The sequence below is a fragment of the Anoplolepis gracilipes genome, unplaced genomic scaffold, assembly GCF_047496725.1.
Source record: "Anoplolepis gracilipes unplaced genomic scaffold, ASM4749672v1 Contig19, whole genome shotgun sequence".
Taxonomy (NCBI): domain Eukaryota; kingdom Metazoa; phylum Arthropoda; class Insecta; order Hymenoptera; family Formicidae; genus Anoplolepis; species Anoplolepis gracilipes.
Window position 1 is genome coordinate 1,680,868 of NW_027328667.1, and position 61,326 is coordinate 1,742,193.

A 61,326-nucleotide genomic window follows, 5' to 3' on the forward strand; every position below is an offset into this window, starting at 1 on the left:
ATTTAGTAATTATTATTAACTAATTTGGTCATATAATTAATACAATAGAACTTTCTATTTACTTCAAAATTCAATAACCTATACTAATGTAGGGTTAATTGTTACCATTTTGAGGGGGTAAGTTGTTACACTGTAACAATTTACCCTATTAGGAAAACGCTGACAAAGTTGTAATGCTATAATTAGATAAATAAACAATAATTAGATAAATTTAAAATAAACTATAGGGTAAAACTAAGCTATCTGAGAGTCATATATCCATTTATGAGTTATCGGTTTGTGATTTACGACAATGGACATATTATGAGATAAATTTAAAAATAATAATTATTAATATATACATAAGAAAAGCTGATAAATTTAAAATATATAAAGCTGGCAAGCTCGGCCGTAACGTTAAAAATGTAATAAGTAACTTAAAATTCTTCACTATTTTAAGAAAAATAAAATCAATCGCATTTACTTTTACATAAAATTTCTGAAATTTTGATTTGTATTCTTAAAGTTAAAGACAAATTATGGTCAAATGTTTCTCTTTCAAATTATTAAATTATATATTTTTATATTATAAATAATAAATATTTATATTATATAATTTATAAATTATATTAATATATATAATTTATATATATGTATATATATATATAATTTTATATATAATATATATTATATATATATAATTTATATATATATATATAAATTAATATAAGTTATAAATTTATATTAATAATAATTTATAAATATTTATAAATTATATATATTTTTTAAATTATTAAATCTACTTCCGCTAAATCTATACACCAATCTAGAAAACGTAAAAAATCTGTGGTCAGCTCAAGCGATGAAGAAGATGAAAACTGTGTCTGCTTAAAATGTTTAAAGCCATGGTCACAGTCAAAGTATGGACAAGAATGGGTGCAGTGCACCCATTATAAGAAATGGGCACATGCACAATGTGCAAACAACGAAGTGTTTTATATTTGCGACAACTGCAACTCTGATTTTGATTAAAACGCAATTATTTAGTAAAAGCCCAGTAAACACAAAGTAACAATAATATAACTGTTTAGTTATAATTTCCCACTCAATAATATAACTGTTATATAAAAGGCATGTTATATTGTAGTTATATTATTGAGTGGAAAATTATAACTAAACAATTATATTACTGTTACTTTGTATTTACTGGGAGCGTGTTAAAATTCTGATTATATTTTCCTGCTTAAATAATTATATCACTGAAGTATCAGGCAATATTTTTTTGTGTTATAATACTACTAATACATTAGATTTCCGTTTCCGGTAGGATAGGTGAATGAGGTGTTGTAGTGTAAAGAGAGAATTATTGTTAGGAAAAGGAGTGTGTGAGGAAAGAGGTGCGAAAAGGAGTGAGAGGGAGCGATAGAGGGAGAGGTGATAAGTGAGTGGTGAAGGCGTGAAGAGCAGAGAAAGGAGGAAAAAGGATAAAAAAGAGGTTAAAAGTGTGGATGACAGGCGATTTTGACAGGTGAGAATTTCGGGCATAGAGTAGAATATTGGGTATAGAAAGGAGAGAGTAAGGAGGCGCCACCTAGAAGAAACTAGAAGAAAGTAAAGGAACAGTAGGAAATTGCGGATGGGGACAAGATATTGGCGGGCGCGCAAGTAGGTCTGGAACTAGACATGGGATTAGGGGAAGAAAAGAAGAGGAGGGAAAAGGAACAAGATCAAAGGGCAAAAGTGAAAAAGGAAAGGGCAGGAAGCGTGGGAATAATAGAAAAATGGTTTAAGAAGAGAGATGAATCAGATGGAGAGGAGGACGGGGAGGAAGAGGAAAGGGAAGGGTTAAAAGCCTTTCAAAGGAGCAAAAAAGTGCAGACATTGCCGGTGAAAGCAAAAAAAAGGAGGGGAATGTAAGGTTAATATTGCAGGAAATTAGGACCTTGAGGTTAGAAGGGAGGAAAGATAGAGAGGAGTTAAAGGGAGGAATAGAGAAAATGAGAAGGGAGATGGGGGGATTAAAAGAGGAGATGAGAGCAAAAGAAATGGAATGGAGAAAGGAGAAAGAAGAGCTAATAGGGAGGATAGAAATTTTAGAGAAGAAGTGGAGGGAAAGGAAGGAAGGAAAGGAAGGGGATTGGAGGGAGGTGGTAGAGAAAGGAATGAAGAAGTTAGAGGACAAGGGAGAGGAGGGAGGGGGAGGAGTAAAGGAGGAAGGGTGGTTGAGAGAAAGGGTGAGAGAGCTAGAGAGGGACAGGAAGAGAAGGCAAAAGGAAAGAAGGAGGAGGAGGAACATTATTATAAAGGGAATAAAGGGAGAGGGGGGTGTGAAAGAGAAGTTGAATAAGTTGGGAGGTGATTTAGGGGGGGGACGTAGAAATTGAGGGGATGAGGAGGATAAATACGAAAAGGGAGGATAAAGGTGAGATGATGGTGGTAATTTTGAAGACAGAGGAAATGAAAAGGAGAATTATGAAGAATAAAAGTAGATTACGAGGGACGGAGGTATGGATAGATGATGATCTTGACGTTTAGAGAAAGAAAGATGAAATGGAAGTTAAGACAGATCGCGATGAAGGAGGAAAAGGAAGGAAAAATAGTTAGAATAAGATTTGATAAAATTTGGATTGATAAGGCTTGGTGATAAAGGGAAAGAAAAGTTGAGAGAGTGCAGCGGGAGATTTTGGGAGGGAGAGAAGGAGGAAGAAAGGAAAGGGCAGTAGATGGTGAAAAAGGAGGAAAGGAGAAGGGTAGAAAGGAGGAAGTAGGGGAAGAAGTGAGAGGGGATGAAGTGGATTGGAATGGTGGAGGGAGAGGAGAAGGGGGAGGAAAGGGAGGAGGTGAAAAAGAAGGGAAAGGAGGTGTATAAGTTAGCATTTTGGAATGTGGCAGGTTTGATGAATAAGGATGATGATTTTTAGTGAGGATTAAGTGGATGGGATATAATGGTGTTATATGAAACGTGGATGGATAAAAAAGGATGGGAGAGAATAAAGGGCAGGATGCCAAAGGATTACGTGTGGGAGATACAAGAGGCAATTAGAGAGCATAAAAAGGGAAGAGCGAAAGGGGGAATGATAGTGGGGGTGAGAAGAGGAATCAAAAGAGAGGAAAGGAGGGAGGGAGAAAGAAAGGAGGGGCTAATGATGGTAAAGGTTTGGTTGAGAGGGATGTGGTGGAGAGTGATAGGGGTACATGTTAATAAGGACTTAGAGAGGAAAATGGAGTATTTAAGAGAATGGATGGAAGAGGGAGGGGAAGAGATAAGGGTGTTGATAGGGGGAGACTTTATGCAAGGATGGACAGGGAGGGAGGAAGGGTAAAGGAGGAGAATGAGGGGGATAGGAGAAGATCCAAAGATAAAACAATAGATAGAAACGGAAAAATTTTGTGTAGGTTTCTCGAAAAGCAGGGGTGGGGGATATTTAATGGAGTTGTGAGAGGGTATGAGGAAGGGGAGTTAACATATACGGGGGGGAGAGGTGAATCGGTTATTGACTATGTGATAGGTGATGAGAGGACAAGGGAGGAAGTGAGAAGGTTGGTAGTGGAAGAAAAAGTAGATTCTGATCATCAGCCAGTAGTAGTGGTGTGGATAGGGAAAAGAAAGAAGATCCAGGAAAGGAGAAAAGAGGAAGGGGGAAGAAGAGGAAGAAGAGGAGAAAGGGGAGTTTGGACAGAAGAGGGGACGAAGGAGTTTAGGAGAATGTGGATATGGGGGAGAAAGGTGGACAGGGAAAAGGAGTCGAGGGAAATTGGGAGGAATTGAGAGAAAAAGTAAAAGAGACACTGGAAAAAATGGGAAAGGAGAATGATAAAAGAGGTTGGTGGGATGAGGAATGTAGGGAGGGAAAGAGGAGGGTATGGAAGGAACTTAGGAGATGGAGGAAAAGGAGGGGGGATGGGGATAGTTATAGAGAGGAAGAGGAGGTATGCAATATTATGTGAAGAGAAGAAAAGGTGGGAGAGGGAAAGGTGGATGAAGAAGATAGAAAGGGTGAGATCGGAAGGGCAGGTGTGGAAAATATTGAATAGAGAAAGAAAGAGAAGAATGAGGGTGAATGACAGCATAGAGATAGGAGAATGGGATAGGTACTTCAGAGAATTACTGGGAGGAGTAGAATGGAGGGTAATGAGAGGGTTGGGGGAAAGGGATGAGGAGGGGATGGAGGAGGAAATAAATAGGGAGGAGGTAAGGAGGGTAGTTAAAAAATTGAAGGACAGGAAAGCGACAGGGGGTTGATGGGATTCTAAATGAGGTATGGAGATATGGAGGGAAGGAAGTAGAAGAGTGGATATTTGAGATATGTAGGAAAGTATGGAGGGGAGAGGGATGGCCGGGGGATTGGAGGGAAGGGGTAGTAGTTCCTATTGTAAAAAAGGGAGAGGGTAAAAGGGTGAAAGAGTATAGAGGAATTACGTTAACGCAGACGGCGTACAAAATATACAGGGTGGACCATTTTAATCCATCCAGTCGAATATCTCGAAAACCAAGCCCGGGAGAGAAAAATGTTTCAGACAAAAGTTGTATGGTTTCGAGGAGGCCATAAGATGGTACCATTGGTTTGACCTTGAAAAGTCACTCGAAGGTCACGTGAAGGTCACTTCAAGTTTTTTAAGCGGAACACCCTATATATTTTTACATATTCTTGTAGCTCATCTCGAGAGCTTTCCAAAACACTTATGACAAAGTATTTTCAATTAAGTATTTTTTGAGTTATAAGGCTTCAAAATTGCAGTATTTTGACATAAAATACAAGATATCTCGTAAAATATTCATTTTTTGATTATCTTACTCTAATACTTTTATGCACAGAATAACGAGACAAATCAATTGGCGTAATTAAAACACATAATTATGTTAAAGTAAAAATGTGTAACTGCTAGTTGCAAATTCAGATTTTTTCTTAAAGATAACTATGTGTATTTTCTTTACACCAATTAATTCGTCTCATTATTCTGTGCATAAAAGTATTAGGGTAAGATAATCGAGAAATGAATATTTTACGAGATATCTTGTATTTTATGTCAAAATACTGCAACTTTGAAGCCTTATAACTCAAAAAATACTTAATAAAAAATACTTTGTCATAAGTGTTTTGGAAAGCTCTCGAGATGAGCTACAAGAATATGTAAAAATATATAGGGTGTTTCATTTAAAAAACTTGAAGTGACCTTCACGTGACCTTCAAATGACTTTTCATGGTCAAACCAATGGTACCATCTTATGGTCCCCTCGAAACTATACAACTTTTATTTGAAACATTTTTCTCTCCCGGACTTGGTTTTCGAGATATTCGATGGATGGATTAAAATGGTCCACCCTGTATATATATATATATAATTATGTATATATACATATAATTATATATATAAATAATTATATATATATATATAAATATATAAATATATATATATAAATAATTATATATATATATATATATATATCTATATATAAATAATATAAATATATATAATCAAGTAAAACAGCTTTCTATAAATAATAAAATTAAATAGTGTCATAAGGCTTAAAGAGCTAAACAATTTAATATAATATAAGTAGTTATTTAATCGTCGAAAAAACACATTAAGAATGTAAAGATTGGCAAAGTATAGCGATATATAACAAATTTAAATAGTGAATGGATGATGACGGACGTTTCGATCCTTCTTTGGGTCGTCTTCAGCGCTCATATAGTAATAAATCATAATTAAAAAAACCGGAAAAAGAATTAAACATATTAGCAAAGGTTGACTAAAAGCTTAACAAATACATAGTATCGCAATCGGAAAGTTACACCGTACTAACGTAGTCGAGTCGATATGTGTAACGGACTCACGGTGTGAAACCAAATTAATGATATATTAATGAAATATCTGTTAGTCAATAAGTTGTGGATAGAAGGAATGCACAAGTCAAAGGCACGCATGGTAAACCGTTCTGTAAAATGTACAAAAATTATGCAAGGTCAAAACGCAGGATTCGCAATGATAATTAAAGAACTATGATGTCTCAAATTTAACAAATTATATCAATCAGTGACATTGGAATAACTTATTTAAAAAAAACGGTCATGTAACATAACAAAATTTAGAAAATTAAGAAAACAAACAAAGTTAAGAAACAAAGTAAAAATTAATTCAACTTAAAACAAAATTAAAATTGCGTAGTGACGACACAAAAAAAACTTTGAGCAAGACAAAAATTATGGTAACTCACGAGGCGGTAAGAATGTCCAGGACAATTGTTACATAACATATATATAAATAATTAATATATATGTTATGTGAAAATAAATATATAATTTGCATAAAAAAAATAATGTTTTTATACATTAAAAATAGAACTAGTCGAACAAGGAAAATCTTTGACGGGATGCGGAGGTTAATAGATTAAATAATTCAGTTCTATGAATAAACAGATGCGTTTACGCAACTGCGAGATAAGTTGGTGCAATATAGTTTTATTTACAACCGCGTGCAGCAAAACATGTATGCATTATTGTGTCGAAAATGTAAATAGCAAGATAACATTCTTGTTCATATACATTACATACATGAAAAAGAAATAGAATATTTTACTAATCAGATATTCTGTTTTATAATATTTAATTTCTTAAAGTATAAAGAAAAATGTAATACGCATTGTCTTAATAAATCATATGGAAATATTACATAAGTATACATAAAATAGCGTACATAATTTTTGCATACAAGAATAACAAATATTCATGGTTCATATCTGTTACAAAGATGATGATCGTGAAAGAAATGATTTATACAAAGGGACTTTTTACACCATGCGCAGGCAATTACAGGAACTTCACCGCAAATATCGCATGTTGGTTTTAAATTATTTTTGAAACAAAAATCTACTAGTGTATCAAATTCTTCTGGTCTCTTTTCTAAATAACCACTTTTATACCATGCATATTTGAATAAATTTTTAAACCTCGGTGATGAAAATTGATGATGAGTTAATAATTGTAATTTTAAAATATTGTTTTTTGAATGAAGTTTGACCTCAAGATCTAAAAGCATGACGGTATCCGAAAAATGTTTAACAAAATTTTTCCATAAACAAAAACCGAATACATCTAAAGGTTGTATTTTTCCTGTTGTTCCAGTTGATATAGTTAACAAATTGAAATTTTCTATAAAATCTGGTTTGTTTCTTTGAATTATATCAGGACAATGACCAGTCCAAGAATCTAATAATAAAGCTGATTTTGGTCCAACATTTGGAAAAAACATTTCTTTTATCTAGATCTCAAAATGATGCGATGTTAATTTTCCAGATTTTGATGCCATGACAAAGATATTATCTTCTTTAAACATTGTTTCTTTTACCGTTGGACCAAATGTTCTAGTAGGTTCTTTTAAAACAATAAAAAGAGGCGATAATAATTTACCATTAGCTGAAACAATAGGTTGTATAGTATAACTATGTGTAGTTGCTGATGTCGATTGTACTATGCGTTCTATTTTTTTAGTGCCAATAGGTGACAGTAAACGACCGGAATAAAATTCTAATTGAAATCCACTTTGGTCCGAATTATATACATTTTCAATTCCATATTGTATAATAAAATATTTCACATTTTCGGTAAATGACTTGCTTTGTGCTTCTAAATTTTTATTTGACGTTAAATGTTTTCTTGTTATAAATTTTGTAATTTTTCTAGATACGATATTATGTGCGAGCTTAAAATATTTTACCCATGATAATGATGCTGTAAACCCAGGTACATTTACTTCCTTCTGCGCTCGAAGAGCCCATCGAGCGATATCAATGTCATGAATAATTATTCAACAGCTTCATTGAATTTATTTAACGTTATGTTGAAATTTCTTTCAGTTTATCAAATCTGCTGCCACCTTGATTTACCTGTTCTTCCCATTTTCTTAATTGACGAAGTGACATGACTTTCCGAAATCTATGTTTTACAGTTTCAAAATTTCTTGACTTTGTTGTCCCACTTCTCCAAAATTCTACAGCATTTTTTTTATATTGTATTAGTATACAATCCGTAACACATGTAATGTCCTTTACAATATACATCTTCTCTTTCTTCATCAACTACTCGTTCTACTTCGGGTATATCAAATGCGTTTTCAAAATCTAATGATACTTTTTCATCAATTTCATACGCTTCTTCATGCATTAATTTAAGCATATTTTGAATCTTGTTTTTTGTTTCTATTTCTTCTCCAGTAACAGGACTTTGGAAATCCATAGTAATAAAAACTGCGTACAGCAGCATTATTACGTTTCTTGGATTAAACATTATTCTCTAAAAAAATTAAAATTATATATATTTATTTTATAAATATTAGCATCAAAAATATTTATTAGCAGCAAGAATATTTTATTATTTAATGCGTATTAACACTTTGTTATAAGTGTTTTCCGAGTTTCATGAAAAATAGCACACTGTTTTATCACATAATTTATAATAATTTAAATAATTTAATAAAATATTAATTATAACTTAAATAAAACAAAACAGATAAACTTAAACTTTGAATAAAGTTTAAATATGTAAGAGCAAAAAACAATAAAAATTTTATCATTGCCGATATCACTCTCCAAGACGTACAATTAGAGAGCAGGGCTGTCGCAGATTTTCCAGTTGCCCTCCCATTTTATATAAGATATGTAGACGATATTGCGTTGGCAGCCCCTTCCTCTTTTTTTAGCATTATTATGAATACATTCAATTCCTTTCATCCTAGACTGCAATTTACCATGGAGGAGGGGAAAGACAAACAATTAAATTTTCTTGACGTTACGATCATTGCAAACGACGGTTTTTTCCAATTCAACTGGTTCCATAAACTGACGTTTTTGGGAAGGTACCTGCACTTTGAGTCGCGGTACTCTTTGAGCCATAAAAAAGTCATTATTATCAGCTTAACAAATAAGGTTCTCCGACTATCACATCCGAGATTTCATCAAGAAAATTTCGAATTGATCATTAGAACCCTCATAGAGAATGAGTATCCTCTTTCGGTCATTTTTAGTACCATAAATGATCGCTTGAAAAAGAATTTCAATATTACGACAACCAACAGAATTGGAGGGTATGATGTGTCGAGAAAGAAAATTTCATATTTTAACATCTCGTATATAAAAGATATCTCGGAACGTTTCAGCGGGTGTGTCCGCGAGTTAGATGTGCGGGATGTCCTACACGGGAATGAACAATTTACGCAATTTCATATTAGTCAGACAAATTACAAAAGAGTGCCAAAAACAACATGGTATATAAGATCAATTGCAACAATTGTGATACTTCCTATGTGGGACAGACGGGCCGTTTACTGAACACGAGAATAAAAGAACACAAAAAGAATCACAAATCGGTAGTCGCACAACATAAATTGTTGGATCATGATTTTAATTGGAGTAATGTTGAAATCTTGGACAAAGAACCATTCTTGGGGAAAAGATTGATGTCGGAAATGATTTTGTTACGTCCGGTAGACTTCACGATTCTTTCTTTTCGAGAGGAATGTATAAACAATCAGAGATAATGATTCTAAGAACTCTCTACAGGAAATATCAAACCGTGAGAGCTGTCACTTTAGTCGCACTCCACGAATATTACGTTACGTGGATAATAAAAATTTTAACAAACCTCCGTAAGGCGAGACAACTATAAATAAGACAACCCAAGAAGTCTTAGAAATCAAATAAAGAATAAACATTCGAACGGCTCTCTAAATTTCAAAAGAATTTTAAATAAAACAGAGTCGCCGTAACTCGAGGCAGTTGTTTAGAACTGCAATCATAAATTTGAAACGGCGACGAAAACTTAAGAAGCATTTAATAAGAGAGCTCGCCTGACGGACCACCTAAAGTGACAGCTGTTTATTATAAATTTCTAAATAGCGATAAGCGACTCTGACGGTACCAAACACCTCATTGGCCAAATGGAAAAATCTCTTGAACCAATAGAGAAGAAATTTTTGAGACTCGAAGTCGAAGGAAACACCCCCTAAGCATAAGGGGGCGTTAATTAAAATTCTAATTCGTCCAATTGTCCAATGGAGAGGAGGTACGAATCCTAGTATATAATGCGGAAGCAATGCGCCGCGACATCAGTTTTTCAGTTCTTTTCGGTATTAGAATCAGTATATTCATCATCATCTCCATCACTATTACTCGTACGGTACAAACTATTTTCTTCTACCTCGGCTTCAAGACGCGGAATCGATCCTCGATCTCAACGTTTAACCCTTCAGGTGTTAACAAGTTCGAATATTAATACTTCCGATTTCGCGACGAGTGGTTTGCCTAATATTTAACACAGACTCTCTGTGTAGTGCGAATTAAAAATTTAAACAATAAAAGACGTCAAACATTGTAAGTGGTTGCGTGCGAATTAAAAGTTTAAAACAATAAAGAGTGTTGAACATTGTAAGTGATTGTGCCATTCAACACGAAAAATTCTATCGCTAACCAGGGGCACCTGTGAAATTCAACCCGACGCCGCTAAATCCACTGCCGAGGTCCTTTTAAAACCAACAGCGTACGCAATAAGTAGTGAGTACCGACCAAATAACCTATTCTATTGATTTCACCTCCCCCATTTAAAATTCAGTTATAGTAATTATAGTGAGACAGTTCTTTATTTTTATTGTTCTTCATTTCATTATTACTGTTTGACCAGATACTTCTCATTTTACCTTTTTCATTATAATTAAATCCCCTTTTCGTTGTTTATGTTTATTTCTTATCCTCTTCATTTTCACGTAGCCTTTCAAATTTTCTCTGCAAGTACCTGTGTATTTTGCGGAACCGGTATCTCGTGTACTGGTACAGAATATAATTAGGTCGAACTTGCAAATTCTTTCTATTTTCTCTGCAAGTACCTGTGTATTTTGCGGAACCGGTATCTCGTGTACTGGTACAAAATATAACTAGGTCGAACTTGCAAATTCTTTTTATTTTCTCTGCAAGTACCTGTGTATTTCGCGGAACCGGTATCTCGAGTACTGGTACGAAATATAATTAGGTCGAACTTGCAAACTCTTTCTATTTTCTCTGCGAGTTCCTGTGTATTTTGCGGAACCGGTATCTCGTGTACTGGTACAAAATATCATTAGGCTGAACCTGCAAATTCCTTCAATTTTCTCTACGAAAGCAAATTTCTCCTGAATTCCATTTTTCTTCTGGCCCTTTAATTATTTATTACAATTTATTCATTACCTCTTTCCTTTTGTGCTACTCCTTTTTTTTTATTTTATTTATTTCCTTTCTTTCCTTCTTTTCTCTCCACTTCTTTCTCCTTCTCCCTCCTCTCTCCTCTCTATATTATGCATTTTAAATAATATAATTTCCTGACTTAAATTATATTAAGAACATTATAAATTGTACTAATTAGAACTGTCTCGCCGAAAATAAACGATAAGTTTTCTGAAACATTTGCGTGGGTTCATAGTGGAGCCCGTTCATCCGAAACGCCTAAAGGCTAAAGCGAAACGTCTTCGCAACCGTAAGAACCGACGTGCTTGAAGAGTTTTGGTTCAGGCGACAACAAATTATAATTTTAAGAACAATATTTCTAATCTTAAGATAGAATTAAAGGATCAAATTTTCCGCGAACAGTCATCACACACACACGCAGAGTCCCACCCCCCCCTTCCTCATTCAAGAGAGCTGAAACCACCCCTCTTACTTGACCCTTCTCCTCGCACCCCCATCTTCCCCCCGCAATTCACTTGATTCTCAAGAGGAATTGGATGAAATTTGGGAGACCCTTCGTGACATTGCCGAGGTCGTCGTAGACCTCGAGAAAGAAAACGCGAGTCACGCTGAAAATTCTAAACACCAACAACCTCCTCGTTTTCCGCCTCAAGATCCTATCCAATATTTAATAAATAATCTCCCAAGGATCCGACATCCCCTCCCAAAAGGCTCGTATACAATCGGGCCTGGTCCTGTTGATTTGACAACATTGCACTCCATCCTTGCAACCAACCCGTCGGGATCCGTTATCCCATGGTTCCTCCCCGGTCTTAGATATCCCCTCGCTGTTTCGATAGAGGCTCTCTGGAAGAAATTCCCTCCTTCCACGATTACCTTCGAGGAAGCATAATTCTTTTCCTGCCCCTTCCCTTAGAATTTAAATACTATTGTATAAATACCAGTCAAGTAACAAGTCCTTTTATTTTTCCATTTCCAATTTACCTGACTGACGTCCCTCCGAACTAATGTAACACCCGCGAACACACACGCACACACGCACACACGCACTTAAGTAATTAATAAGATTAATTAATTTAATTAAAATGCTAATTTTTTGAATCTTATACATATATATATATTTGATTTTTACTTAATAAATGACTAAAAATTTAAAATATTAAAAATTCTAATCAAATTTATTAATCCTTTCTAATACATTCCCTGACTCCCAGATTGCACAAGGTCCCGTCCCGCATAACAGGGATTAACTTCCTTTACCAAAAAGGGACCACCGAACGAACGGCCTACTGACCTAGTAAAAGAGACCCTCGAGGTCTTTGACCAGGTCCGGCCTTGTACAGTTCGTTCGAGTCGAGAGCGTTAAGGTTTTACGCGTTTCGACAAGGGTAAGTTCTGTCCTTTCATTATCTCTTTCTTTTCTTTTTTTTTTTTCGAGTCTGGACGTAACAATTTATATCAAACGCCAGAATAATGCTTTGAATCTACGTAGTGACACAATCAAATTAAATGAGGCATGTCTATCAATAATTAACGATCTCCCAAAAATATGATAATGTTTGTATGCCTGGTTGCTGCGTTTTGAGTCGGTGACATTGGTTATTTTTAATCATTCGTCAATGGTCTTGTGAGCTGTACGGATGTTCGCGCGCGTCCTTGCTGTTCTCCCCGGTGTGAGTGAGTTGTCGCAATCAGATTAAGTTCGATCTAACAATTTGAGCGCAAGAACTATTCTCTTTTGATAGAATGCTGTGCCTTGCGTTTTGTACCGTATAGGAACCCATGCATATCGGATGGGTGATGGCGATAGATGTGTGGATATTTGACCGTTTGTGTATGTATATCAATTAGACAATCTAGTTAAATTGGTAATTGTATTTATCTTAAGTTTATATAATTTGTAGTGTAATCTCACTGAAGATGGCTCGAAAGGAGTCTGAAACGTTTGAGTCAATAAACCATGGACCACATTTGGTGTTTGAAATTATAAACCTCACGCCTCACATCTGCGTCGGCTCTATATTGCCTTTTACTTTTATTTATATTGTTTAAGATTCAGAGCCTTGAACTTATTTATTCTTAATAAAAATTTAAAAAAAATCAAAAAAATACATAATGTGCATACACGCAAGACAGAACTGCTGCTGAATTCAACTAAACTGCTGCTTGATTCGATGGATGCTTTTGTAGTAATACGTGTTGTGCTACACGCGGTTGTAAATAAAACTATATTGCACCAACTTATCTCGCAGTTGCGTAAACGCATCTGTTTATTCATAGAACTGAATCATTTAATCTATTAACCTCCGCATCCCGTCAAAGATTTTCCTTGTTCGACTAGTTCTATTTCTAATGCATAAGATACTATTTTTTCCATACAAATTATATATTTATTGTTACATAACATTTACATATATTAATTATATATATTATATAATTATAAATTGTATAAATATAATTGCTATAATTTATAAATGTATATTCTCATAAATTATTTATTGATAATTTATGGTTGCCTCTGTGAGTTTACGAAGAAAAAAACGTCGCTGTGAATAGCGAGTGTCATGAAGCGGATAAAGCGCGCGTATAGTGATATATAAAGATATTTTTAACTTATTTCTGAAAAATGCGACTTCGGAATACAACTTTATCATATATGGTTGGATTTGTCTTTAAATGAGCTATAAGTTTTGCTATAAGACAAATTTTAAAATTTTCAAAAATTGAAAGGGAAGGGGAGGGATTTCGAAAAATATAACATTTTTGAAAAATCTGATTGCACAGTTTTAAAGTACATGAAAAACCATAAAACTTTTATTTAAAACTTTAATTAAAATCTTATTTTAATTAAACTTTATTTAAAATTTTTTTTATATCTTATTGTTTCGACGGTATTCGCTCAGAAATGTAAAAATCGATTTTTCTCAAGAGGGTGTTTCACCTCCTTAACGGGCATATGGGCACTCATAAAAAAACACATGTCTCCTATTTTGACCTAGACTACAATATATTTAAAGCTCATTAAAATCGGAGGGAGACACTTCCAACCTTTTCCTTGTTAGATTTGTCTTTTTCCTCTCAATGTTATTGTTTAACATATGTATAATCAAACCATTTATATTGGCATGGTTTAACATAGAAAAAACACGGTGAGAGACCAACGTTTAGAATTACGCGAAACATCGTAGCTTCTTGTAAGTTTATCTGCAACATCAACCTCGCTTTTAGTTGTAAAAGATTATAATTATTTCCTGTGATCTCGGTTTTGTGGATCTATTTTCTTATCATAATGTAGGGTTAACATCATATGTACTCATTTGCGTGGCTTAGGAACATACAATACAAGGATTATGTCTTTTTGAAAGCCAAAAATAAAAGATTTTTCTTCACGTCTGATCTTGCATTGAAGAGGAATGCATGTCTTGTTTGCTCGTAATGTACCAACAACAGTTAATTTGTAATTTTTGAGCAAATTGTGCTGTTTCATAGTTCATAAAAAAGTTATCTATAGTGACGTTCTTGCAAATCCAGACACACATCTTACCAACCGGTCCACAACATCAAACGGTTGTTCTCACTGCGTAAGAACGGTTTTCTGATTGTTTACCACAGTAAATTTCTAAATTTAATGTATAAAAAGTCTTGGCATCTACTAAGACATATATCTTTATTCCGTATTGGTCAGCTTCAACGATAAGTATTGACGAAAACTGCATCTTCCTCTAAATGCGACTAATTCTTCATCTAGTCAAATATGATCAAATATTCGAACGATGTTTATAAAACTTCACCTCGAGTTTACATAATTCTACAGCGGTTAAATTTTCCGAAAGAAACGCTCCTGTTGTGAAAATTTGGTTTTGCGATCATTGCTTCTATATAAGGTTGCAAGGAGCTTTTTTTCACACTTGCCGGGCGACTTGTTATGTGTCGAGCAAAACGGCAAGTCAGTGTGTACGTCGTGAAGATGTTGCGGATACTCGAGGTCAACTTCAAGGATATAGCTTATAGACGAATCGATGATAGATCAAAATTGGATATGTTGTCCACTTATCGAAAACATAGTATAAGGCAAAGGTTGACACATTTTGCCCATCCGTATAAATTATTTATATCCAAATACATTAGATACGATGATGATTTCGACGAGTCGTATGACTGTATGTACTTGTTATTAGCACGCGCGTATCTGTTGGAACATTGACTTAAACCACCGCGTATACCTCGTTCTATAAACATTACCATGTCGATGTCAGTGAGCAATTCAAACTTAATGTTTGTATGCTTCAATATGACATCCCAGCAGTGTTGTTCTCAGAGCCGCTTTTTCTCGCGCATGCGCGGCGCAATATATAGATATTTAATAATGTATATGTTACAGTTACGAATGGGCGCAAAAGCTTTGGCGGAATCCGGAGTGATTAAGCTAGGTCGATGATGCCAGAAATAAGACGCGGACACGTAAAGTGAAAATGAAGTTAATGTGTTAAGTGTTAATGTATTAAGTGAAAGCTTTTCAAAAAGAAGCGTGAAATTTATATATGAATCTTTAATTAAATGATCTAAAAGCTACCTTTTTTCGTAAGTTATATACATTACTGAAGCCATTCAATGCGTATGCGCGAGAAAAAGCGGCCCCAAGAACAACACTGCATCCCATGTGTATCCGGGAAAAGTATAGTAATGCACGGGGTCGAGCCCGTAACTCTTAATACAACTATAGCGAAAATTTGCAAAAATATATTTTCAAAATATCGGTAGACTTGATACTTGGTGATAATCACGGCAATCAATTAATTTTGTCTATCATAACGTGATATTTATTGATGTATAAATGTGCCAACGTTAAACGACTTGTGCAATCGGCTGTTACACCAGTTGAAGAATTGAAAATAAAAAACGGACAATCTTTGATACATGCGGAGATGGAACGGCAATCATTTGTTGCACCGATATGGATTCAAGATTTGTGGATTGGCGTAGTTAAAATATCTGATTTTAAAGTCGTTAGATTTGCAACTAGTGACAGTGATTCTATATACATGAAACCGTCGATTGTAATATATTTATTCGATTTTGAAGATTGCATTGACCATGCATTTAAAGTTGTGTCAAAATACATATCTCGTTAACGAAAAATTTAAACAATTTGTAAGCGTATTGCAGCGCAATGACATTACTAATGTGAATGATGCCGTGAAAACGATACACGAGAGTGATAGGTTTGATAGCGGATCATTCATAGATTGTGAATTGCTGACATATGCTATAAATGATGTACGATACTTGTAAAAAATAAAAAATTATTATTAACATTAATATTTCTTTCATTTCTACGACTGTTCCTCCTCACACTATTTTATTCTCTATATGTTTAGTAAACAAAAATTGTATACCTCGCACTCTCATAAGATGAGATGCGATACTCTATTTAGAAAGAGTTGAGAAATGTGATCTTGTGCTATATATTTGAGATAGATGTGCGCGGCGTTATAGATTTTTTTCCACGCTCTTTGACGACTGTATTATGGATGAATTTTATCACATGCTGGTGTTTTGAGTAAGTCTGTGCATTATGTGATATTTATCAAATATGGCTGAAAATGATAACAATATTGCGATTGAGGATGACGGTTTTGGTGTAACGGAAGTCATTATCGGAGATAATAATGATAATTTAATGGACATTTCTGACGAAAAAGAATCGGACATTAAAACACTACCCTTAGAAGACAGCGATTACAACAGTGATGACAGTGATTTTACGGAAAGAATCGAACGTAATCTAGACTTAGCCGAAATTAATACTTTTAATGAAATGAAATGAATGTGTAGTATATATTTTTATTATACGACTGCAGGTAGTGCTAGATTTTGCACATAGTGTTTCCTGAGAGTGTCGGACCTATTTGTAGATATTCGTGTTGTACGGGAACATGAAATTAATGTTTATGGACTAATTCTTGGATTATTTTGCAGCGAGTGCCATATTCCTTTTATATTATCCTGCAATCTGTGCCCGATTTGCACTAATTTGAACTAAATTTTTGGTGCATTAATTTTTTCCACGAAACTGATTGGTCCCGATTCAGCGACTTTGTCTCAATATTTTTCTTCAGCCTTACTCGCTCCGAATTTTGGCTGGACATTGTCAGCGGCACACGGTCAGTGCGCGAGGTGGTGCCTTTTTCACGTGATCGGTGGTAACGGTTGCGCGAGATCATTAAAGCCCGGCGAGACGACGACAAGGAGCTGCTGCTGGCCCTTCGCGGGGAGGATGCTTTTGTCGATCCTAGCGAGATCGCGTACGGTTTCCCTTCATCCCAGTCCGTTTGATCGGCGTTAATATAATGTCTTAGATAGTCCGCTAACGTTCGATGCGATCTTTCCAGTCAGAAACGATTGCCTTGCTGTATTTGCGTTGAGAGCTTCTGAAGGTCTCCCAATGTGTTGTTGCGTCAGTTTTCCTGGCTTTATTAAAAGATTTTCTTACCTCTGACCTGAGTTTAGAGAGCTCTTTGTTCCACAATGGGACCTTGGTCGAGAGTCGTTTCCTTTTCATTGGGCAGTTGAACTCATAGGCGTCTACGATGGTGTCGCTAATGAACCGTGCCACCATTTTCAAGTCGTCTTTGTTATGGAATTTGTTTGGGGCTTTTCCAAGCCTTACCTTAAGATCCATCCTGTAGCCCTCCCAATTGGTTTTTCTTGGATTGCGAGACCAAACTATGTCCGGGTTGTGGCGTAGGGAAAGGTGTATAGATCTATGATCCGATCCTGAAGGTTTATTGGAGACCCTCCAGTCTGAGATCAAGCCCGCCACCTTGTCCGTACAAATTGTGATGTCAATGACCTCCTGTCTTCTTGAGTCTATGAAGGTTGGTTCAATTCCTCTGTTGAAGATGATTAGACCAGAGCCCATGATGAACTCGTGGAGACTCTCCTCCCTTGGATTGACGCCCGATCTCCCCCACTCTGTATGGTGGGAGTTAGGATCGCATCCCAAAAGGAGTTCAAGCCCCTTGCTCTCAGCATGAGTTACCAGGTCTTTAACAATTTGTTGTGGTGGGAAGTCCGTGGAGTCATAAGGCATATATACTGACCCTATCAATATTTCCACTCCCCTCCTCCCTGTCGTGGATTAAGTTCCAGTTGGATGACCGTTAGTTCCCCTCTTTGTCGACCGCACCCAATGACAACCCTGAGCGAGTATACCTAGGTGCGGTGTTAAGCCCCTCCACCACGTCAAGGTGAAAACCCATTCGGGAGGTTAGCTTGAGTAATTTACACGTGTTTTTAAATATTTCGTTTAAGAAATTTGTGCCTTGGTCGATTAATACTGCATTCCGTGTTCGAGTATAATTTTTGTTACGAATTCTTTGCTCACGGTATTTGCATGTTGGTTCGGTATTGGTACCGCCTTACTGAATTTTGTTAAACTGTCTTGAAAGGTCAATAAGTATTTGTTTCCAGTGTTAGTTACCGTCAACCGCCTACGATATCTAGTGCGCATTTTTCGAACGACTTAAGGTCGATTTAGACTATACGACACGGATCGACACGGTATCGGTAACGATACGTACCGACATCGGCACGACAAATTATTGCATTTGTTCAGACTGCTTCGACAACTGTCCGTCAATTGACATTTAGCAGTTACAAATTATAAAATGGATGAATCATTTAATGACGATGAATTGGCTCTTATAGCTTTACTTTTAGACGAAGACGAAGCTGAAGTCAAAAAAATAAAGAAAAGAAGTCGAAAATGGGTACATCCAGTATTAAAAAAGAGAAAACTTGAAGGAGAGCATTGGACATTATTCAAAGATTTACTTAAATATGACGACAAATTTTACCAATATTTTAAAATGCCGCAATGTAAATTCTATGAGTTATTAAAATTGATCGAACCTATGTTACAAAAACAAAATACGTCATTTCGTGAGGCAATTTCACCGACAGAAAGACTTGCACTTTTTTTTGTTTAAGGTAAAACATTTTTATTGAAATTACAATTTTTCTGTATAAGCTGTATTCTCATTATACGCTGTTTCTGCGCTAAAATGTGACATTGTAAATGAAGATGATGGTAAAGAACGTGATACATTATGCGGCTCAGTGTCATATTGCATTTGTGCAGAATGTTGATGTTGTATGTGTGTGAGTATATTAGGTCCAAAAAATGGTTGTTCTTGTGTAATTTGCTTCATTTCAAGGTCAGTGATAATGGAGAATATTTGCGACTTAGCTATATTTTGATAAAAAGGAGAAAAATTCTTTACTGTTGTTGCAACACTTGAAAAAAATGTGTATATTGCACTAGGTTGAGTCAATGGAGTTATTTGCGATTTAGTTTCTTTATCAAGTATATATTTCATCATTATTGCTGATGCCGGTTGTATTTGGCACTTATTTCCTTTTGTCTTTGTTTTGTTAGTAAGAGATTTTCTATAATTTTCTTTTTGTTTCTTCTTTTTTTCATCTTCGGCATGTAATTCCTCATCAATATCGTCATCTTTGCCATCATCCTTATCATCATTTTCATTATCTTCTCCATCATCGTTTCCATCATCTCTTCTGTCATCGTTCCGATTACCTCTTCTGTCATTTCGAACATCTTCTCTATCATTGTTTGTATCATTATATACGTTTTCATTCGGTTCATCCTCATTATCATCATTACTAACATCTTTCAAATTAGTGCATGTTTCCCTTTCTTGCATGAATGGTAATAGAAATGACATTTCGTCTTCAAATTTTCAAAGCTCTTCTAAATGATTCGTCCATGTTTTTTTGCAAACAGTAGTTAGAAAAAGACAAACAATATGTATAAAAATTGACAAAAAATATATATATATATATATATATACATATAATCAACTATATAAAAATAAAATATTCTAAAAAAATACTCTATAAAAATAAAATATTTTAAATTGAATATTTTAATTTATGTTTCGTAGGTTCTTAGCTACTGGTGATTCATTTAAAACAATAGCTATCAGTTATCGACTCGGACATTCAACAGTGCAATCAATTGTTATTCAAGTATGCGAAGCAATAATAGAGAATTTGATGTCATTAACAATGCCAAAACCTACAGAAGATCATTGGAAAAAAATTGCCGAAGAATTTTGGAATATTTGGAATTTTCCAAACTGTATAGGCGCTCTCGATGGGAAACATGTAGTGATTCAAGCTCTTTCAAATAGTGGATCTCAATTTTTAATTATAAGAAAACATTTTCAATCGTCCTTTTAGCATTAGTGGATGCACATTACAAATTTATTGCGGTAGACATAGGCGGATATGGTAAGAATAGCGATGGAGGTCTATTCACTAATTCGAAATTGGGCAAAGCGCTTGAAAAAAATTAATTAAATGTCCCGAAAGATAATGCGCTTCCTAATACGCAGAACATTATGCCATATGTCATAGTTGGCGATGAGGCATTTCCATTAAAAAAAATATCTTTTGAGACCATATCCTGGTTCGTAAATTCAGGAGGATAGATCGAAAAGAATTTTTAACTACCGTCTCTCACGCGCACGAAGAGTTTCCGAAAATGGGTTTAGAATACTGAGTCAAAAATTTCAAATTTACAATCGAAGGCTAAAATTAAAACCAGAAAATGCAGACAAAATCATTATGACTACGTGCATTTTGCACAATTATCTCAGAGATTTTAGTATTGATGTACAAGGTTATACATATAATTATAACACTGGCAATGCAAAATTTATTACGCCAAGGGGGAAGTGCAATAAACACTGCATTTACTGTTCGAGACACATTCAAAGAATTTTTTATGACGGAATATGGTCGTGTTGAATGGCAAGACACAATAAATTAAAAATTATAAATATAAATAACCATAAATATATATATGAAATAAATTATTTATCTTATCTGGCTGGTTCATATCCTTTGCAATTCTTCTCCAAACATTTTCTTTATACACGGGATCACTATATTTCGCATGATTCATTACATATAAAGGTTCATGGAACTTAACAATTTCTATTAATTTTTCTTGATTTATCTTTTGCTGTGTCCGTTCTTGTGCGTTTTCTCCGTTTTTAATTCACACTGACAGACGAGCATCGGAACGTCATCGACACGTACCATCAAAACATTCTTTACGAGAATGTCGGCCGACGTCGGAACGTTCCGTTGACGAAACGTAAATGTTCGTACTGGATAATGTGAACAGTTACATAAAAATTGCATTGTACAATGTTTTGTCGTGCCAATGCCGGTACGTATCGTTACCGATACGTGTCGATCCGTGTCGTATAGTCTGAATGGACCTTTACTCGGCGTATCGATGATAACGAGAGGTGCTTTAACTCGACGCGATAATTTATTCTTTTGACATATCGCGCATTTTTTAATGTATTTTTCGACGTCTTTTGTTAGGCCGGTCCAATTGTGTTTCAGACATATTCTCTTTATCGTTCTCTCTATCCCTTGGTATCCACCCTTGGGAGCATCGTGATATTCATATAATATCTGTCGTTTTTCCTCTTTGGTGTATGTTTTCTCTTTTGTGCCAATGCTTTCTTTCTCTTGCTCGATGTCTTCCTCCCTGCTGATATCGCCTATTTCTTCATCTTCGACGGTGAGAATCTTTTCTCTCTCTTGCTCGTCGGCGTCTCGTGTTACGTTGCGACTTAGCGCGTCGGCGTTCACGTTCGCACGTCCGGCCTTGTGTATGATCTTATACTCGTATTCTTCTAATTTTAACTTCCATCGAATTAATCAGGATCCGGGATCGTTTACATTAAATAACCAGATTAGTGGTTTATGATCCGTAATAATTTTAAATTTCGTGCCGTACATATATGGTCGGAAATGTTTCACGGCTCATACTATCGCTAACAACTCTTTCTCTGTGGTGTTATAATTTTGTTTGGCGCGGTTTAACACTCGACTCGCGTAGGCGACGGAGCGGTTTCTGCATACCGGTCTCTGCGAAGGAGCTGTGATAGCACAGCTCCTTCTTCTTCTTCTTCTTCTTGATTTAATGACACCGGTTCGAGCCGAACCACGCTGCCAGAGAGCATCCAATTTTTCAGGTGGTCGGCCAATCAGTGGGCAAGGCAATATAAGCTTACAAGAGCCAATCGATAACTATATTTTCAAATCACATGATTTAAGGAAGGACAGAATTGGATTCAGGACCTTTACAGATGGGTTTTTTAAAATGGAAGAAACGCTAGGAGGGGGAGACAACCACGCAGGGAGGAGATTAAAGGAATACGTCGAGTCCGGTACGTCGGGCAGTGCCAAAAACGTGATCAATATTAAGGTCAGGGTGTCCACAATTAAATGACAGAGGCGGGACGATCCTACAGCGATGGAGACTGGAGTTCAAGTTGTAGTTTCCAGAACGCACCCGGCAGACGAGAATCACCACCGATCTCCTGAAACCCCCACCCAGGAACCAGGGTTTGAGAGGAGAAAACGTATATTCCTGGAAATAACCGGATCCCATTGAACAAGACCGCTCGATTAGAAAATTTTGAGTGAGAACAATTAGATTTTCACGTAGAAACGAATATAAGTCAGAGTGGGGCGGGGGGCAAATAATCGAGTAAGAGGTCTTCACCTATTACTCTCTTGGCTAATCTGTCAGCCGTCTTGTTCCCCGGGATCCCAATGTGAGCAGGAATCCAGATGAGGTCAACAACGATGCCCTGTAAAAAGGCGGATCTCAATTTATTTTTTAAAGTTAGAATGAGAATTTATGTCATGGTAGATTTTCCTGGAAGAAATCTTGTTAATAACACTTAGTGGGTCCGTGAAAATTACTGCATTTTTAATGTTATTTTGGAGGATATGGTCCATAGTCATAATTATAGCCAAGCACTCGGTAGAAAAAATAGAGACGCTACTACTGGCTCTACAGTCCGCTGACCTCCAAAGAGAGGGAGTAAAAAGACAATCCGACAAAACGAGAACCCTCCCTTTTAGATGCGTCTGTGAAAAACAGATTATATGAGTTAAAACGGGAATATATTAAGCAGAATTCGGAGGAGGGCGAAGAGGAATTGGCCATTCTGTCAACCTCCCAAGGGGAGGGTAACCTGGGTATCTGGAAAAAGAAATAGAATGTTGTAAGAAAACAAAAATATAGTGATATTAGTGAACAAAGCGACGGTGCCCCTGAGATGCGCGACAGAGGTAAAGGCTCTGTAAAGGAGGAACCTTTCGGAGAGACAAAACGGTTGTTGTTCATTAATATGACAGATTGCAAGTCCCGCAGCCCATCCACCAATGGGTTGGAAGCGAGAGCCAAGGACTTAAGGACGAACTTGGATGTCAGATAAGTTAGTCGAAATTTTGAGGAACAAATGACAGTCTAAGTGTATAGTATGTTGATAGGAGTGGTACGTCTCACACCTATACAACAACGTAGAGACCTACGTTGAGCCACTTCGAGGCTTTCCATCAATTTCTTATTATGGAAAGGAAGAAAGAAGCACCCGTATTCGATAGAACCTCGTACGAGAGATTTGTAAATCATAAGAAGAGACTCAGGATCCACTCCCCACCGAACACCACAAAGAGATTTAAGTAGATTAGTTAATTTATTGCATTTGCGTGTGAGAAAGGCCACATGAGAGTGGCCATTCAATTTGCGATCAAGATGGATACCTAAAAATTTGTGGGAATCGACCGGTTTAAGGGCGGCTCCTTCTAGAGTGAGAGTAAGAGAGGCGAAATCGAGTCTCCTTTGAGTGAATATCACAAAGGCCGATTTAGCAGGAGAGACCAACCTCTGAATAAGAGGAATCGTGAGAGTCTATCGGCTGATCTCTTGAGGAATCGAATAGAACGCCGAAGTTTGGGGGTGCGGGCATAGAGAACTATGTCATCAGCAAACTGCAGGATTTGACAGGGTTTCGCCATATTGCGACCACATCCCAAGACATAGATGTTGAATAAAAGAGGGCTAAGTATAGACCCCTGGGGGACGCCCTTGAGTGAAATATGGCTGAGAAAGGCAGCCGTTGACCACGAACTGTAATACTCTACGACCAGTCAGGTAATACGCGAACCAGCAGACTTCCGCTGGAAGGCCGAGGTGCACAAGATCTGAGATCAGGACACTAGGGACGACGTTGTCGAATGCTTCCTGTATGTCGAGGAAGAGACAAGGCGTGTCTTGAGCCGAAACGAATCCGGCATAAATTTCTGTAGTAAAAATTCCCAGGCTGTCCTGACAAGACCTCCTCTTTCTGAAGCCAAACTGAGAAGGTGGAAGAAGATTGGAAGATTCCACCCACCATTCCAAACGGAAAAGGATGAGCTTTTCCATTATTTTGAGAAGGCAAGAGGTTAGGGAAATAGGACGGTACCTGTCTGGGGAGCCCTTAGAAATGAGAAAGACAAGGGAATGGGACTAGGAACAGCGAAAAGAGCCGGATTTGAAAATAAGGTTGTAGATTTCTAAAAGCACGAATAGATATCCTTCCGAGAGGGATGCGATGATTCTATAATCTATTTGGTCAATGCCAGGAAAGGAATGAAGTTTACTGAAGGCGATAGCCACCTTGAGTTCGTTAAGAGAAAAAGATGTTGAGAAAAGGCTACAACAGGTTGAGGAAGGGAATTCAGAGATTGAATTGTAACATTTATGAAAAACGGAGGGAGGACACAAGGAGTTGATTGCGGAAATGATGCCGGATGAGGGTGAACAGTTAGAGATAGCAGAAAGAAGAGAAGTAGATATAATAAGAGAGTTCTAATCCAGGGATCTGAGGGGGGTGAGGTAAGCGGAGGGGAGACGAGGCGAGGTGCCTTGCCCCCCGTACTGACGGGGGGGGAAGGGTGGTACCAAATGTCCCCCCAGATTGAGGGGGAAAGGTGGTACCAAATGTCCCCCCAGGTTGAGGGGGAAGAGTGGTACCAAATGTCCCCCCAGATTGAGGGGGAAGGGTGGTACCAAAAAACCCCCCTGATTGGGGGGGCATACATATGGTTCCGCACGTGGATGGAGTGTCCTCTCCGACTGACTGCGGAGGTCTGATGGTGAGAGAGAGGAATGTCAACTGTTATAGATAAAATAATCACTCCACTCTGTTTATCCATAATGTATATTTGCAATAAATAATTACGTTCGCAACGTGTTAGAGGGAGACGGTGCGATAGACGTTCGCAACGTGGTAGAGGGAGACGGTGCGATAGACGTTCGCAACGTGGTAGAGGGAGAAGGTGCTATAGGCGTTCGCAACGTGGTAGAGGGAGAAGGTGCTATAAGCGTTCGCAACGCGTTAGAGGGAGACGGTGCTATAGGCGTTCTATATAGCGTAGGACAAGGAGAGTATGACGTGGTGTGAGAAGGAAAGCGCTGTATGTGTATGACAAGGGAGTGCATGATGATAGGAAAAGGAGAGCATGATGGTAAGAAAAGGAGAGCATGATGGTAGGAAAAGGAGATATGGGTGCGAGAGAAAAGAATAGAGAGGAAGAAGGATAGCGAGAAGGAGAGCGTGTTATGGGGTGCGAGAGAAAGAATAGAGAGGAAGGAAGATAGCGGAGGCGCGATAAGACGGAGGCTAAGGCGTACTCGAGAAAAAGATAATTTTTGTATGTTAATTTTTTTATAATATTAAATGTTATCTTATTATCTAATTATATCTAATACAGAGGAAGAAGGATAGGATAGATGATGAAGATGGATAAGTAATAAATATATATAAGTTTAACATAAATTTTTATTTAAAAAGTGTGTATGTGTATACATATAAAGTGTGTGTGTGTGTGTGTTTTAAAATTAAAAAAGAATAGAAATTGTTATAGAAAATTAAAAAAATTAAAATAGTTATGTTTAATTATAAAAATATAGAAAAGAATTAAAATTATAGTAGAAAATTTTAAAAATTAGAAAAAATCTGTAGGGGCGAGGCGCCAGGGGAACTCGTCATAGCTGCGTCTGTAACAGAAATGAACATTTTTATTAGTACTTTAAAAATATTTTCTAAAATGATAAAAATTATAAATACTCACAATCTATTCGGAGTCTCTCTCATCTGACGACCTGGAGTCCTCCTGCAGAGTTTCGGGGAGCCACGGTTCCTCTGTCTCCCACACCTCATACGGAAGCTCACCAAAGAGTTTCCGCAAACAAAGACGATCCTCGTTAAACTGAGGAGTCACCTCCTCACACCTCCGGTTCTCGGGAGTGTCACCCCAAAGATCGTCACGCACCCATGCGTAACAATAATAGTTTTTTTTGGTTTTTACACATAAGTCCTCGGTGTATGTGCGACACTTACACAATAATAGTTTTTTGTAGTATTCACACAAGTCTTAAGTCATACAAATCGGACACATATTGCAAGGTAACATTTGAAATAATGGAGTTCGACACTCGCTACAAAATAGTCCGAGAATTAATGCGTAAATAATAATTGAATGTTCCTGCACAGCACGAATCTCATCAAATAGGTACGCTATTCTTATTAAACATGATGTGCAGAAGAATGTGCCATCTGCATAACAAAAATATATGCAGCACATCCTTGTTAGTTCATTATACGAATTAATTTCCGGTAAGTCCAAATCACGATAGATATTTTCCTCGAAAACATTTTCGTCACTCTCATAGTCACTGTCCGCTAAGCGTTGTACTTCAATGTTCAAATCACCCTCTTCGTCAGAATTGTTCATATTATTATCACCATTATTTTCAATAACATCTAAACCGATATTTCCAATATTGGCATTATTGTCATCATCATCACTAGATAGTTCTAAGAGCGGCACTTCAATGTCCGAATCTTCTTCATCGGAAATGATCATTAAATAATCATCACCATTATTTTCATCCATATTCGGAAGACACACGTGCAACGCACAGATTTACTCGCGACACGAGCACAATTCATAGATTTCCTCACGACACGAGCACGTAATAAGCTTCTTCTTAGAGTGTATAGGAAAAAACTAACCACGCGCCACGCGCATTTATCTCAAATATATACACGAGATCCCATATCTCATCTCTCTCTAAATAGAGTATCTCTTTCTAAACAGACTATGCATATGATCCTATGAGAGGTAAACGTCTTTGTTTGACTGAGACTAAGAGAGCGCGAGGAGGAGGAGGAAAAGTCGTAGAATAAAATAGTGTGAAGAGAAACATTAATGTTAATAATAATTTTTTATTTTTTATTTGTTACAAGTATCATAAAGTATATCATTTATAGCACACGCCAACAATTCGCAATCTACGAATGATCCGCTATCAAACGCGTCACTCTCGCGAATCGCTTTCACAGCATCATTTACATTAGTAATATTGTTACGTTGCAAAACGTTACAAAATTGTTTAAATTTTTCATTCACGAAATGTGTATTTTGACACAACCATGAATGCATATGATCGATACAATCTTCAAAATCGAATAAATGTAATAATGTTTGAGGTTGCATATGCAAAGACTTATTAGATAATGTTAATTTAATTATCCTCGATCCGTTTAATGCAATCATTTGGATAGATAGATCACAGATCCATAATGGTTGACTTTCAGTCGATTGTACATGTCGTTCAATGTCTGTACGTTTCTGCATCAATGAGTGCCAGAGTACGATAGGCAATACTAATCGATTACCTCGGTTGTCACCAAGTATCAATTCGACATACGACATAGCTCCAACGCTTATTCCAATCTCCAAATATTTGTAAGATGTCGGGGTTAAGATATACCTTCTCCTAAGTATGCAAACCGCACGACGAGATGAAACGCTATATAAAATATTAAAATATATTAAAAAATAATATTTAGAAAATAATTTTTAGAAAATAATATTTAGAAAATAATTGAAACTTACATTTTCTTTGATTGAATTTTACCGTTCTCAATCAGAATGTAAAAATTCATCTTGCTGGTTTCTTTTGTGGAGCACATTTTTTAGCACAACCTTATGCACGGACAATTGATGCGATACTAAACTATTGAAAGTACTGCGATCAATTTGTAATATCGCAAAACGTAATGAAGAGGGGAGTATTTGTGACGTAATTTTGCAAGCGCCAATGTAAGGCTGCTAAAAATAATTAAAAATCGCGTCCCCACGTGCTTTCTCGAGCGCTGTGTGTGGCTGCCGTATGATGAAATCGATTCAAATGTATACGACGATTGAAATATTCGGTTACAAATGTATACGACAAAGCGAGAGATAATATTTTGGCTAAATGATAACATAAACAGAACGTCGACAGTACGGATGTTTGCGCTAAAGAATAACGCGTCGACAGTACGAATGTTTGCGCTAAAAAATAACGTTTCGCATAGTAGGTGGGCATTATCATGTATATTTAATTTGATTATAAATAATAAATATAATCCTATGCGTACAGGATGTCATATCATATTACATTACCACGAAATATGTGTGAGATAAAGAGACGTGATATTATAGAAATAACGGATATTTACACGAAAGAATAACGTTTTCGCAATGTGAAAAGAATATAACGATTAGATATAAATCAGAACAGAGAGTCACATCTCGCCATTATTGTCAAAGCTTGCACGAGTGTACCTTATATGGCTTTAAAACCTGCGTTAAAACCTGCTCCATTTAAAAAAATGGAGCAGGTTTTAACGCATCAATCCACCTTGATAAATTCGGTGGAGGAGTACTTTGCGTGGGAGGTGCGATGCGATGATTATATCAAGTCGTTGGAAGAGCAGAGTCGAATTAAACGACCGCGAATATCGATCGGATATCGACAATTGTTGATCGCAAAGATCGCGCGACTCGAAGGACTGAAAAATGCGTTGCGCAAACGTTTCGTACACGCGGGTGCCGGACACAGCGCGCATCAAGCTGCACTATTTTGGCGAGAAATTGATACAACGTTCGAGAACCGTATATCGACTGGTGCGATAATCAATATCAATTATATCGAACCTCGCCAGTTTCTCGAAGATGCGAGTGATATCGTGCTCGAACATGTGCGAGACGCTATCGAAACACACTGCAGTGCGAAAGTGAATACTGTGTTTAACGGTGAGTTTGTGGCGGGTGAAAAACACGACAATAAAAGTGTAAGTACAAAAAACTGTGAACTATTTCGTACATCTGATTTACGCGAATGGTACGAGCAACGTGTTATCGAGCCCACTTTAGCATCTCTCGAAGAATTTCAAGAACGTGATAGTGGGTGGGCATTATCGCGTATACTTAATTTGATTGTAAATATAAATAAATATAATCCTATGCGTGCGGGATGTCATATTATATTACCGCGAAAGATAATGATGAAGCGAGCGGTAGTTAACGTGCGATCCAAAGAATGCATGTTTTGCATGGGCAGTGACTGCTGCTATGTATCTCGCTGAAAGAAGGGTTGAACGAGAATTATCGTACCCGCGTTACACGGATGTGCTAAATCTTCGAGACATTGAGTTTCCAGTGGCTCTTAATCAAATTAAAAAGTTTGAAATTAACAACAATATTTCAATCAATGTGTATACCATTGAAAACGAAAATATTGTTCCTATTCATCTTTTGGAGCAAAAGAGGGACAAGCACGCCAATTTTCTCTACATTCAAGATGCGCAAGATATCGGACATTTCGCGTGGATCAAGAATTTATCCCGGCTCGTGAGTTCGCAACTCAATAAACACAATGGACAAAAATATATCTGCGATCGGTATGTATATTTAATATTATTGACTTTTTTCAAAATAAATATATAATTATTATTTCTATTTTTTATAGATGTTAAAATATATATAATTATTATTTCTTTTTTATAGATGTCTACATTATTTTTATTCGAATGAGAAACTACAGTCACATACTGTAGACTGCGGGAAGATGAATGACTGTGCTATTCGATTACCGAGCGATAAAGATAAGTGGCTCGCTTTTAACAACTATAACAGGAAGGAGCAGGTTCCTTTCGTCGTGTATGCCGACCTGGAATGTGTTTTGAGAAAGACGGACAAAGAAGAAGCAGAAAAAAATGTATACCAGCATCATCAAGTGTTTAGTATCGCTTATTATGTACATTGCTCGTACGATAATTCGTTGTCCGCGTATCATTCTCGTCGCAAAGCCAATTGCGTTGCATGGTTTGCTGAAGAATTAAAAAATTTAGCAACGCGCGTGAAAACAATTTTATCTACAAATTTTCTCATGATAAATTTGACGCGTGAAAAATTGGAAAAGTTTAACAGTGCTACTCAATGTCATATATGTGAGAAACCATTCGTGGAAGACGATACGCGCGTACACGATCATTGCCACCTCACTGGGCGGTACAGAGGTCCCGTGCATTCAAATTGCAATCTAAATTATAAGGAATCCTTTTATATTCCAATTATTTTCCACAATTTATCCGGTTACGATTCACATTTTATAATCGAGGAAATAGCCACAGCGTACGAAGGAAGAATCGATCTACTTCCGATAACTAAAGAAAAATACATTTCATTTACGAAAGATGTTAAACTTACGGAAGACAATTCGCGAAATCACATTAAATTACGTTTCATCGATTCTTTTAAATTTCTCACAACAACCCATACAGCACGGAAATGTTGCAGAAACATTGCATAGATATTACACTAAAACATTGTAATATTGCATAGAAGTTGCGAAATATTGCTGCAAGATTGCTGCAAGATTGCTGCAACGGTAAAATGTCCACTTTAGAAATGTTACTGTATAATATTGTAGCAATATTGCAGTAAAATATATATGCAATATTATTATATAATATTGTAGCAATATTACAGTAAAATATATATGCAATATTATTACAAGGCTATTCAAAATAATTCATCCAATTTTAAATGATTGTATTTTGTAATTTAACAAATGTAAAGTAATGAGTAACTTTTATATATATATATATATATATACATATACACACACACACATATATATATATATGACTTAATAATTAATTTGCATTCGTTAAATTACAAAATAATACATCAGTCATTTGAAATTGAATGAATTATTTTGAATTTGTGTGTGTGTGTGTGTGTGTGTGTGTGTGCGTGCGCGCGTGGTGCGTGCGCGCGTGTGTGCGTGCGTGCGCGCGTGGTGCGTGCGCGCGTGTGTGCGTACGTGCGTGCGTGCGTGTGTTACAAATATATTATACGTGTATATATAATAATATTATTATATAAATAAATGTTTTTTATTTGTTATTCCTTTATAAGATTATATTATTAATTTTACCAAAATACATAGTTATTAACGTTATAACGTTATGCTATACGTTATGCTATACATATAAAACAATTATGTCTTTGGTATCCAAGACAGATATACTAACTTTTACAAAAATTATATTGTGGACATCTGTCTTTTAAAACAAAAAATAAAATATAAAAAACGAATATACTATGCATGTGTCATAATAAATCACAGACTAAAGAATTACAAATAAACATCATGAAAATAATAATATAAAATGCAACTTTACGTATAGTGTATATTAATTATGTATATAATGGATATATATTCTTATTTTTCTGTTTCTTCAACTTTTTCTCTTGCAATTCTTACAGTGGCTTGGGCAAGCCACTTTGATGCATACTTTGCAATGTCGCTATCTGTAATATCTTTATGCAACATATGGACAGCTTCTGTAATACATAGAGGTATATTATTTAATATATATATATTTTAAATTAATTTTGTATTAATGTAAATCTAAAATTTGTCAGATTTTTTTAAATTAAATAAAATTAATGTTAAATGATATATAAAAATGACACTTACGGATGACAACTTTTGAAAGTTTTAAATCTTTAAAGCTTCGTTTATTTTTTTTCCCAGCCCAACTAAAATGTTTGGCTACATTATCGGTTAATACTTTTTTAAATATATTTCGTATTATAATATTTGCCGTATTTCCACCAACGAGTTTTAAAAAATGTAGCTGAAAGAAATAGTCAAGTTTTCAAATAATATCATACAATTGTTATCAAATAATACCATATTACCAAATAATACTAAAACATACTATTAACAACATAATATTATAATTTCCCCTTCACTTTAATTTTTTTAATTCAACTTTATAATGCACATATAGTATTATAAATAGTAAATACTAATTTAGGAAAACTTTGTATATGTCATACGTACCACATTGTCCTGAAATTTTCTTTCTTCCAGTTTTTCTTTGAAGGATATTAAATCAAACATTGTACATATCGGAAATAGATTATCGATTTCTGGGTTATTGCAAAATTCATAAGATTTCTCCTGTGATATACCCATAACTCTGTTTCAATATTATTCAATTGATATAATATTGAAAATTTTGTTTAATTTCCACAGGATATTTTTCTTAAAATCTGAATCTAAAATAAATACACATTATTTAGTTAATAAAATTATTGTATATCTGCATCTCGATAACTGAATTGATCTACAGTGTATCTGAATTTTCTTGTTGAATGACCTCTAAACATATTCTACATCTAAATATATATACAAGTTTGTCGATTTAAACGCGAAACACCCTGCATATTTCTTAGTATGTATATAACATATAAAAAAATAATTATTTTCACAACTTACCATAAGTATCATCAAGATGTTCATTATTAGTAGGATTTTGTGTATAACGTGTTACATTACTTATTGTAATGTCATTATATGAGTCTAAAAATTAAAGTATAAATATTATTTAACAAATATCATATATCGTGCAAATATACATCATATTTAATAAATTATATATGTATACTTACCATTACTGTTTACTGTATTAAAGGAAGTGTTATCGCATAATACATTTATCGTATTTTGTTTAGATGTGCTTGGTAACTGATAATTTTCGATTGAAACAAACTGACGTTTTTGCGAAAGAGCAGGCAGGATTTTATTTTGTGGGACATTATTTTCTTTCTCTTTAACAGAAGATAAATCTGAATCATCTGAATCTTCAGAACTAGATACATATTTTCTTGCTGCTTTTTGACGTCTTCTGTTTTTTCTTTCTTGTTCTCGTTTTTGTAATTCACTTGATGATACAGGAGTATCTACATTGGATGTATCCTCTGCTAGCTTTAATTTCTTTAAGCCTTCTTCATACGTATCTAAATTATTAAAAATAAAATAAAATGATATAAAAGTTACATATAATAAAAAAATTTATGTATTGCATTATTCATTTACCTGTAAAGCCAATAACTTTTTTAATTGGTAACTCATCCCAATCAGATTTTTCTTTTGGCATCTCTTTTTTTATAATAGCCTTATTAATACGTAATTTAGTTTTAAAATGGCTAGGTCAAATGGTTGACAAAGTAGCTGCATTATACCATATTGAAGATATAACTTGCAGCCCATCTTGAAATTCCACAATTACAAATCTGGCGGTACTCATTTCTTATTTATGGGTATTCCATGTACGCAATTGTAAATATGCCTTCTTTTGTTTTAAGAAAAATCTATTATAGCGTTTTCCAGCGGTACGGATTAATCCAACCCGGGTTCCGGGTTTTCTAGTCACATCAGTCATTCCATTTTTCTGGAAAATGATTCTACCACTCGAAAACGCTATTAGATAACGCACGAAATTATATTTGATGATTCAGAGGAAATATTGCAAACGTATTTCGATCATTCCCATAAGGAATTTTCCATGTTTTGCACAATAAATCAGTAATTGGACAAAAGATAATTTTATCATGATCTAGTTTTACTACTTTAATATTAAAATCATTGGATGAACATGGTAATGTATAGACTTCTTTTACATACTTAAGTTTCTTTCCAATAAGAAAAATGTCCTTATTCTTTTTTTGCACTATGTTCAGAACCAAAATACATGTACCATTTCTTAATAAACAACAATTATTGCAACTTTTGCAATTTATATTAAATTTTTCATTTGATATCATTTGATATTGAAACTGGACATCAAAAATATCAGGTATCGGACCATTGTTATGTAAAAATTTACATGAATATGCCTCATTATTGCTATTGTGTTCTGAACGTAAAATATTACAGTTATCAATTTCATGATATCTTTTAAATAATTGTTGTAATGGTTTCTCATTTTTTCGTAATCGTCTTTTAATAAATGACATATAGTTTTCAAAGCGAAAAGCGCTGAAGTTGTCCAAAGAACCAAATAATCTTACATCATTACATATATGTAGAAGATTATGTACGTTATGCGAAACATATTGTTTGCCGTATAGTATTTCAAACGATTTAACAAAATGATCCAATAAAGCTTCCGCAAAATTTATTAATTCTTTATTTTGACATAAATGTTGACGTATTAGAATTGTTATAGCTACATGTAGTGTCAAAAAGTGAATATATATCTCTCGTTTTAATACGTATTTTAATACAATAGGACCCGTATATAATAAAAAATTTCTAAACTCAACAGCTTTCCAGTGTTTAACTTCTTTTATTGATCTGGGTTTTCTAACAAAATCATTTGGCATAGTATTTCTAAATAACATCAACAAATGTGATATTTTGTTAATAGATCTTGTATTTAAACGGACAGAATATGGGCCTTTCATCCATAGAATTATCATTTTTTTACAACTCCTAAACATATAAGGTGCATATAGTCTAATGGTGTATTAGTTAAAGGTAAAAATTCTGGAACATTATTTAAAATAGAATGACTAATCTGAAAATTTTTATATGCATTAATGCCAAATAATTCGTCTTTTCTTAAAGGATAAGTTTTATCATTTGGAAAACAAATTCTATTCTTTACATATTTTCCTTTAATTAAACATTTAATGCAACTATAAAAACCAGTGTGTCCTTTTATACATAAAACAAAAGATTTTGCAGGTGCATCACATATTAAAGCAAATAATCTAATTGTGATTATATTTCCAGCATGATTATAACCATTATTAATTCAAATAATTAAGTCGTCGACAAGAGGTTGCAAAAAAACATTAGGATCAGTAGGTTTTTGGAGACCGAAATAAGTACCAACAAGATACACTGCCATATTGATCGTATTAGAACATAAAATTGTCCATAAAGATACTTGCGATGATTTTGCTAATGGAAGCCCATCAATATTTATAGTTAAATTAATAGAAGTACTATAATTTTTTGAGAGCATTTTTTTAATAATATCTTTGAAACCTAAATGAAAATATTCTCCTTCACACATTTTAAAAACATTAGTTACTCTTGGAGTTTGTAATAGTGTCCGTATATCTGCAGGTATATTATACGATGTATATCGCCGAAAAATATGTAATAAATCATTACATGCGTTTTGAGTAATATTATGGGATACTGCCCATGTAGCTATAGCATTTCTTAATTCGTTTTCATCATTATTATCATATTCAATATTGTTTTATCATTGATAATGCAGTTTTGATAGTTAGAGCTGTTTGCTATATTATTATTACTATATTGAAAATTATTGTGATCCTCTGAGAGTGTACATTCAATAAATACTTTCTTATCATTAGTATCATGCGAATTAGAAATATCAATATTATCATCATTTAAATCTAAATTAGAACAATTCTTAGAAAAAATATTTGTAGAATCATAATTTGAAACATATTCAGAACACCCTGCAATATCTACATTAGTATTATTTGAAATAATTCGCCTAGCATGACGTTTAGAAATAAGTTTTTTTTGTATGTTATTCATATTTCCCAATAAACAATAATTGCATAAATACAATATCATACTGCAAAAAAAATGTATTATTGTTAAGCAGGTAATATAATAAGAAACCTAACAAATTTAATAAATATACATTTGTGCAAATTAATCACTTATTTCAATATATATATATATATATATATATATATATATATATATATATATATATATATATGTAGCTTTAACTTTATAAGTTATATAGAATTTTCTTTTCATATATTTCAAAGTGTCATTTACAGTATAATAGGAGCATTTATCTTTTATCGATAAACTACTGGAATTAAATAATGTTTTAAAATGCATTGAATAAAATAAATGACTTATATATTTAAGTCTGTGTCTTTAAGTAATGCACATTGCAATAATCTGTCTTGTACGTTAAGTCTTACAAAAACGTCTTTGTATATGTATACATTTAAAACATTAATATATAAGATAGTTATTGTGCATTACTTTATTAAAGACACAGACTTAAACCATAAAACATTGTTTTAAAATTATGAGTCAGTTATTCTGCTATAAAGTCCTTATAGTTTTCCAAATGTATTTATATGATGTTTTACATATGAGTAATTATATGTATATGCGGTTATAGTATACCGCTGTCCACTGACACTCTTTTATCTCCTATATATCGTTTTATTTTTCTTTATTTCTTCAAAAAATATCGATGAAAGCAAGTGTCGCAATGGGGATGAATTTCTTTCGAGAAGATTCTTCTATATAATTGTTGAAATTCTCTATAATTATTCTCACAGCTGGAATCAGATGCATTATATTATTCAATAGACTTTTGCGATCAATATACTTTATAAGAAATTATAAAATATCTGCATGAAAGATATTAGTCAAAAATTAGGTTAAGTGGATTTATATAATCATCGCTATAAAATTGAATATTGTTAAAAAAATAATTATACATTTACATACCTTCTCTATATATATATATATTGTTTTTCTCGCACTTATTTTAATATTTATTTGCATTAAATAAGTTACTTTTCTTTATATGAATTATGCAGGCACTGCTAGCCACGTGGCACGTGTGTAACTATAACCTCGAAAAGTTCACCCATAAGACACTTCTGCATGTGATACAACACAACCTCGGTGCATTCATAAAGACCGTACAATATCGTATAAGATTGAAAATTTTAAAAATATTTTTGTTTATAACGACAGGTATTTATAACTTCTTGTATACTCTTTTACTTTAAGCAATATACGCACATATATAATAAAAAGCATAAAATACATTATTTTTACAATATTGTTGAAATGTTGCTATAACATTGTTCGAACTATATTGCAAATCATGCCTATACAATGTTTCTGTAATAGTGCACTGCAACGTACAATATTGTACCGTTGCTGCAATGTTGCTGCAATATTGCACTGCAACGTGCAATATTGCAACGTTGCTGCAATGTCGCTGCAACTTTTTGTGCTGTATGGGAAGTCTCAACAAATTAGCATCTTTTCTCAGTAAAGATAAATTAAAAATTTTACAATCTGAATATCAAAATTTGCGTGTAGAAGACTTTGACCTGTTAACGCGAAAAGGTGTCTTTCCGTACGAATATATCGATTGTGTAGATAAATTGCACGATACATGTTTACCTCCGCGCGAATTTTTTACAGTTCCTTGACCGATGACACAGTATCCGAGAGCGATTACGCGCACGCCGAGACTGTTTGGAACCGATTCTCCATTAGAACGCTAGGCGAATATAGCGATCTATATTTAAAAATCGATGTCTTGTTATTAGCTGATGTTTTTGAAAATTTTCGTGACAATTGTATCAAGAGTTACGGGCTCGACCCTGCGTATTACTATACTCTGCCCGGATACACGTGGGATGCCATGTTGAAGCATATAAATATTAAGTTTGAATTGCTCACTGACATCAATATGGTAATGTTTATAGAACGAAGTATACGCGGTGGTTTGAGTCAATGTTCCAACAGATACGCGCATGCTAATAACAAGTACATGCAGTCATACGACCCATTGAAACCGTCATCGTATCTAATGTATTTCGATGTAAATAATTTATACGGATGGGCAATGTGTCAACCTTTGCCTTACGCTAGTTTTCAATGGGTCGACAATATATGCAATTTTGATCTATCATCGATCGCGTCCGATTCGCCTACAGGCTATATCCTCGAAGTCGATCTCGGGTACCCGCAACATCTTCACGACGCGCATACTGACTTACCGTTTTGTCCGACGTGTGACAAGCCACCCGGCAAGAGAGAGAACAAGTTGCTCGCAACCTTATACGATAAGAAACGATACGTAATACACTACCGCAATCTGCAGCAATGTACGCGACACGGTCTTCTCGTTACAAAAATTCATCGCATATTACAATTCGCGCAATCTCCATGGTTACGTACATATATTGAATTAAACACGCAATTTAGAACAATGGCGAAAAATGATTTTGAAAAGAATTTATACTAATTAATGAATAATGCAGTTTTCGGCAAAACGATGGAAAATGTGCGCAATCGCGTAGATATTAAACTTATAACAAAATGGGACGATAGGTATGGCGCAGAGGCAATGATCGCCAAACCAAATTTTCATAGCAAAAGCGTTTTTTCGGAAAATTTAATCGCTGTGGAATTGCGTAGACTCGAGGTGAAGTTTTACAAACCAATCTATGTAGGTATACTTGATGTATCCAAGATGTGTTTGTACGAATTTCATCACGATTACATGATTCCAATGTATAAAGAAAAATGTAAAGTCATGTACACCGACACGGATAGTCTCATATATCACATTGAGTGCGAAGACGTGTACGAGAATATGAAGCGCGACATCGGCAAGTTCGACACGAGCGACTATGCGATAGATAATGCGTACGGTATACCGCTCGTGAATAAAAAGATACCGGGTCTGATGAAGAATGAAAACAACGGTATGATAATGACAGAATTTGTCGGGCTTAGAGCAAAAATGTATGCGCTAAAAGTAGATGGTAAAAAGAATACGAAAAAGGTAAAAGGTGTCAAGAATAGCGTTGTCGCGAAAACGATAACATTTGACGATTACATGCAGTGTTTGAACGAAGGAATTGAAATGACGCGACAACAATCGACTATAAGATCAAAAATGCATAAAGTATATACCATGCGGCAGAAAAAAATTGCTCTAAGTCCACATGATGATAAACAGTATATAATACCTAAAAGTATCGATACGCTACCATGGGGGCATTACAGAATACCGTTGTAAAAAGAAAAAAGTATATATATTTGAATATTATATATATTTATATATATGTAAACTTTATATAATATTTGTTATATTTTTACAATACATTATTTTTATGTATCCAAGAATTCCGTGAACTATCAAATCCCAACCATTTCACAAAAACTTCATCCCCCCTCTTCCTCAATATCTTTTCCACAAGATATATATCGGGATTAGCAACGCGTTGTAGTTCGTATTCGTAAAATCCACCGGCGACGGGATTTCCGCGCAAATCTTTTAATATATATGTCACGGGATTAGTTTTCTGTATTTTAACAATTTCAAACACTTCGGTGGTCCAATTTGGTGTGTAGCCTTTTTCGAATAAAGTCTTGAATTTACTCACGCGCACCGAATCGCCTATTTTAAATTTCGCTGGCGCTGCAATCTTTACGTTGCTGTACACCGTATTTAAAAGTTTCTCAGCGACGGCTGGAGTAACATCGACAGGTCTCATACCGATAGTGCGATGTTTTTGCGTGTTGTACCCTTCAACGAGTCTCGATAGTTCGTCGATCCACTTATAGTCCATTGAGCGTAAACATTTTCCACATTTTATTCTTCAAAGTACGATTGAAGCGTTCCACGATCGAGGCTTTCATGACGGAATATGTCGAATAATGATTAATATTGTGTTTCTTCATGAGGTTTTGTACATTTGCATTGTAAAATTTTTTTCCTTGATCTGTTTGAAAATTTTTCGGGTATCTCGCATCGTCTCGAATTATCTCTGCAATCGCATCGGCCGTCTCGCTTCCACCTTTACTCTTGAGCGGTACGATCCATGCATACTTGCTCAACACATCGATAACAGTGAGTATGTAATTGTATCCCTTGTTGACTCGAGCATACGGACGCATCTCGACGATGTCGGCTTGCCACAGATCATCGTATCCCCGCACTATGACGTGTCTTCGGGGAAAATTTTTTCTCGCTGGCGCGTGCAGTTCGTTTACCAACTGCCGTCTCTCCAAACTATGTTGATTCTTTGTTTTGTCAGTTTTTCTCGATGGTTGTTTGTTGTTTGCTTTTTTATCACATTTGCGTTTATCGTCCTTTAATAACCGTTCTTTAAGTTCCGTTTTTTTTATGTTTTTTCCCGTTTTCTGACGTTCTTAATCCGTTCTTGCGTTGTTCACCGCCGTCCTTCACCTATTTGAAAATCGTTCTTGACCCGTTCGCAACCTTTTTCACAGTCGTTTTTGACTCGTTCGTAGCCGCTTTTGACCCGTTCGTAGCCTCGTTCACAGACGTCTTTCGAACGATGGTAGGAGTTCTTGAGTTGTTTGTAACCTTGAGTGTAGCCGTGAAGAACGTGTTTGTAGCCTCGTTCGCAGTCTTCCTTGAGATGCTCATAGCCTCGTTCGAGGCTGTTGTTGCTGCTGCTGCTGCTAGGTCGTTCACTACCACTGCCACTCATTGTAGTTAGATAGCAGTTCGGTAATTCTTCGTAGCGGTTCGATAATTGTTCGCAGCCGTTCGATAATCCTTCGTAGCTGTTCGATAACCGTTCGATAGCCGCTCCTAACCCGTTCACTGATGCTCATTCAGGTTGATAGCTGTCTCTGAGTTAGCGTTAGCCGCGCGTTGAAGTTTGTTTAGCGCAGTCTGTAATGCTCGCACGTCCTTCTCAAGCGAAGTAAGTTTCTCGTCTGATTCTTTCTGTCGATTCATTAATCTTTTAACGCAGGATTGCACGTACAATTTGTTGACGGCATCGGTGTCAGCCTCAGGTTGTGCTACACGGCGAATCTTACGCGACCTCGCATCGAAGTCTATAACGACGCGACACAGAGCGTTTTCGTGCACATAACTTTTTACCAATCTATCCCAAGAGCCGTTTGTACCGGTTGCATCATTTCTTGAATCGAATGAGCCAAATTTGTTGATAGGCATTTTTTTCCGACGCTTCGTAAAGTTACGCGACGCTGATCGACTGATTAGTTTTGTGGAGACATCATTCAATTTATAATAAGACCATCTTCGCGAAGTTCTTCGATAATCGACATGATTTCATTGTCGTAAGTATTGTTACCGGCTCGACGCGAAGCATCCAGTAATCGCAGACGATCTACCAACTCGTTTAGATCGTTCCAATGCACGTAGTCGATCTTATTGTCGTTTAGAGTCATAGCGCGCGGTAGTATACCTTTTTCAGCTTTTCTGCTAGAAAATAACGGTGCAATTACATTTTTATACTTATATCCTTTAGTCCTTAATACTGAATTATGTGCTTTGTTCCCACGTTTATGCGCATTCGTTGCTAGTAATATACTTTTATATTTAAGCAAATCATCTTCGATGTATATTTCATCGTCGGGGATTTTTTTGAAAATTAATTCATAGAGACCCGGCGTTCCCGTATATTTTACTTCATTGATAATTATATTATCATTTTTGTCTACGTCAAAATGTTTATCACCGAGGATTATTCCATCGTCAGAAAACTTAATGCCGTACACATAATCCATAGCTTTATCTTTATCTTGATTCATAACAGTTAGTATATATTTTTGTCCGAGTGGACCTAAATGTTCTCGAAATATGTTTACACCTGCAGACGTTTGCAATTCACGTTGAACCGTTGTAACCAACGAATCGGGTGTAGTTTCAAAAATTTCGTCGGCGGGTGGTTGCTCGTACAATAATTGACGCGGTTGCGCAATTTCTATCTGAGTAGATGTGTCCGGTATCGTTCGTCTTTGATTCAGTGTAGAAGTTATCGGCAAATCATTTAATGAGACATTTAATCGTTTTTGCTTTCAGCTCAAATCATTCAATGAGATTCTTGGTCGTTTTTTAACTTTAATAATTTTCTTTTCCACATGGTCTTTTTCGAGTATATCGAACGGCTCGATTTTCGATATGTCGGATTCTACATCGATGGTATTTTAAACAAGCTGTTTTAGAGGCTCGCTAATCGGCTTAAACTGTTTCTCTAACGCTACATCTTTCTCAATTTTACCAGTTTTTAACGCGCGATATTTTTTGCGAATTGACTCGCTCGTCCGTACAATTTTTCGCGCAATCTTTTCACGATCACTGTTATCACTCATGTTTTTTATGTAGACGTTGCTCTGTCAATGTTTCGATAGCAACTGATCATTTTACGGTAAATTCATTAAAACCTCTTCTGTAACGTCCATTGCTCAATGAACTATCTTTGTCAATTACTAGAAATCCATACTTGTGCTGCCAACATTTTTGACATAACGCGCTAAAATCATCGTACGACATGTCAGTATTTACATGATCGTTGTACACATGTCGCAAGTTTGTACCGTCTTGTTTAAATAAAATCAACAGATTAGCATTGTCGCGTATAAGATGCTTAGGTATCTTGGCATACGTTTGACAGAGATAGAAACAATCAACGCTTGAGTGTCGACCCATTGAGAATACTCTCTTATCGTATCTTGCTTGTCGCATACCACGTCATCAAAGATAAAAACCGAATTCGGAAGCGCCTTTCTCGATGGAATGACATCGCTGTTATTAGAGAACGTAAGTAACCAATTTCATCTATCGATGATAGTAAATTTTCCAAATATTGATATTTTGGTTGTTGAAGCGATTTTGAATATATGTATAAATTTTCAAAGCATATGCCGTTTGGACTTTCTATCAAGCTTATCAAAAAGTTAGTTTTACCACAATTCGAAGGGTCGCAAATGAGACCGCGTATTGTATTCGGTAACATTTTTCCATGTTTGTGTATTTCTTTTTCAGGCATTAGCCTATTGTCAAAATTTGTTACTTTAATTACCGTTGGTTGTAGCACGAATCGCATGACTTGTCTAATCAGACTTAACGATACTTTCTGAGGAGGAGGAGGGTGAGGAGAGCCTATTTATAGATGCGCATCAAATCGAAACCGCTCAGTATCAAACATGTTTCTTTCACTGTCGGATGACTGTGATATTCTCAACCTTACCTCAGAACAGTTGCAATATATACCGAAGATTATTTTATTGAAACAGTTTGGTCGTTACGTGGAATGTCTGTGGGACAAACTTCCGGAATACATAAAGGCGGATTCGGAGGTTCAGACCTATCGTCGCTGTTTCGAACATTACAATCGACCGTGGCAACAAACGCACATTGACAGTCCAGCGCCGATGATAAAAGATTGTTACGAATGTCAGCGAAAACCGTAAGAGGCTGTGGTCTGTTGAATCGCGCGATAAACGCACTTTCTATCGAATTACATATTCCTGGATATCAGTTTTGCGGACCGGGAACTCGTTTACAAGAACGATTGGTTAGAGGCGATCGAGGCATCAACCCATTGGACGTCGTGTGTCGTGAACATGATTTAGCTTACTCGCGAAGCAACGACCTCGGCGAACGACACGTAGCGGATCGTATACTAGCTGCGAGGGCGCGAGAATGTATTACCGCGAAAGATTCGAATTTTGGCGAAAGAGCAGCCGCCACGACCGTTTAGACGGTTATGAAAGCAAAGACGAAAATGGGTATGGGAATGAGTCGTCGACGAAGAAAAAGATTACGAAAAAACGAATACTTCCGATAGCGAAACGCGGGGGCGTATTACCGATTCTACCAGTGTTGGGTGCTCTCGGATCTCTGATTGGTGGAGCGGCTGGTATAGCAAAGATGGTAAACGACGGAAAAGCTACGCAACGTCAGTTTCAAGAGATGCTACGTCACAATCGCGCCATGGAAGGTCGCGGATTGTATCTCGCGTCATACAAATACGGACGAGGAGTCTCAATGAGAAAGAAGAAAAAAAAACGTCAAAGAGACACTAAAAATGCCAGAGGGTGCAACTACCAACGTACAACTGCTGCAACTAACAAAACGTATGCACATTCCGTATTTTAGAGGTGTTTTTATGCGTGACTCATTACCGATCTGTGGTATATATCGAAACGAGAGCGGCATCATAAATTTGGATAACGCTAAAGGCTCGGGTACTCACTGGGTAGCGTATGCAAAGAGAGGGAATCGCGCTATATATTTTGACAGTTTTGGCAATCTTCGCCCGCCGAATGAATTGATACGATATTTAAATGTGTCAAAAATAGATTATAATCATACATCCTATCAAACTTATAATCAAAGCATCTGCGGACAATTGTGCTTGCAGTTTCTTCGAGCGGTCGATGCACGCGAATTTAAAGACATACATTGCGCTATTTAATTTAGTATTCGTTAAACAGTTTGGTCAACATGTCTATAACATTCACGCTGACTGGGAAGAGCAGCGTTCTCGCGGCAAATTACTCGCCCACCGTAGATTTAAGCGATGGTGAATACGAACTCGGTCTAGTGGATTTTGAGAGTTATCACACGATATCGAACGTGAATTCCTCGAATAATAAATTTTATTTTGGCAAAGACGATGCGGAAATTACGATTCCCGAGAAGGATCGTACGAGCTGCAAGCGATACATGAATTTTTGAAAAAAACAATTTCACGAAAACGTTCGCAACACACAGTTCGTGGTGGTGATAAAAAACAAACTGACGACGATGACTTTGAGGCTGGAGAATGGCCGATAGTGTTCCGCGCTAATTACAATACGATGCGGAGCAAGATCAAATGCGCCTATAGAATAAATTTTAGCAAGCCTAACAACATTGGATCGCTGCTAGGATTCTCGAACCGTATACTGCAGCCGCGAAAATGGTACGAGTCGGACGTGCGATTAACATTATCAACGTGAACATTATCCGCGTCGAATGTAATGTCACCGCGGGTGCGTACAACAACGGTAAACTCGTTCATACGATACATGAATTTTCACCGAGGGTACCACCAGGATATAAGATATCGGAAACACCGGCGCACATCATTTACCTACCGATCATCGTACGGAGCATTACAGATTTAACGTTACGCGTTGTCGATCAGGAAAGACGATTACTCGATTTTCGAGGAGAAGAGATCACCATTAGAGTGCATGTACGACGGCGGCAAAATTAGCGAGTGATGCTCGTGCTGAACGGATCGAAAGACGTGAGAGACAACACAATTTTTACGACGCCCGCGACAACAACAACATCGAGATTTGCTAATACGCAATCATCTTGCACTAAGAAAAAGAAATTGAACGCATCAAACGTTGCGTTTTTACAATCTTTGGGATTCGCGGTGCGAAACATTTGAACGATGACTGACATTCTCAACATCGCGGACGAACCGATCTTTGACGATCGCATCGTCAAGATTGAGACTCACGCATACAACTCATTCGCCAACACAACGTTCGGACACAGTGACGAGATAAGAATACCCATACAACAACAGGATCTGTATACATTGCCGTACGAGAATTTCTTATACATCGAGGGAGAATTGAAGATAAACAATCCAACTGACGGATCTAATATGGTACTGCAAAATAATTGCGTAGCATTCATGTTTGACGAGATTCGATACGAACTCAATGGCGTGGAGATTGATCGCAACAGAAACGTGGGAATAACAATATGCTCAAAAACTATGTAACAATATCATCCGATAGAAGCTGATTATGAGAAATGCTGGCTGGAGTGATCCAACTACTGTGAATGGACATTTTAATTTTTGCGTACCGCTTTACATGTTATTGGGATTTTGCGAGGATTACAGACGCATAGTAATTAACGCTCGTCACGAGTTGATCTTAATACGATCGCGCAATGACAACAATTGTCTGGTTGGAGCTTCGGCGGTGTAGCCTGTGATCAACATATTTAAGATACAATGGCGAATGCCACATGTGCTGTTGAGTGAAATTAAGAAGCTGTCTATGCTGCGCGCTCTGGAAAGCGGACGCTTTCTCAGCATGGGTTTTCGCTCGTGGGAGAGAAAAATAGGAATCGACACAAAGCCAAGTTTCAGAGAGAGTGAGCACATCGCATCTACTAGTCAAGTTTCTAAGAGATTCCACCTTGTTGAGCAACGAATGGTAATTCCACTGAATAATTCTGAGCGAGCAGGAAAAAGGAAGAGAGGTCGGAGATAGAGAGGACGTCATAACTTATTAGGATTGAGAAGAGGGTTCGGCAGCGACCGGAAAAGAATGCAAGAAAGAGTTCAATAGTTGTGCTGTCTAGTCATATATACCTAACAATTTTAAAAAAGGTGCTAATTTATTCATTAAAGTGTCAAAAATTTTGAATGTCTGTTTAAAAGAGGGGGAAAGGTTGTGGATAAGGGGGTTTGGAAAAGGAAAGGAAGGATGAGGGGAAGAGAAAGGGGAAGGGGAGGAAGAGGAAGAAGGTAGCGAGTCAAGAGCACAGCCGTTAACAGCAGTACTGAGGAGTTCTTCCATTAGGAGAAACATTAAGGGAAAAAGGGGGAAGAGAGGGTTGAGAAAGGAATAAAACGGACGTGGAAGACGGAAGGGGAGAAGTGCGTCTGTTTCTGTTTCCATCCTTGTTTTTGTTTTTAGGATTGGTATGAAAGTGAAATTTATAGATTGAGTTCTGTTTATCAGAGCTATGTTTGTTATTATTATTGTCACGATCATTCTCAGGAATGTGTTTATTTTGGGTTGAAACGGAAGGGAAGGAATCTGGGAGGAAAGAGAAGAAGGTGAGGGCTTGGGAAAAGGACTTGGGAAATTGAGGGAGAGCAGAAGGGAAAGTAGAGACGGTAGGAGATATGACAGAGGATGTGAGAGGGACTGAGAGGTTCAAAAGAGGAAAATCCTTGAAATTATGGATGGAGCTTCTCGAGGGAGAATTATTCAGAAGAAGGTTTTTTGCTTCCAGAAGAGAGATGTTATTGTGAGCAGCAATTTCTCCAATTCTCTTCTGTTCAATGAAATATTTGCATTCCACGCTTGAGACGCTATGTGGGCCCTTGCAATTAATACAGAATAGGGGATCCGAGCGCTTTGGACAAGAAGAAGTGCCATCCTCATGCGCATCCTCCCCACATAAAGAACAACGAGGGCGACCCTTGCGCCTTTAAATGGCCGTATCGAAGCAGGAGTAGCAGAGAGAGGTTTTGGTTATAAAAGGTTCTACTACATACCTGATTTTAAATAATGAGATATAATCGGGGAGGCGCTGTCCCTTGAAGGTGAATAGAGTGGTCTTAGAAGGAACTCTGTCTAAAGGTGACACTGTTTCAGAAGGTTGTGAGATTTCCTTGGTCGCTTGGTGAGTCTTTTGACTTCTAGGACTTGAGATGAAGAATCAATGCCCCAATCATGAGTTCTTCCTTCGAAATCAAGGGGCACTCCCCTGATAATGCCCTTCTTCGCTATCCTAAAGAAAGGAACGAAAATTTTGTAGTTTTTTGCTTTCAAAGTATGGTTAAGCAAACAACTGTTTGCAGTCTTGCCTGTCTTAAATCTGACGCGTATTGTAGAGAAATTAGATTTTTTTATTTCTATAATGTTGTCTTTGTACAGGGGCGAAAAAATACGACCAATAATCAGAAGGTCGATTGTTTTGGAGTCAGCGGACTGTATGGAGATGTCAAAAGGACCTTGGGAAGTAAAGTCATAAACAAGACGACTCGGGTTCTTGTTATTGTTGGAAGATTGTAAATATGGTTCATCTGTTTTAAGAGTATTAGATTCCTGATTAATAGGAGTATTTGTGATGTTGCTTACAGTCTGGAAGGGGGGACCAGCGGGGCCTCTTAACCTCTTGCATTTTTTTTAGCCTCCCCAGAGGTATCCGAGAGAAGACCGGAAGTCTCAGACAGCGAGTTCCGAGAAAAGTTAATTTTCCTCTCCTCCAAACGTGGAGAAACGTCTTATAATGCGGGAGAGTTCCGCTCCGTCGGTGGTACTATAATACCACCTATAATACAACAGTCCATATTAGTATCGTCAAATGTAGGGGAGAGGGGAAGGACAGATGATGTAATTTTGTCTAGGAGGCTTTCGTCGGAAAGTCTTTTCGGACGATCGTTGTCTTTCTGTCTTAAGAGACAAGAGTCATCGGGAGAGGATGAACATCCGGTATAAAGACATAACTTACGTATAATAAGATGTAATAGGAGAGAAGGAGGATCGCCGAGAAGGGAAAAATGGTCGACCGACCGTTAGCGCCGCTCGAATGGATGTCCGCCACGAAGCCACCGCGAGAAGCGAGTCAAACTCGGTCAGAGAATACAGCAGTCGTTGGATGAATAGAGCGCATCAGACTCAGATGCACGCCGATCAAAAAGAGAGCAAAAATAAAACAGTCTCTTATCAAGGCACTTTCGCACGTTCGCACTCTCAGACAAGGTCCTTACGGTTCGGTGGTCGAAAACTCGAATCCGCACAGCTCCAATTGCATAATCCGAAGCGTCGGCAGTTACATTAAATTCTTCCGTAAAATCCGGAAATTTGAGTACTGGCGCGATAGTTCATCTTTCTTTTAATCTATCAAACGCGTTTTGCTGTTCTGCGGTCCATAGAAATTTTTTCGTTTTCTTCGTAAGCTTCGCAAGCGGTCTAGCGATTTTTGAAAAATCTACGATATATCTGCGGTAATATCCGGCTAATCCTATGAAGGATTGTACATCCATCATTCTCTTCGGCGTCGGGAACTTTTTTATCGCTGTTAATTTTGATAAGTCAGGCGATATTCCGTTTTCGGAGATGATATGGCCTAGGTACATTACCTCTTTCCGCAAAAATTCACATTTTTCGGGTTGTAATTTTAAATTATTTTTTCGTATGCGTTATAATACTTCTCGAAGTCTTCTTATGTGTTTCTCGAGGCTGCTTCCGTATACGACTATGTCGTATAAGTAAACTAGACATTTGAGTCCTTGTAGGCCGGTTAATATTGAGTTCATCAGTCGTTGGAAGGTTGCTAGTGCATTTCTTAATCCAAACGGCATCTGATTAAATTCGTAATGCCCGTGGGGTGTTGAGAATACAGTTTTTGATTTATTCTTTTCCGCCATCGGTATCTGGTAATACCCAGATGCTAAATCCAACGTGGTAAAATATTTGGCGTTTTCCAACTGGTCCAATATATCCGTGATGTTGGACAGGGGGAATGAATCACCTATTGTTGCTTTGTTGAGCTTCCGGAAGTCAATGACTACTCGGAGTTTCGGTTTTCTCGATGCGTCGGTCTTCTTCGGTACAACTAATAGCGATGCGTTCCATTGGCTCACGCTAGGTCGGATTATGTCATCCCTTAACATATCCTGTACTTGCCAGTTTATTTCCGTTTTGTGCTTCTCAGGTAGACGGTAAGGCCTTCTGTTTACGAGTGCGGTATCTGTGCTTATCTCATGTTCGACCGCTGTCGTGCATGTCAGTGGTTCTTCATCCAAATGAAATGTATCGCTATTCTCTGCATAACCGTGTGAGTGCCTGTCGTTCCTCTGAGTTGAGATATAGTGTCTGTAATTTTTGTCAAATTTGCACGTGTCGTTCTATCATGCCCTTTGTGCTCTTTCTTTTACTTTGGTTTATGACGTGTATTTCTCCGGTCTCTATGCAGAGATGCCAATTCTCGGCCGATTGCCTGCAAGCGAGCCGCGTGGTGGGGCCGCACACACAACGAAAGAGTCGTGTACGTGTGTCGCCCGGCGCTCGGCAAACTTCGAGAAGTAGGAAAGAACAGACATACGATCTGCTGTCCTTTTCTCTCTCTCGAGCGAGAGCTATAGCTAATGTCCCGAGAATGATGTTAGCGGTAGCGGCTAATGGCCCGAGATTCGAGAATTAATATATGTATACATATCATTATTTGTATACACATAATTTGAAAAAATATATATGTATTATTATTGTAATACATAATATAATAAAATTATTTCTTATTGATGTAATAAAATACAGAAAATATTTTTTACCTTTTATTAGTCTTTCCTAAGACATTTTTGAAATTTATGTAATTGAAACTAAGTTTTATTAAATATGAGATTTTGATAATTCTAACTTAATTAATTATAATGAAATGTTACTTTGAACAATGTTTTTGCCCTACCAAAGTAAACTTTTCAACTATAATTAATTAAACTAAAATTAATAAAGTCTCAGTTATAAAAAATTATTTTTAATTATATATATAATAATAGAAAAATTAGTTTCACTTATGCAATATTTTATATTTATCAAAGTTTTAATTGTATAAAGATTGTAATTAAATATGTCTGAAGAAAGAGTATCAAGATAAAAAAATATTTTCCATATTTTAATATAGATATATATATATATATATATATATATATATATATATATATATATATATATGTATAAAAGAAAGATGTAAGTTAAAAAGTAAGAGATTAAATTAAAAAAAATTTAAATAATAAAAATCCACTCTTGGCCAACATATACGTTCTTTTCTTGTAAAAAATTATTTACAAATAATATTAATATAATAATATAAATATTATTAATAAAAAAATAATATTAATAATGAATAATCTTAATAATTTTAATAACAAAATTTTTCTAATAATATCTATCAATCTTATATGGGCAACAACGTATATGTTGTTGCTCAACGGAAACCGCGAGAAGGTGGTGGTCTCTTCCGTCAGGAGAAAATGTAAAAAAATGTTTCCTTCAATATTATATTAAATATAATAAAATTATACACACAAACACAATATATGTATATTGTTAATAACATATTTTTATATAAATTACAAGTTTTTCAGTCACATGTAGCTTTATTTGATAGTAACGTCTTTTAACGATGTTTCTTTTATCGCGACAACCCTCAACGGTTTTGATGAAGATGGCTTAAAAACAGAATGGTTTAAGTTTTATTCAGATTTAACTGTTGAAGAAAAGCAAAGTCTTATAAATAACAATTTTGATAATATGTGGCAAAACATTTTGAAACGTCAATCCAATAATAATCTTACATATCTGAATTTAACCCTTATCGGACGCTAGCTTTTTATACATGATTCTCACGAAGTTGTAGCTGGTTGTGGTAAATATGCGGAAAATTTTCAGTATTATAAGAATAACATTTTTCTTAGAAATTATTTATTTTTTGAAGGAGTATTACAAATATATGAGTTTCAAATAATTATTTATAAGTTTTTAATATGTGATATTTTTTGAAACAATCTCCAACATGAAGGAATGGTTTTCTGTTACACAGAAAACGTTTCACAGAAGTATACTGTTGTTTTTCTTCTTCCAGGCAATTTACGATTCGAACATACTAAGCAGTCATTATGTTTTCCTTTAGCATCAATTTGCAAGGTATGTAGTTTTCCATCTAATCTCTCCTCATTGTCCGTTGTTGATGGTGTTCCATATATCGCAGTTTCACCTTCACGAAAATTCTCAACTAGTGACATAACTAATTTCCGAATAAAGTTTATATGAGACATTGGTTTAGTGTTATTATGTTTACAATCAGCTTTATACAGAATATAAGAATTTAAGGAGGATACTTCAATTCCCCAGAAAAAAACTTTCCGCCACCATTTTAATGATTTACGTAAAAAATAATACGTAGATCCAAATTGATCTGCACAGTCCACTCCGCCCATAAATTTGTTATAATTCAATATAACTTCAGGTTTCTTAAGCTCTACCTGATAACCACCACGTGTCATTCTTGACACAGTTTTCATTGACCCAGTATCATATGAACTAAGCATGATAATAATTCGTTTGTCTCGCCATGATAAAGCTAACAGCTTACTTTTTCTTGAACGGAATCTGATAACAGCCCTAATTTTAGAAGTCGGTTTTCTTATTTGTCTGGGCAGAAATTTTCTATCACTTCTTATTGTACCCGTTAAATAGCATTTCATTTTAAGCAATTCTTCAGCCAGTGGAACACTGGTATAGTATCTGTCGACATAAAGATGATATCTTTCGGAATTAGGGATTGATTCGAGTAGATTGTTGTACAAATGCAAAACGATCCTTGCACTGAGAAGCTCGGGATGAATTAAAGACTCCGACGTTACAGATCCAAAATAGGGTAATATCGAATACACATATTCAATATTTGAATCTGCCAAAACATACATTCGTATTCCCCATTTAGTTGGTTTATTGAGGCTGTAAGTTAAACAACTGAATCTTCCTTTGAACGGCACTACAGCTTCATCCACACATATTTCTTTTCCGGCAACAAAGTTTTGTCTAAACTTTAAATCAATATAGTTCAGAAAGTTTTTGACTTTCGAAAATCTTGTATTTGGATAGCTATTATTGTTCAGATTTTGATGTAAATGGAGCATCCAAAAAATTTGAAAAAACGCTCCCTCTTAGAAATCTTAGCGAAAAATGGCATATTGCACGTGAAGTCTTTGGAAAAATAATCTTTTATGTCACTTAAATAGATTGTACCCATATTCAAAAAAATCACATCAAAAAAAGCAAGCATTTCCTCATACGAAATGTTTTTCCAATTTTGCCAAACTGATCTGGCGGATAATTCTTTCTTTGCAATTTGCTCGTTCGCATATAAGTTTGTTTGCGTTATAATTTCCGTTATGAGTTCGTTAGTAATAAATTTTTTGAAATAATCTATAGGCTGCTGAACATTTCCAAAAATTTGGCGATTGATATTTGTAAAAGGAATCCTGCTAGGAAGATCATCATCATCACTCTCGATTTCAATCCAATCATCGTCTGAGTTATCAACATTTTCTATTTCTACATCATTTTCTTCTTCACTTGAATACTGAATAGGCATAACTTTTCTTTTCTTAGGATGTAATAAGATGTGACTGCTACTCTCATCACTAGAATCAAAATCACTTTGAGAATTGTTTTCAAAACATTCATTGCCACTATCGAAATTTAAAAAATTTTCTTTATTTATTTTTGGGTTCAATATATTAAAAATTGAGTACAAAAGGCAGTGATATATCACTCAAAATGTTAATTGTTCCGTCGCTGATGCTTAACTGACAAGGCAATTGTGCCCGCATTTCTCAGAGAGCAAGTTTCGACAGGTTCCGTCCTGTCACCTCCCACGTGACATACGATCGCAGCGACAAAGTACTGTTGTCACGTGAGAGGTGACTTACGATTGATAAGGGTTAAGACTTTTAAATGTAATAAAATTGCACTCTTAAGTGGACTCTAAGAGAACAATTAATAATTCTATACCTTGTGTGTGTGTGTGTGTGTCACAGCAGAGATCAGGACCTCGTGGTTTGTCATTCCCAGTATTTAATGACTCCAAACCCTCTCTGTGTGTGTGTGTGTGTGTGTGTGTGTGTGTGTGTGTGTGTGTGTGTGTGTGTGTGTGTGTGTGTGTGTGTGTGTGTGTGTTCTTAAAACTTTTAATACTCATACATTACATCAAATGATATATGAATAATAATGTTTAAAACGAGAGAGAAGGAGAAGAGAGAGAGAGAGAGAGAGAGAGAGAGAGAGAGAAAAAGAATTATTTTTTAAACATTATTATTCATATATGATATGTATAATAATGTGCAAAAGATAATATATTATCTTTTGCACATTATTATACATATTGCGTATTATTAGACGAGGAGGGACCTGCAACATCTGTAACGTCTGCCGCATATAAATTCAAACAACTTTTTTTTTTCTTAATTGGTGTCTTATATAATTGATCTGTTGACATACGTTGCAGATGATCTTCATTTATAATCATATTTAAAGCAGTTTCCTCCCTCGTCTTCAACGCTGATTTAAAAACGCAACATGCATTCACAGTGGTCGACGATAACTTATTTCTTTTTTTTGTTTTTAAATCGGTGAGGCCAGAAAATGTTCTTTCCGGATCTGCGTTTGAATTTGGAAGTGCTCTTACTGCATTTAAAAGTGATGTTAAATTTGGATATGTAAGATTATTATTGGATTGACGTTTCAAAATGTTTTGCCACATATTATCAAAATTGTTATTTATAAGACTTTGCTTTTCTTCAACAGTTAAATCTGAATACAACTTAAACCATTCTGTTTTTAAGCCATCTTCATCAAAACCGTTGAGGGTTGTCGTGATAAAAGAAACATCGTTAAAAGATGTTTCTCTGTTACTATCAAATAAAGCTACATGTGACTGAAAAACTTGTAATTTATATAAAAATATGTTATTATCGGGTAATCTCTTTCTAATTTCCTCAGCAGCAGTGATGTAAAATTGCAAACAATTTTGTTTAATAATTGTTACAACATTTGCATGTCCTTCCTTTACTAATTGAGAAAGATATTCTTCACAATCTGATCCCAAAATTATGCTATCGAGAGATTTATGATTGTCTTTTTCATTAAATAAAATATTTGTAATATTTGTAATATGTTTTAATAATTCTGATTTCAAAAAGTTTGAGATATTTGTATTAAAAAGTTTACGGATTTAGAATATAATAAATGTATCCTTGTTTCATGAGCTTGGAAGAAAGCATTGAAAGAGTTAAAGAAATTTAAAACATTTTAAAAATAAATAATATATTTTATATCTACTTTTCTAACGCTATGATATCTACATTTTCCATTACAGACAATAAATATTCCCCAGACTTTGATTTTTTGCTCATGACCATTTCGTTAAGAAAATGTTTTATTAAATCCCACGATTTCAGAAGTCTATCAATACACAAATAATGCGAAAGCCACCGAATCTCGCATAATTTAAAAATTTTATGATTTGTATCTTGGAAATATTCACAAAATTCATTAAAAATAGCTAAACGTTTTGGACTGCTGTTAATGTAACTTGAAATTTTTCTCAAAAATTCTTCGCAATCGGGCATTTTAGCGCATGCAGCATGCGCAGCCAACGCCATGGAATTACAAATACATGTAAATGTTAATAAATTTTTACATTTTGATTTAAGTTTTGTTAAAAGATAAATGTTTTCCTGTCATGACAGACGCATTGTCGCATGACAGAGCAATATTGGAAAACGGAATCTGAAGTTTAAGCATTTCAGATTAAAATGAGTAAAATAACTTTTCTGCACTGCTATCTTTAGCGTCTATATTTATTAATTTTACTAATTGAGTTCGAATATCTAAAGTTTCGGGGTCAACATATTAAACGAGAAACGTTATCCATTTTTCATTTGTTATATCAGATGTTTCATCAATAAAAATAGAAAAACGCGTATTTTGAATTTTATTTACAACACGTGCTGTTTTAACCGGACATAAAACGTTTGAAATTATATTTTGACATTTCGTTCGACCCATGCTCATGCTTTTCAAGACATTCAGATCCTTTCCTATGTCTTGAAATAAACTGAGAATATCTTTTGCTGTTTGATGAGGAATATTTTTTTCTGTAATTAATGCGGCAAATCTTATTTCCGTAGATTTCTTTTTCTCATCAAACGTCAAAAGTGTTTCATTAGATTGCGTATTTAAATCTTTATTCGATTTGTTCGCTTCTATGTCACTTTTTTCAGATTTATGTTTATGCATTTTGGATTCTACGTGTCGATATATATGTGACAGATGAGCAACAATCGATCTTTTACAAATTATACAATAAAAAAAGCTGGAGTTTTTTGAATGTTCTTGTAATCAAGGTTTAAATTCTTCTATATCCAGCCATTGTTGTCTAAATGTTTTTTTTAGACTATTTCTTTTTGTATGTTTCCACTATCAGTGCATACAAGATTTTTTTTAATATTGCCCTTATGATACGCAGAATCCGCATGCCTGGAAACATGCGATGAGCAAGAGTAGTTTTTATCGCATATATTGCAATAAAAAAGAGTGTCATCTGATGATACTTCACGTATCCAAGATTTATAGCGATCATCCTTAACCCAAGCTTTTGAAAATTTTTGTTTCCATCATTTCTTTAACTCATCGCATGTTTCCATATTGAAACAAAGAGAAATAACTAATAGAAAGATAGAAAGACAATGAAAATAGCAAAAATAAAAAAAGAGGAAGCAAAATAACAGAAAGATAATGAGAAATTTGAAAGCAGAAATTGGAAAACTGGAAAATATACCTTCTAACGCTGTGATTATTATGCTTAAGACACATCAATCGTCGCTCGCTCTCGATAAATGCGATTGTGATTTTCAGAAACACACGCAACCGAGTGAGGAAGGGAGGGGGAACGAAACAAAAATGCGCGAGCCGCGAGCGGCACTGATCAAAGGCGGTCGGAAAGACACAACAATAAAAAAGAATATAATACAAAAATAATACTTTGATTTGTTGTTCAAGTAAAACGGTATCGCAACCATATTGAAACTTACAAAGATATCTAAATGTGTATTATCTAAAAAGTGTTAATGTTTGAAGATTTCTTTTTAATGCATATCAGGCGATAGATCCGGCGAGAGTTTTTAAATTATAAAAAGAAAACATGATAAAAAGAAAAATTAAAAAGAATTAGAATAAAGTATATGAATAAGTATAAGAATAAGTAAAGTATAAAAAGTTAACTTTAAAATTATAAAAAAAGTTTAGATAAATGTGGTTAATGCAATTGTACTTTTACAATTGTATTTTCAAAATTGCAGTTTTAAATAGGACATTCCTTGAACATATTAGACAGAATGAAAAAATTCTCTAATTTTGTATTTTTAAAAATTTGCTAATTTTATTAATTAACTATAATATAATAAAACTATATTTTCGGAAATATTTTTACCGAAAATATGTATTACTTTTAATATTATATTTAGTAAAGCAGTTGAAGCGCTTTTTTCCAGTTTATTGTTTTTTTTATCTTCTTTATATATATTCACTTTTTTATTTTATATCTATCTTTTATTTCTATTTTATGTCTATCTTTTTATTCCTATCCTTTCTACTATTCTATCTTCTGTTCTATCTATATTTTTTTTGGAAATGTAAAAAAAATGTTTTCTTTAATATTATCTTAAAATGATTAAATATAATATTATATATATTGTGTTTGTGTGTATAATTTTATTATATTTAATATAATATTGAAAGAAACATTTTTTTACATTTCCTCCTGACGGAAGAGACCACCACCTTCTCGCGGTTTCCGTTGAGCAACAACATATACGTTGTTGCCCATATAAAATTGATAGATATTATTAGAAAAATTTTTTTATTAAAATTATTAAGATTATTTATTATTAATATTATTTTTTTATTAATAATATTTATATTATTATATTAATATTATTTGTAAATAATTTGTTACAAGAAAAGAACGTATATGTTGGCCAAGAGTGGATTTTTATTATTTAAATTTTTTTAAATTTAATCTCTTACTTTTTAACTTACATCTTTCTTTTATGTATATATATATATATATATATTAAAATATGGAAAATATTTTTTTATTTTGATACTCTTTCTTCATACATATTTAATTACAATCTTTATACAATTAAAACTTTGATAAATATAAGATATTGCATAAGTAAAACTATTTTTTCTATTATTATATATATAATTAAAAATAACTTTTTATAACTGAGACTTTATTAATTCTAGTTTAATTAATTATAGTTGAAAAGTTTACTTTGGGAGGGCAAAAACATTGTTCAAAGTAACATTTCATTATAATTAATTAAGTTAGAATTATCAAAATCTCATATTTAATAAAACTTAGTTTCAATTACATAAATTTCAAAAATGTCTAAGGAAAGACTAATAAAAGGTAAAAAATATTTTCTGTATTTTATTACATCAATAAGAAATAATTTTATTATATTATGTATTACAATAATAATACATATATATTTTTTCAAATTATGTGTATACAAATAATGATATGTATACATGTATAAATTATTGAATCTCGCGCCACTAGCCGCTACCGCTAACATCATTCTCGAGACATTAGCTATAGCTATCGCTCGAGAGAGAGAGAAAAGGACAGCAGATCGTATGTCTGTCCTTTCTTACTTCTCGAAGTTTGCCGAGCGCCGGGCGACACACGTACACGACTCTTTCGTTGTGTGTGCGGCCCCACCACGCGGCCCGCTTGCAGGCAATCGGTCGAGAATTGGCATCTCTGTCTCTACGTCTTCTAATTCGACCCCTGGTGTCGGTAATTCTATCTCTTCATTCGTAGTATTCATTATACTAAACGAGCAAGAGTAATTTTTTGGTTGAACGATACAGTTCCCTATGTATACTCCGGCTATTGGTTCCTTGGCACTGATTATACCAGTTTTATTGTGCTTGGTAGTTGCTTTAATTATTGTTTCGCTACGCGGCTTTAATATAACTTTACTGTATGGTTGTAATTTGAGTTCCGTGTTTCCGATCTTTATTCGTTCATTCTTATAATCGCAAGTAACGAGATGCTTCCAGAGAAAATCAATTCCTAGAATTCCTGCATGTTCGATGGGGAAATCGTTCTTTACGACATGTATTGTACGTCGAATCTTGTCTGCGCCTAATTTAATCGTCGCGTGTATTTTTCCAATGGTATTTACTCAGTGTCCCTGACTCCCGTCAATGTTATTTTCGTATCGTATATTAACGTATCGTCGTGCAAATGCTTTAGTTTTATTAGTGAGATAGTTGATCCGGAGTCGTATAGCATTTTTGCGTGTCCGTCTTTCGTTTCGCGTATCGGTAGATTTACGAGTAATAGTTCCGTCTTGTGCGGTGTACGCGTTAAGTTTTTGATATGCGTAACGCGATATTATGAGGCAGGGTCGCGGCGGCTTCTTGCTATCTTCTTCCTGCTCTTCTTTGCTCCCGCTACTTGCTACTAGCTGTATGGCGCGTGTGCGATATCTTTCTTTCCGGCGTGCCTTTACCTCGCGTTTTATTATCGGGCTTTGAAGGGGTTCGCGCGTGTTTTCTCAGTTTTCTGTTTAGGCTCCAGCATTCTTTGCGTATGTGCCCTGCTTTCTTGCAATGCTTGCAATATTTGTTTATGGTGTTTATTTGTCGGTTTTTCCGATTTTGACAGTATGTATTTTTCTCATCCGACAATCTCGTCTGTAGTGTCCGGATTTTCCACATTTGAAACACGTCATATTCGTACTTCGAGGCGGTCGCGATTAACTCGAGTCGGGTTTAATTATACTTTGATAACCGCTTATTCGCGCTCCCGTCGGCTTGATAAGCTTCTCTTCGGAGCTCGCGCCGTTTATCGCTTCTTGTAACGTTGAGAAGCGTTGTGATCGTACAAGGGTCTTCAAATCATCGCGCAATCCGATTTGATAATTAATCAATGCTTGTTCTTTAATAGTTTGTTGGATCGTGCGTTTTTGTTTGGGAGTATGTTCCCTTCTCTCGGTCATCGAATCGTATAATTTCAGGGCTACTAAATCCACGTGTTGTCCGAATGCGTACGCGGTCTCGTTCAGGTTTTGCTTTAATGAATTAAACTCGATTTGCAGACTAGTAGTACTTTGTTTTGTTTGATAACATGTTTTTAGTTGCATTCAAAATTCTTCGAAAGTCCGTATGTCGCGCGTTTCAAAATCTTGTCGAGCTCTTCCGCGTAATTTAGTGTATAGTATCGCTTGCATGAGAGATTCTTCGTCTGCAAGGTTGGTGTTCTGTCGCTTATGTGCATGAATTCAGAAAATCTTGTAATTTGTGTTGCGATGTTCCATCAAATTCAGGGATCATTTGTCTGGTTTCTTTTAGCGTGAAGAAATTCGGTACCGTGCTGCGTCGGCTTCTAATATCGGTCGGTCCGTCCGTAATATACGTTTTCGGAGAATTCTTCTCAACGGCTCATATTTTGATCGCGCTGTTGTAATTGGGCTACTTGCTCCGTTAAACATTGTATCGCGGCGCGCATTTCTTGTAGCATTTCGGCTGTAGAGTCATTGACCGTCTCTTCTTGTGGACGTATGAATTGTGGTTGGTCGCGAATAACTGCGTTTATCTTCGGCTGATTAATTATTTGTCGTAACCGCGAGATCTCGGCCACCGCGTCATTAGCTATGTTCGCGGAGGTGTGGTAAATGCGTGGAGAGTTTGTGATTCTGTCATCCCGTTCACGTGCTAATAAATTTCTTCGAGATCGAAAATATCGCTCTCGTAAGAAGTCAGAGAAAATTCTCGCCTGTATGATACCTGGCTCGGCGTTCGACTAATATACGGTCTCGTTCGGCAAATTGTTGGTAAGGTCAGTCAAATTATTTTTAAAGAGACTCGCGGTGAAACTCGTGAACGGAAATTTGTGTTCGTTGATAATGTTATCCGGCAACTCGGTGTCACTATCGCTCAAGTATTGCGTTTCGAGATTCCGTCGGACACTATCGCGTATGTCTTGAAGTGCTCCTACGGCTACGCTCGCGGGAGCTTAATTCGCAATATCGAATAGCTCGATTCGCTCGTTCGCTAAGCAACCACGACTTATTCGCTATCGGTCGCGGAACGTTGCTTCCTTCCGACATTCACGCAATTATTTGTTTAATATAAATTTCGAACTTACAGTATTAGTATCGCTCGTATGTTCGCTCGCTCTCCCGCTCGGGTTTTTGCTGATACTGCGTCTGTCGCTCGGCGGTTGATACGGCTGACGGTCGCTGTATGGCGGTGATGCGTTGTCCGTGGAGTTGTCGTAGGTTGAGCGGCTTGGCGGCTCGCGTTCTTGCTTCAATTTCCGATGCACTAATTGTCTTGTGACTCGTGGATGTTTGCTCGTTGGCTGCTGTGTACTCCTGCACGTTGTATGTTTTTTCTTTCTCACTTGCTTCTGTTTGTCAGCGTTAGTGAATTCTACTGACGTGCCTGTGTTAATTTTTCTCTTTTATTTTCGAACTGTTACAGATCCTTTTCTGCTCTGATCGCTGCTGATTGATGCGGATCCCACCGCTGCCACCAATTTGTTATGCCGCGGGGCGGCACTGAGTTCGAGATCCGTGCACGGCGAGTGAACGCAGGGCGGTGGATAGGATTATTTAAATTTTATTAGCCGTGTAGAGAAGATTTCAAATATATTTCTTTTAATTTTAGTAATTTGGTCGTTATTACAATGGTAATAACTTCTGTCTTCTAATGCCTTACAATTGCGTTGGCGGTTCCTTTCTCGACTATTCGCAGAGTTGCCTTAGGTTTGTTCCTCGAAAGGTCGGCGAGGTTTTAGCGAAGTTCGATTGGGTAGATGGTTGCCCGATACGGTTATTACACTTCACTTTTGTTGTGTGACTGCCCGTTACAATAAATCTAACTTGATTTCACGACCACCCGCTGTAGTTATTATTATTCTGAATTTGATTTCATGACTGCCCACTGCAGTTATTATTATTCTGAATTCGATTTTACGACTGCCCGCGCGACTAAGCGCGGGTAAGTTTTTTATATTGTTGTGTGACTGCGCTAAAATTCGGTCAGGTTGCTCAACTCGCAATGAGTGCAAGCGCAGCGGGTCCAAGGGTTGGAATTCCTC

The 61,326-nt window shown here is 35.7% G+C and overlaps 3 protein-coding genes, 2 long non-coding RNA genes and 2 pseudogenes across 5 annotated transcripts; 1 reads left to right on the forward strand and 6 right to left on the reverse strand.

The window, feature by feature from the left end:
* Positions 1-7,242: 7,242 nt before the first annotated feature.
* On the reverse strand, positions 7,243-8,056 carry LOC140675596 (uncharacterized; annotated as a pseudogene).
* Positions 8,057-17,558: 9,502 nt separating this feature from the next.
* Positions 17,559-18,284, reverse strand: LOC140675597 (uncharacterized). Its single transcript, XM_072910177.1, has one exon. It carries the CDS (start codon positions 18,282-18,284, stop codon positions 17,559-17,561), a length of 726 nt encoding a protein of 241 aa, XP_072766278.1.
* Positions 18,285-31,734: 13,450 nt separating this feature from the next.
* On the reverse strand, positions 31,735-32,461 carry LOC140675539 (uncharacterized). Its single transcript, XR_012048405.1, has 3 exons — positions 32,328-32,461; positions 31,959-32,118; positions 31,735-31,822 (listed from the first exon to the last, which is right to left on the reverse strand). It is a non-coding gene; the product is annotated as an uncharacterized lncRNA (long non-coding RNA).
* A 46-nt stretch (positions 32,462-32,507) lies between these two features.
* On the reverse strand, positions 32,508-32,980 carry LOC140675540 (uncharacterized). Its single transcript, XR_012048406.1, has 3 exons — positions 32,939-32,980; positions 32,766-32,849; positions 32,508-32,545 (listed from the first exon to the last, which is right to left on the reverse strand). It is a non-coding gene; the product is annotated as an uncharacterized lncRNA (long non-coding RNA).
* Positions 32,981-33,526: 546 nt separating this feature from the next.
* On the reverse strand, positions 33,527-34,941 carry LOC140675538 (uncharacterized; annotated as a pseudogene).
* Positions 34,942-38,554: 3,613 nt separating this feature from the next.
* Positions 38,555-39,117, forward strand: LOC140675598 (uncharacterized). The gene has a single exon (XM_072910178.1). The coding sequence runs from the start codon at positions 38,566-38,568 to the stop codon at positions 39,115-39,117; it is 552 nt and encodes a 183-aa protein (XP_072766279.1). The 5' UTR covers positions 38,555-38,565.
* A 1,982-nt stretch (positions 39,118-41,099) lies between these two features.
* Positions 41,100-48,715, reverse strand: LOC140675599 (uncharacterized). Its single transcript, XM_072910179.1, has 2 exons — positions 48,486-48,715; positions 41,100-41,304 (listed from the first exon to the last, which is right to left on the reverse strand). Exons 1-2 carry the CDS (start codon positions 48,713-48,715, stop codon positions 41,100-41,102), a joined length of 435 nt encoding a protein of 144 aa, XP_072766280.1.
* Between the last annotated feature and the right edge of the window lie 12,611 nt (positions 48,716-61,326).

Coding starts and splice junctions, on each gene's coding strand:
- LOC140675597 (XM_072910177.1), bottom strand. CDS start 18,284: ATGCCTTATGACTCCACGGACTTCCCACCACAACAAATTGTTAAAGAC.
- LOC140675598 (XM_072910178.1), top strand. CDS start 38,566: ATGTGTTTGTACGAATTTCATCACGATTACATGATTCCAATGTATAAA.
- LOC140675599 (XM_072910179.1), bottom strand. CDS start 48,715: ATGTACCTAGGCCATATCATCTCCGAAAACGGAATATCGCCTGACTTA. Junction 41,305..48,485: donor ACCGCAGAACAGCAAAACGC/GTTTGATAGATT, acceptor GTTATTTTCTAG/CAGAAAAGCTGAAAAAGGTA.